Below are 71,590 nucleotides of genomic sequence, written 5' to 3' on the forward strand. Positions count from 1 at the left end.
ATCCTACGCCAGCTCAGGAGGTGGTGTACGCACGTTTGAGTTAGTGTGAAAATGCGCAGAAAAACAATTCCTAACACCACAAAACGCACTGACAAGATATGCTATATGACCCACTGTTAAAAACCACAACAACAACATTTAGTGTTTATTTTTGTGCAACATGAACGTCAATGTTTAATTTGTGTGACTTTACCAAAGCGTTTGATCTGTAGGCATATGTATTTCTCCAGTCGCGAGCCTGTGCGCTTTATCTGACGTTTCAGGCCCGCGCCTGGCTCAGCAGCTGCGCACGGACTGGGACTAAAATAATTCAGACTGACAAAATAATAAAAATGGCCTTCTTCTTTTAAATAATAATAAAATCAATAAAAACGGCATTCTTCTTCTAAATAACAAGCGTCATTAAGAATAATAATCATAATAATAAGAAGAAGAATCTTACAAATTGTCATGTAATTATTAATGTGAATGAATCTTACTCCACAATACATCATCACTATTGTACACCCCAATACATGTGTCGTGATACGAAATTAAATGCTAATTGTTTCAAAACGTGCTGTAAAATAATGCATTGTGATGGTAATTTATCATCCAAACAGCTTTAAACTGCTGGAGTGCGCGTCTCAACCCCCACACTAACAGTAGCTACTCGTAATTTGGGTCCATATTTTGTTTTTGTGAGCGCCTTTAATCCCACTCTTTAAACTCCCAAATAAAACAATTTCGGGTTTTTTTTCCACTTCCCTGGTGATCTCGATGGCGCATCTCAATCATCTCAATAGTTCAGTAGTCAGAGCACTGATCAGGGAGTCAGCCCGTTGACTTATGTCCTAATCAGTGCCCTGACTAAGTGGACTAAAGAGATGATTGAGCACGCCCGATCTCCACGTCGGAGAAGTTTCGTTTCTTTGCCGTCTTCTGTTTGTGCATGGCGTAAAATAAGGGCGTGCGGGAGGCAGAGACTTGAATATATAGGGGCGTGTTATTCTAATGACGATCGTTTTCAGCCGTGGGATTTATCAAGGGCAAGTATTGCGTACACCTGAATTGCAGAGGTGCGCACAGTTTCATAAATCAGGCGGTGAGAGGAGTGTAAGCATAATCTTACGCCAACATATACACCCGTTTCTACGCAAGATTGATAAATGAGGGCCAATATGTTTCTACAGACAGTTTAAAGAGTGTTGCTCGTATAATGCATGTCAATGGGGTCTAATTTCCATTTGACATGCATTATACGAGCAACAGTTGGAGTTAAACATCTTCATTTGTGTTCTACTGAAGAAACAAACACAACGACATCTTGGATGCCCTGGGGGTAAGCAGATAAACATCAAATTTTCATTTTTGGGTGAACTATCCCTTTAAGTCTGGTAATAACAGCAACTGCATATGAAACATTGCAAAACATGTTGCCATTGTCAAAATGGCGAATTTGTCCTCATGGTGGAACTATTCAGCATGACCAAATGTGATTTTACACACTTTGGGCCCAGTGCAAACAGGGCAACCTAAATGACATTTTAATGGTCCTGTATCACTATCAATAAATCAAACTGATTTTTGTTTCTTGTTGTCATGTGTAAAGGTTTTTTTTATGGGCTGGATATATTTGGAGTCCATCAACAAAATGTTCATCAGCCAGTAAACATGTTTCCATAGTTAGTTTGGTAATGACATTCTGGATAAAACTGAAACTGAAAAACATAAAATAAAAAATAAATCACTCTGCATTCATAATGCACCTGAGTTAATTACTTCCCCTATGTGCTCTGTCTCACATTCACACACTATCTAAAGGTAACCAGATGGCACTGATAAAGCTATAACTGGGCAAGAGGGAAGAGTGTGTACATGTGAGTGAGTGAGACATACTTCTATGCAATGTCCATTGTATAGAAGTTGCTGGACAGTATAGCCTCCATTTCAGCTCGGAGGTCAGGATAGCTGTTGTAAGTTGATGGCAGCTCTAAAGTTGGGCCACAAGTATGTGGAATAGGCCGCCTTGATAACCCTTCCAGAGGGGTGAATATGACTTGAATGTCTTTAACGCAGATGACATCAGACCCTGTCACGAATCTTAACCTCTTCCGGAGGCCTATTTCATCCAATCCCCTGATGTACTGATGTAAAAATCGCAAACTTTGGTTCTCTGCTGGAGTAGCTGGAGAGGCTCTGATCAACTTTAATACCTTTCGAGTTGATGGTTTAAGATCGTCATACATCTTCTGCATATCCAGCACACTGGGGAAGAACTCCCTGAGAGTTGGTCCTGCGACTGATGCAATGTTATCCAGTGCATATTTTGGTTGCTGGATTATTTGCTTGTGGGCCACTTGGAGAAGCACAGCTTTCAAGTTCTCTTGTGTTGGTACTGTTCTTACTCCCATGCGATCCATAAGATCAAGAAGCTCATCTTCCTCATCACCATCAAGGGCATCTTGCAAAGCAGTGGACAAGAGATCGCGCTCAGACTGACTAAGATAAAACATTAGTGAGTCACACAATAAATCAGGTGAGACAGTGTGTTCGCCAAATGTGATTGCTGCTTTAAAAGCTTGAGCCAGCCGAGAAGGAAAATATCCATGGTCCTTTAATCCCTTGACCATTATTCTACCAACCGATTTCCATTCTTCCTCTTGCCATTTTGGGGATAGTGATGGCACCCTCACATCTGCACCCTCTGCTGCACAGTCTAAAAACTCTGTCCAGAAGGCAGCATATACATCCCTGGACACGCCATCTGCATCTGCCCCCATTTCTTGAATGAAACTGTATTTCACAGAGTAGGACATCATCGCTTCATCCTTGAATTGGGTAATCAGTTCCTCCAAGAGATTGACTCTGTGGAGTTTCACTGTCACATGCAAAAGTTCATAAGTAGGACTTAATGGGCCAGCAGGCACTGTGTCAGAATGGACAGGAGTTGAGCTGTAGGCGTTGATGTTTATCTGTGCCTCTTGCTTTTCTATAGGCTCGTGTAAGATTGTGTCATCAAGATCTTCTAAAAATGGTCCACCTTGCAAAGGGCCAAAAATGACCTCCGAAGTATCACACAAAGATGTAATATCAACAATCTCTGCAGCAGTAGAGACAAAAGCTTCCACAGTGTGTGTCTGCTGTTCACTTTCATGCATTTTTTGTGTCAGCTGCTCATTATCTTCTGTTGTGATATTCTTTCGCCCATTTTGCCTTACTTCATCTGTCTGTTCATCAGTTCCTTCTGTCAACTCTGTGAACACTTCATCTCCATTTGTCAGGTGTTCTGTGAACAAGTAAAATCTTAAAATCCCCAACTTATGTGTCTCATAGAGCTCTCCAACACTAACACCCTCATCAAGGTATGCTTCCTGAAAGTCAACAATATTGTGACTGAATTCTTCCCACTTTCCCTTTCTCGATTTCTCATTGGGGAAAAATAGCTTTTTAGCTTGTGATAGAATCTCTGTTTTTGTAGCTTTCTTGGAAATATCAAGAACTCTGGTTCCTCCACCATTGCGTTTTCTCACTTGTTTCTTGTTGTGTCTCCATCCTAGTTCTATTTTCCTTGTCATCTTCACGGCCCTTTTGTTACTTCTCAAATGTATCTTTGTTGGCTGCATAGACTGCTCCTCCTCAAAATCTTGATCTGTATCTTTATTGCTTGCAAATGTGCCCATCTTTCTTCTAAGTTTTTCAAATAAGGACAGTCTTTTTAGATCATCACCACCTTTTCTCTGTTTTTCCATACAGAAACGCCTTGTAGCAATCCTATCACCATATGCTGTAATGTAAGCAGTCATAGTGGCATCATCTATTTCTCCAATTACCGAGCTGTCAATCAGTAATGAAAACAAAACAATACAGTAAGACAGTTATCCTTAATCTAAGAGATGGCTATATTTCCATTTGAGTGCAAATTAATTTCTTAGCAGTAGCTACAAATCAGCAATTTATTTCTATTTTTCCTCACTTGCTTGTTTCTTTTTTCACATGGGAATAAAAAAAGAGCTAAAATATTAAGTAATTTAAAACAGCTGTCTAAAAAAATGGTTGTAAGCATGACAATGAAGTTTGAGTGACAATGATGCTGAAAATACAGTGTATTAAAAGTGAAAAACCTTGACATCAAAGATATGCAGGGGACTGATTGACTATTCCATATAGCTCCCAAACAAGGCCTGTGCTGGCATCTAAACATTACTCCATCGTTTTAAAACAATATCAAATCACAACAAAATGGGAAGCAGTAGTTGTACATGCACAATATTTTATTTTGGGTATTTATTTATTTATTATTTCAAGCATTTAAGTCAGCACTTTGCCTGAATGTATAATAGTGATGCTACTGCACGTTACAGTCTAACTACTGTTACTTGTTTATGTAGGGTAGAGACCAAAATATAGAGTGAATTGACTCCTAAAGATACCGATAAACCTTATTTTACGGGGCTAGAATAGGGAAGACATGAATGCATTGTTGGGAGAGGCAGGTGTGCATAAAAAAAAAATCGGAAGCACTGGCACTAAATGTGATAGGGTTACAATTTTTGATAATTACTTGTATAATCTGCTGAGATTCAGTAAAACGTAAAACATTTCAAATGTATATATTGCAAGCACGAATGTGCTATCACCTACATGATCTTGCTGCATTTTCTGAATATTTTCCTCAGGAATTCCTCGGCTCTGAAGAAACATCCACAGATCATCATCTTGTGGGAGGGGGGTATTTGAAGACGTAGCCATAGCTGGCCCTGAACAAATGTTAGAAAAAGGAAGCATTTACATTTACATTTACATTTAATCATTTTGCAGACGCTTTTATCCAAAGCGACTTACACAAAAGGGTAGAGCAATAGAAGCAACGAAACAAACAAGGCCAACAACCTGTAAGAGCTTTAAGAAATCTCAATTAATTAGCACAGTACACAACTTTTTTTTTTTTTATTTTTTATTTTTTTTATAGCCAGCTACAACAAATACTCACGTACGGAAAATACAGAACACTGGATTTTGATAGCTATGATAACAACCCATTAGGACTAAGGCTGATGCCCCAACTGTTGTCGTTAATGCGGATTCAGTGGCCCAATGGGTTGGTTTTGTATGGCATTCTAGCTAAACGCGCAGCAATAGCCATCGACAGCAAAAACGGGAACGCAAATGTGGGAACGCAAAGTTTTGCGAGGGAACGCAAATGTCTTTGCGAGGGAACGCAAAAGGTTTAGAGAAAAAAAATATCTCCCCACCTAAAAAAATTCCTCCACCACGTCCCTTTAGGGGCTCCGTACCTTTAAGATCGAATGCAGGGATATGCGTAGTCTTTCTCGACTGTATGCCCTATACAGCTCACTTAAGGCATATTCAGACTATGTCTGCTTGGATACTCATCAAAATGGACATGTTGACATACTTTGTGTGTGTGTTTGTTTGCCCGTTCAAACGCAAGACTTGCAAGAGAACTAAATATTTTAGTGCTCTGAGACTGATATTTTCTCACAGCTCGTGCGAGTTCTCATTCGCGTCTTCTGGCTCCACACCCCGGGTGATGAAGGCGAAATGATTGGTTATGTTCGGCAGCACTCGCATCGTCGCATGCATTAAACAAACTTTACAAAGAGAGACCGTTTTGCCCACGTTTTTCTTTTATTATTGCTGTTGTAATGTATCACTGTGAGGAGTCAGCACATGTATCCATCTACAGAAACATACATAAAGCGTTATTTTCAAGTTAACCCATATTAAAGATGCGTCACTGTGCAAGTGCGCTCACTCTCGTCAGACACCCCGGTTGGGAAACACTGAGGGTGCGTGACGTGCATCTCAATTAGCTCCCTAGTTCAGTTGCCTGGGCACTGATCAGGGAGTCAGCCCATTGACTTATGTCCTAATCAGTGCCATGACTAGTGAACAAGGGAGCGGATTGAGACGCACCCTGTGCTACCAACTGCGCAGTTCATGGTGTTATTTATGTTAACGTAGTTAGTAAAAAAAATTATGCCCGTAACGTTACGTTTATAAACAGCTCTAACCTTGTTTTACATGCCCTCAAGTTAGCAGACATCATTTGGCATTAACATGTAACTATAATAACTTAGCTATCTTACCAGACTGAACTCATGTAGGCCTGGCAATGTTGTCAGGCTGCGCATCAGCAACTGTGGCCTAAAGTTACTTCGTGCAGGTGAGAGCTTCTCGCAGGATTTTGAGGGATCTCGTTAATTCAGAAAAACAGAGCAAAAACTTTTTATTCATGAAAAAATTATCTCGTAATTCTGAGATAATTAAGTCATTAATTCAGAAAAACAGAGCAAAAACTTTTTATTCATGAAAAAATTATCTCGTAATTCTGAGATAATTAAGTCATTAATTCAGAAAAACAGAGCAAAAAAAATATTCATGGAAAATTATCTCATAATTCTGAGATAATTAAGTCATTAATTCAGAAAAATAGAACAAAATATTTTTTTTCAAGAAAAAATTAGGTCATTAATTCAGAAAAACAGCAAAAAAAATTATTCATGAAAAATTATCTCATAATTCTTAGATAATTAAGTCATTAATTCAGAAAAAACAGAGCAAAAAAATTATTCATGAAAAATTATCTCATAATTCTGAGATAATTAAGTCATTAATTCAGAAAAACAGAACAAAAAAAATGTATTCATGAAAAATTATCTCATAATTCTGAGATAATTAAGTCATTAAGTGAATCCAATAAGCTTCCGTATAATATACCCGATTGCACTAAAAAGAGTTAATAACAGTGATGTAAACTCCGAACTCCGATGTCAAACAGTGCTCGCGCGAATGTACTGAATGTGTTATTTCTAGGCTCATTAGCCCAACGTTACTCTTGAACGATCAAATATACACATTATGCATATTTCTATATCCTGATTTGAGTTAAAAAGTTTGGGACGTGTCAGTAAGTTCTGGATCTGCGCATTAGTAAGTTCTCAAAGTGAAAGCAAACTAATATAGCTTAACAACAATACACGGGGAAAACAGCACAAAGGAACACTCCAACTTTTTTAGAAATAGAGCTTATTCTACTTTGCTACATTTAGATATGTGGGGAAATGCCTTTTAAGGCGACCCTGGCAAACTAAAACAATGCATGCACTGAGACAAATGCATTTGCCCACATATCTAAATGTCTAAAGAAGTTGAATAAGCCCTATTTCTAAAAACGGTGGAGAGTTTCTTTTTGTAGATATGCATCTTTATGTTGTATTAATTTGTCCTATTGTCATTTGTTTATAAGTATATATTTTATTACTGGCCGATTACTTGATTACGTAATTACTTGAAAACTTTTTACTTATATTAAGCAATTATTGCTGTGGTTTACTTTTAAGTTTTTGGTCATATTTCCCACCCCAAGCGATCGTGTCATTAAAGATAGATAGCACACCACTGGACCAGCCTTTTTTGTTTTTGTAATAGGCCTACCAAACAAGATTCATGCATTTCGTCAGTTTTATTGCCATGTGTGACTATTGTGCATCTAACATAATTATATGGTTAATGTTGCATCCTAATTATGTATAAATTTATGGAAGTGAACACCACAAAATAAAAACAAATTTTGGTCAAAATTTATATTTATATATATATGTGCTAATCCTGGTGGGATTGAGCTATGAATAATAAGTTTACTAATACTTTGTTCAATTTAAATAAATTAAATAATATAAGTTTAAGTAATTGAGTGATTCTGCATTTCCTATGCATGTTTTTTTATTTTTTTTTATTGTGTGATATAGACAATAACTTGTCTTAAAAAGTCTTAAATTTGACTTGGTGAAACCTGCAGATAACCTGATATTCATGACAATGTTATAAAATAATTTGACAGAGTATTGCCATGTTAATGACAAATTCAACTTCTACCATTGTATTTCAGGTCAAGAAATATATTCATGACAATGTTATGAAATCATTTGACACAGTTCTGACACTTAATGACATATTAATGACAAATTTAACTTGTACCACTGTAGGTTAGGTCAAGAAATATATTCATGACACTGTTATAAAATGATTAATGACATGTTAATGACAAATTTAATTTATAAAAAAATGTATATGACATATATAATATAATGACATTATAATGGCCTCATGACAGCCAACGTCAAAACCAACCACATGACAGTTTAATAATAATAATAATAATAGATTTTATTTATAACGCACTTTTCATTCCGAAGAATCTCAAAGTGCAACAAAGGGAAAAAATAAAAAAACAAGAATAACAAGGAAAAATATAGAATAATACAAACAATCAAACAACACATAACAGTTAAAAGCTTTTCTGAACAGAAAACCGAGCTGATGGTGGAAGTCTTTGTAAGCTTGACAGTACACTGTGGGCCACTCCATGTTTTACATTTCTCCCAGCGATGTCCTGATGACGTTGTCGCGGCATGACAGCTGAAGACCAGATGGAGGGATCGCTGCAGACATTATGCAGGAGGCAAATAAAGTTTACCGGGTAGCCCGGTGCAAACTTCAGCCACCATTCAGCTCAAGCCCGAGGGAGACCACCAGTGAGCAGCCTACACCCAGAAGGGAGAGCAGCCCCAGTGAGCAACATCAAATGTCCTTCAAACCAGAACCAACCCCAACCGTCTCTAGCTAGTATTCTGTAACTGTTACACTGAAAATACAGTGCATGCAGAAATGTCCTCACCGGTTACTCGTCTTTTACCCTCATGCAATCCGATGTAGTGGACAGCAGAATTCCAGGGCCCAGTTTATGGCCGGGCCCCTCTTTGCCCATAACAGTGGACAAAGGTTTGCTCCATTTTGATTGGATCTTGTTGGACTAGCACAAACAAGATGTCCAACCCATCAGATAAAGATGCTTGGACAACATCCAGACACCTCTTTGAGGGCAAGAAGAAGACCTCTAGTACCAAGCCCAGGAAGGACAGGACTTCTCATTGGTCCACATGCAGTTTCTGCCCTTCACCCATCTAGAGACGGATCCCTAATATCCTGATTTGTGACGGCCATAAACATTCCTCAGGACTTCAGCAGTAGTGGGTGAAACAAAGAAAGACCAAAACTGATCCATCCAAATCCATTCACAACTATGTTTGGAAACCTTAAGACTGATGTAAACTACACATATCCATCTCATACTTATTCAGAGAAATAAGTATTCTCAGTGACAGCTATTTGTAATGCAACATCTTCCACAAACTCAGCTGTTAATGAACAAATGAATGAACACATGACAGTTCAATCTTTTTCCATCATGTTTGGTGTCTATGTGTTTAGTATATTGCCAAGGGTATTCTGATGGTGGTTTGGAAAGTGAGAAATGCATTGATGAACTTTAAAGACCCTTTAAAGACTTCTAACTGTGTACAGTATGCAAATGAGTTCCACAGGGGAAAGAAGGGTGGGCCACACTGTGTGCCCTCTCTGATGCCAGCAGCCAATTGCAAGACTGGAATGGAGAAGCGCCAAATTGCAATCTCCTCCTATTCGGAAAAGGATAAAGGTACCCTTTCAATAGACACTCCTTGTTCTGAGTCTGTCCGCTGAGGATTAGACTGTGACAGAGCAACCAAGTTCTGAGTCTCCTCCACGCGAGAGACAAACAGTTCACCAAGTTCTGAGTCTGTCTGCCGAGGATTAGACTGTGACAGAGCAACCAGGTTCTGAGTCTCCACATCCGAGAGACAAACAGTTCACCAAGTTCTGAGTCTGTCCCTTGAGGATTAGACTGTGACAGAGCAACCAGGTTCTGAGTCTCCTCCACGCAAGAGACAAACAGTTCACCAAGTTCTGAGTCTGTCCCTTGAGGATTAGACTGTGACAGAGCAACCAGGTTCTGAGTCTCCACATCCGAGAGACAAACAGTTCACCAAGTTCTGAGTCTGTCCACCGAGGATTAGACTTTGACAGAGCAACCAAGTTCTGAGCCTCTGGTTTAACCAGAGAGACAACACAAGATCCGAGGATCTGAATCTACAGCTTGTGAGGCAGCAACAGATACGACAACGTTCTGAGCCTCCAGCCTGTGAGGAAAGAGACATTAACCAACACTACGTTCAGAGTTTTAGTCCAGCGAGATGACTACAGCACGTCCAGAGTCTCCATGCTAAAGAGACCAGAGCAGATTGACCAACTTCCGAGTGTCTGTTCCAAAGAGGCAGAAGACACAGAGACATTTGCAACAAGGTTAAGCTCTGGAGAGCAAACCTTCACTTCAAGGTTCCTTCATCTGCGTGTTCCAGGTTAAGGACCTTCTGCACCTACTTCAGGGCCTCATCTGCGTGTTCCAGATTTTAGGACCCTTTGGTGCCACAGGAGATCAGCATCCCACAGATCTTCGTGTTCAAGGCTGTTGAAACAGATTCCAGCTCTTTCTTCACTGTATTGTCTCCCAGCAAAACCATTGGAAGAAGTCATCATCATCGGACTGCTTACTCAACCACGTGGAACGTAAATATCACTTAACCAAACCTCTTTCTAGAGACCTTGGCATTGTTGTATATTATTAGTATATGATTTTCTAATTTACATTAGAGGTAATATAACTGATGCTAGTTAATAACAAATAATCTGTCGTTTATTTGTTTAATGCATAATAAGGTTCTTCACCTTAATTTCAGAGAAACAACAGTTTATCTTTCCATAAGATAACGTAACTCTTCTATAGCCACACTTAACTTACTCACATGTATTTTATGCATTGTACGCACTTTATTCCTTTATCATTCATTGTATTCATTTAGTAGTTGTGTTAATTGTTCTGTTTATCTTTTGTTAATAAAATCTATTTTATTACAATTGTGTCTTCCTTGTGCTGATAAGGCAGAAAAGGCTCTACAAGTTAGAAATCTCACCAATCTTTCAGATAAATCAGCTGACCAACTCTCCCCCTTTTACATTCATTATAAATGACTGGGCAGCCTCCTGTGCGGAGTGTTCTCATACAGTCAAGGTAAAAGACCTTGACTAGTGTCCCAAACTAAGAGGGGGGAAGGTGGTCATCTGATGTACTCATAACCACACCTTAAGTGACGTGTGATCCAAATTCACAACGTCAGCGGTGACGTGAGTACCAATCACTACCTTACTTAGTGTCCTTGGGTGGACAAAAGTAAAAATCACTACTCCGAGATGTATACGACTTTATTTCCTCAGATGAACACGATAAATAAATCTGCCATTGTAATGCAATACAGGTGGTAACTCATTCTGAGGGGCATTTTGAGCCCCTCAGAATTTGCTGCATTGCCATATGGACTGTTTTATCAAGCCATAACACATATATTTACATAACACATAACATAATATATTTCATTCTTTACTTCAGAGTATTTGATGTTATATGGGTTACCTTTGAATTGACTATGTAATTGGCTTTATACAGTTACCTGACTGTTAATAAATTGTTACACTTTGATTGATTTTGACTTGCTCTGGAATTATTCAGGTTGGGTATAATTTCAACAAAGGTTTAAATGGAATAATTAAATGTGTAGTTAAACTATTAAATATAATGACCAAATAACCAATTGGCATTCTAACCTAAATTCTAAATTATGATTAAATGGGGTCAGATAACGAGAAATTTGAATAAAATCCCTTTGCCCCGCTGAAAAGACCGAACGCGCAGCGACCTTCTCCCGCCGATCTTTAGCCTCCATTGGGACGATTTGGGCGGCCTTACAACATGGACCGTATTATCAAGACAGAAACTATCTGTTCTACTGTGGCATCCCATGGCCAAAGGCTTGCTTCCAACCCAAACTAAGAGGGTTCTAGCTGGGATGTAACGTGAATTGGAGACTGTTTTTTGAAACACTCGATTGTTATTAGAGGATGCTTTAGGTAGGCCAGTCTTAGTTGTTTACTCACAGGTCTGTAATGCCCTTACAGGAAAGTGAGACCTTTTTGGAAAAATATTGTTTTTTATTGGAAGATTATTTAGTGAGGCCAGTAGGGTGTTTTCACACTAGCAGAATATGTGGGAGAGAGTTGCTATAGTTTGAGTACACTGTAAAGAAATACAGGTGGTAACTCATTCTGAGGGGCATTTTGAGCTCCTCAGAATTTGTTGTCTTTCCATATGTACCATAATATGAAGCCAGAACACATCTGTTCTACTGTAGCGTCCCCTGGCTAAAGCCTGGCTCCCTAACTACTGGCGACATAGCAACTAGCTTGAGTACAAGGCACATGTAACTCAGCACAACCTTCACAAGGGCAAGTAGCTCAGTGGTAGAGCAAATGCTTTTCATGCATGAGGTCCAGAGTTCAATCCCCAGCATCTACAATGATAGTTATCCTTTAACTCAAAGCTTTATCTGTGGCACATCTCTCTCTGCCTAATTTATATTTAAGAAATAGCAACTAGCTTGAGTACAATGCACATGCAACTCAGCACCCCTTTCATAAGGGCAAGTAGCTCAGTGGTAGAGCGAATGCATTGCATGTATGAAGTCCTGGGTTCAATCTCCAGCTTCTCCAAAGATAGTTATCCTTTAACTCAAAGTTTTATCTGTTGCTCATTTCTTACTAACTAATTTATATTTGGAAAAATAGCATCTAGCTTGAGTACATGGCACATGTAACTCAGCACACCCTTAACAAAGGCAAGTAGCTCAGTGGTAGTACAAATGCTTTGCATGTATGAGGTCCTACTTTCAATCCCCAGCATCTACAAGTATAGTTATCCTTTAACTCAAAGCTTTATCTGTTGCTCATTTCTCTCTGCCTAAATTATATTTAAGAAATAGCAACTAGCTTGAGTACAAGGCACATGTAACTCAGCACAATCTTCACAAGGGCAAGTAGCTCAGTGGTAGAGCATATGCTTTGCATGTATGAGGTCCTGTGTTCAATCCCCAGCATCTCCAAGGATAGTTATCCTTTAACTCAAAGCTTTATCTGTTGCTCATTTCTCTCTGCCTGATTTATATTTAAGAAATAGCAATTAGCTTCAGTAGAAGGCACATATAACTCAGTGCAACCTTCCCAAGGGCAAGTAGCTCAGTGGTAGAGCAAATGCTTTGCATGTATGAAGGCAAGGCAAGGCAAGTTTATTTATATAGCACATTTCATACACAATGGCAATTCAAAGTGCTTTACATAGAAAGGAATTAAAATAGGGCTAAAAATGCATAAGAAAAATACAATGTAAAGAGAATTAAAAATAATAAAATGATGATAACCAAAGGAAAGAACAGGTAAACTAAAACAGTTATAAAAAATTATTAAAAAAATGATGCATAGATAAGGTGCAATCAGTCGGACGTACAGTGGCACAGTGCTCATTCAGTAAATGCACAGCTAAACAGATGTGTTTTGAGTCTGGATTTGAATGTGGCTACTGTTGGAGCACATCTGATCTGTTCAGGAAGCCGGTTCCAACTACGGCTGGCATAATAGCTAAAAGCAGACTCTCCTTGCTTTGAGTGAACTCTTGGTATTTCTAACTGACTTGATCCTGCTGATCTGAGTGATCTGTTGGGTTTGTATTTAATTAGCATATCTGCGATGTATTGAGGTCCTAGGTCATTGAGAGATTTATAAACAAGTAGTAGAACTTTAAAATCGATCCTAGATGTAACTGGAAGCCAGTGTAAAGACCTGAGGACTGGTGTGATATGGTCATATTTTCTGGTTCTGCTCAGAATCCTGGCAGCAGCGTTCTGTATGAGCTGCAGCTGTCTAATGGTCTTTTTGGGAAGGCCGGTGAGAAGGCCATTACAATAGTCCACCCTACTGGTGATGAAAGCATGAACCAGTTTCTCTAAGTCTTGCCTGGAGACAAAACATCTAACCCTTGCAATATTTTTCAGATGATAGTATGCTGATTTAGTTATTGCTTTGACATGACTACTGAAACTTAGGTCTGATTCCAAAATCACACCAAGATTCCTGACTTGATTTTTTGTTATTAGACCTTTCACCTCAAGATATGCGTTCACCTTGAGAATTTCATCTTTGTTTCCAAATGTAGTAATTTCAGTTTTGTCTTTGTTTAACTGAAGATAGTTTTGGCACATCCAGTTGTTAACTTCATCAATGCATTTGCACAGCGAGTCAATGGGGCTGTAGTCATTAGGTGATAGTGCTAAGTAGAGCTGGGTATCGTCAGCATAGCTGTGGTAAGCAATATTGTTCTTTTTCATTATTTGGCTCAGTGGCAGCATATACAGGTTAAACAGGAGAGGTGCTAGAATTGACCCTTGTGGGACTTCGTATCTCATGGACGTCCACTCAGACTTATGGTCTCCTATACTCACATAATAACCTCTCCCTTCTAAGTATGATCTGATCCATCTGAGGACCATCCCAGAAAGCCGACCCAGTTTTCCAGCCTGTCTAGAAGTATGTTGTGGTCAACAGTGTCGAATGCAACACTGAGATCGAGTAGAACCAGAATTGATGTTTTGCCTGTATCAGTATTTAAGCGAATATCATTTATAATCTTTATGAGCGCTGTCTCTGTGCTGTGATGCGGTCGGAAACCAGATTGAAAATTGTCAAAGAATCCGTTTGAGTTTAAGAATTTGTTTAGTTGATTGAAAACAACTTTTTCAATGATTTTGCCTATGAAGGGGACTATTGCAGTTTTAAGGGCGGTTGGAAAAGTCCCATAGAGAAGTGAGGAGTTCACCACTTCTAGGAGATCTGCTTCCAAACAGTTAAACACACTTTTGAAAAAATAAGTGGGGAGTGCGTCAAGTGCGCAGGTTGATGTTTTAAGATGCTGTACTGTGTCTTCTAAAATTTTACAGTCAATTGTTTCGAAATCAGACATAGTAATTTTCCGAGGGTTTGGTCTGATCTGACTGACCCCAGAGCAACTAGGAAGCAAACTCACTGCATTTGCTGTCTGAGAGCATTTCTCTGGGAATGTGACTCGGGGGGTTTGTTAGTCTGTCTACAGTAGCAAAAAGAGTGCGCGTGTTGTTTATGTGTTTGTTTATAATATTTGAGAAGAAGGTCTGTCTAGCTTTGCCTAGTTCAACATTGAAAGCATGAAGGCTGTCATATGTTATAATGGACTACAAGTTTTGTCTTCCGCCACTTTCGTTCAGATTTTCTGCATTGTCTTTTCATTATTTGAACTGCTGTTGAGTTTCTCCATGGTGCCTTTTGTTTGCCACTCTTTTTCCTGACTTTCAGAGGGGCAATATCATCAATAACACTCTTAACTTTTGAGTTAAAGGAGTCAAGGAGAAAATCAACAGAGTCTCCAGATATGCTTGGTTTTAGAGATAGAGCCTTCATAAACAGCACATTAGTGTTCTCATTTAAGCCTCTCTTTTTGACAGAGACAGATCTAGCTTCAATGGCAGGAGAGATTGATATGTCAAAGAAAATACAGAAATGATCAGACAGTGCCACATCCTTAATAACAATCGATGAAATGTTTAGACCCTTACTGATAAGTAAATCTAGAGTGTGTCCACGATTGTGTGTGGGTCCATTTACATGCTGTGTCAAATCAAAAGTGTTAAGAACAGTCATGAGCTCTTTTGTTGACTGGATTCAATATTGTCTATGTGAATGTTAAAATCCCCAGCAATAGCAACACAGATAAACTCTGAGGAAATTATTGATAACAGTTCTGTAAATTCCTCAATAAAGGCTGGAGAGTACTTTGGAGGCCTGTAAACAATGATAAGCAGAATGCGTGGAGAACCTTTTAACACAATACCCAGATATTCTAGAGACAAATATTCACCAAATGATACTTGCTTACATTGAAAGACATCTTTAAAAAGAGCAGCAACACCCCCACCTCTCCTAAATGCTCTGCAAACACTCATAAAAGTAAAGTTAGGAGGGGCTGCTTCATTGAGGACTGTTGCACTACAGTTTTCTTCTAACCACGTTTCATTTAGAGGCAAAAAATCAAGGTTGTTTGTGGTTATTAAGTCGCTGACTATGAATGATTTGTTCTTAAGTGAACAGATGTTTAAAAGTGCTAATTTAACAGTATTAATTTTTTTACCCACATTAGTCTCAGTTTGACAGGTAACAGGCAGCAGATTATATTAGTTTGTTAAACGGCCTGACAAGGCCTTAGACTTTCTTTCACGTAACAGAACAGAGATAGAGAAAGAGGCAGGCACACTGGGTTCCCACTTGTTTTGTAAACATTTGATAAAGTTACTGTTATCATAATGGGGACCCAAAACACATCACTGAGAGCTGGAATCAGATGTTTTTGGTTCACCTACAACAGATGGAGGAGGGTGTGGGCCCTGGCGTTGTGACCAAAGAAATCTCACAGGAGGAGGGGGAGCTGGGCCCACAGGCTTTGGTGGTTGTGGGGCTCGACGCTTTTTGGTTGATATCTGGGGGCTCGCAGCAATTGAGTGTGATAGTCTAGTTCCAACAAAAATCAGTTCATCCATTTTCTCTGAGAAGCCCAGATGTGGGGATGCTGGAGAGAGGAATGACATGTCCGGTGAGAGGGGCTGTTGCTCTGGTGTTATCGGAAGTTGAAGTATGTTGTCCTGGCTTTGCTGTCCATTTTCAAGAAAGTCATCTTTGGGTGCTGAATCCTGGAGCAGTTCTAATCCTTCACAGTCTGTCTGTAGTGAGCTCTGTGGGCAGGGCTCAGCTGGGAGTGTGTCCATGAGCAATTGTTGTGGCTGTGTGGAGTTCTCATTGTCCTTGTGGGATGTGTCAACCCAGTGTCCATTCAGGAGCTGAAATGAAGTCCTGTGGTCATCCATACTCTGTATCAGGTTGAGTGGGTTAAAACACACAGCTGAAGGATGATGAAGGGAAAAATAAATATTGTCCTTTAGCACTCTTGTACCAAGTTTGTTTGGATGGAGGCCATTTGATGTAAACAGTTGTCTCTGACTCCAGAAGAGATTGAAGTTATCAATGAAGTTCACTATATTCATGTTACAGGTTTTTTGCAGCCATGTATTAAGCCCAAGCAACCGTGAGAATCTATTTGTTCCTCTTGCTGGCAGTGGTCCACTGATGAACGGCTGAACTTTCAGTTTTCTAAGTGTTTCAAAAAGTTCATTGAAATCCGACTTCATGAGTTCTGACTGCTCTCTCTGAATATCGTTCTTCCCCACATGAATGATTAGTTGATTTGCAGTCTTATGTTTCATCCGAATGTTCTCAATTTCCCTGTTTACATCAGAAATGCATGCTTGTGGAAGGCAGCATGTAGTTGTATCTCTGCTGCGAATGTTTCTGACTGTAGAGTCACCCACTATCAGAGTCCTTGGCTCGGCTGTGCTCTGAGCTGAGGGCCGCTGTCTGCTCGACCTTGAGCGCCTGTTAGCATTAGTAGTGTTAGTTACGGGCTGATGCAATCTGTGTTCGATCATATTCATCACGTTTGGGGATTCCTCACCCACATTCATTAATACTTCAAATCTAATTTCGAGATGTATCGATGGTGGTCGGAAACTAGTGTTTGCAATCCTTGTGTCTGGGGTAGAGCATGCAACGGCAGCAATATATGAAGCTTGTGACAATCTGACGTCTCGAGAGCGTTTGGGTCTTGCCCCCTGTCTGTGCCATCGATTAGTGTGTCGATCAGTTTCTTGTTTCTCTATTTGTTGAGTAGCACTAAATTTATGGGACTCACCGGCTGTGTGCAGAGGGCGTTCGTGATGAAGCTCTGCTGTGGGATTCGTCCGGTTTGGTGGTTCCGCAAATAACTTTGTTTCAAGAACTGCAATCCTTTATAATAGTCTGTGGCAGTTTGTGCAGCAAGAAGATTCCTTAGCTAGAGGAGGCATTTTCTTATCCTTTCGATAGTACGCAGCTGTGTTTTCCCTTCCGGAATGTAAGCTAATGGCAGCAAGAGGCTGGTCAGATGAAATGTTCCACTTTTTTGTAGTAATCCAGTCAACAGAGTTTCTAGTTTTATCGTTGAAGTCAAGCTTTGTTGTAGAGCACTGTGTTGATTTGCTGAAGTTAAAATTATGAGATAAAATATAGAAGCGATAGAGCAAAGCGCGGAGCAGTAAGCAAGAGCGTCCGAACAGTAGCGAAGCAGGAAGTGAGGGGGTCCTGGGTTCAATGAGGTCCTGGGTTCAATCCTCAACATCTCCAAGGATAGTTATCCTTTAACTCAAAGCTTTATCTGTTGCTCATTTCTCTCTGCCTATTTTATATTTAAGAAATAGCAACTAGCTTGAGTACAAGGCACATGTAACTCAGCACAACCTTCACAAGGGCAAGTAGCTCAGTGGTAGAGCAAATGCTTTGCATGTATGAGGTCCTGGTTTCAATCCCTAGCAACTACAAGTATAGTTATCCTTTAACTCAAAGCTTTATCTGTTGCTCATTTATCTCTGCCTATTTTATATTTAAGAAATAGCAACTAGCTTGAGTACAAGGCACATGTAACTCAGCACAACCTTCACAAGGGCAAGTAGCTCAGTGGTAGAGCAAATGCTTTGCATGTATGAGGTCCTGGTTTCAATCCCTAGCAACTACAAGTATAGTTATCCTTTAACTCAAAGCTTTATCTGTTGCTCATTTATCTCTGCCTAATTTATATTTAAGAAATAGCAACTAGATTGAGTACAAGGCACATGTAACTCAGCACAATCTTCACAAGGGCAAGTAGCTTAGTGGTAGAGCATATGCTTTGCATGTATGAGGTCCTGGTTTCAATCCCCAGCATCTACAAGTATAGTTATCCTTTAACTCAAAGCTTTATCTGTTGCTCATTTATCTCTGCCTAATTTATATTTAAGAAATAGCAACTAGATTGAGTACAAGGCACGTGTAACTCAGCACAATCTTCACAAGGGCAAGTAGCTTAGTGGTAGAGCATATGCTTTGCATGTATGAGGTCCTGGTTTCAATCCCCAGCATCTACAAGTATAGTTATCCTTTAACTCAAAGCTTTATCTGTTGTTTATTTCTCTCTGTCTAATTTATGTTTAAGAAATAGCAACTAGCTTGAGTACAAGGCACATGTAACTCAGCGCAATCTTCTCAAGGGCAAGTAGCTCAGTGGTAGACCAAATGCTTTGCATGTATGAGGTCCTGGGTTCAATCCCCAGCATCACCAACGATAGTTATCCTTTAACTCAAAGCTTTATCTGTTGCTCATTTCTCTCTGCCTATTTTATATTTAAGAAATAGCAACTAGCTTGAGTACAAGGCACATGTAACTCAGCACAACCTTCACAAGGGCAAGTAGCTCAGTGGTAGAGCAAATGGTTTGCATGTATGAGGTCCTGGGTTCAATCCCCAGCATCTCCAAGGATAGTTATCCTTTAACTCAAAGCTTTGTCTGTTGCTCATTTCTCTCTGCCTAATTTATATTTAAGAAATAGCAACTAGATTGAGTACAAGGCACATGTAACTCAGCACAATCTTCACAAGGGCAAGTAGCTTAGTGGTAGAGCATATGCTTTGCATGTATGAGGTCCTGGGTTCAATCCCCAGCATCACCAACGATAGTTATCCTTTAACTCAAAGCTTTATCTTTTGCTCATTTCTCTCTGCCTAATTTATATTTAAGAAATTGCAACTTTCTTCAGTACAAGGCACATGTAACTCATCACAAGCTTCCCAAGGGCAAGTAGCTCAGTGGTAGAGCAAATGGTTTGCATGTATGAGGTCCTAGGTTCAATCCCCAGCATCTCCAAGGATAGTTATCCTTTAACTCAAAGCTTTGTCTGTTGCTCATTTCTCTCTTTCTAATTTATATTTAAGAAATAGCAACTAGCTTGAGTACAAGGCACATGTAACTAAGCACAACCTCCACAAGGGCAAGTAGCTCAGTGGTAGAGCAAATGCTTCGCATGTATGAGGTCCTGGGTTCAATCCGCTGCAACTTAAGACTGCTTTGTACATAATCTTCCTCATCAGTTCCATCTCCTCAGTATTACAGATAGCCAAGAGGAACTTGATGTTTCAAAAGAAACTATTGACTCTCTCTTTACTAGAATTTTAGACACACTCGGGCCCTTAAAACAGCAGCCAGAAAAATGGAACGCAGCTGGAAGAAAACAAAACTTGAGGTTTTTCGCAATTTGTGGAAAGAGAGCATGATTGCATATAGAAAGGCCTTAAAAACTACTAGATCTGCTTATTTCTCAACTCTTTTAGAAGAAAACAAACACAACCCTAGGTATTTATTCAATACAGTGGCTAAATTAACAAAAAAATAAAGCTTCAACTTCTGACGTTTGTAAACAACAAAGCAGTAATGACTTTATGAACTTCTTTACTAGTAAGATTGATAATATTAGGAATAAAATTATAACCATGCAGCTGTCTACTACAGTATCACTTCAGACAGAGCATTGTATTGTCACTGAGTAAAAATTACACTCATTCACTGCTATAGGAGGAGAAGAATTGGCTAAACTTGTTAAATCATCAAAATCAATAACATGTATGCTTGACCCTGTACCAACTAGGCTACTAAAAGAGATGCTTCCAGAGGTCATAGATCCTCTGCTTATTATTATTAATTCATCCTTGACATTAGGATATGTACCGAAAACTTTTAAGTTGGCTATAATTAAACCACTTATTAAAAAAACGCAACTTGATCCTAAAGAATTAGTCAATTACAGGCCAATCTCGAATCTACCGTTTCTATCAAAAATACCAGAAAAGGCTGTGTGGTCACAATTATGTTCCTTTTTTAGAAAGAAATGGTATATGTGAGGTTTTCCAGTCAGGATTTAGACCGTATCATAGTACTGAGACTGCTCTAATTAGTTACAAATGATTTACTCTTATCATCTGATCGTGGTTGTATCTCTCTATTAGTGTTACTCGATCTTAGCGCTGCATTCGATACTATTGATCACAATATTCTTTTGAATAGACTCGAAAATTATGTTGGCATTAGTGGAACTGCATTGGCATGGTTTAAATCGTACTTATCTGTCCGTTATCAGTTTGTAGCAGTAAATGAAGAGATGTCACACCGATCACAAGCTACCACCTGTATTGCTTTACAGTGTACTCAAACTATAGAAACTCTCTCCCACATATTCTGCTATTGTAAAAACGCCCTACTGGCCTCACTAAATAATCTTCCAATAACAATTGAGTTTTTTCCAAAAAGGTCTCACTTTCCTGTAACTGCAATACAGACCTGTGAGTAAACAACTTAGACTGGCCTACCTAAAGAATCCTCTAATAAAAATTGAGTGTTTCAAAAAAATTATCCAATACACGTTACATCCTGGCTTGAACCCACTTAGCTTCAATTGGAAGCCAGGCTTTGGCCATGGGGTGCCACAGTAGAAGAGATATGTTCTGGCTTGATAATACGGTCCATTTGGAAAGGCAGCAAATTCTGAGGGGCTCATGACCCTCAGAATGAGCTACCACCTGTATTGCTTTACAGTGTACTTAAACTATAGCACTATAGCAACTCTCTCCCACATATTCTGCTATTGTAAAAACACCCTACTGGCCTACCTAAAGCATCCTCTAATAACAATCGAGTGTCTCACAAAACTGTCTCCAATTCACATTACATCCAGGCTAGAACCCGCTTAGCTTCGGTGGGGAGCCAGGCTTTGGCCATGGGACGCTACAGTAGGACAAATGTGTTCTGGCATGATAATATGGTCCATATGGAAATGCAGCAAATTCTCAGGATCTCAAAATGCCCCTCAGAACGAGTTCCCACCTGTATTGCATTACAGTGTACTCAAAATATAGAAACTCTCTCCTACATATTCTGCTAGTGTGAAAACATCCTACTGGCCTCACTAAATAATCTTCCAATAAATATTTAGTTTTTCCCAAAAAGGTCTCACTTTCCTGTAACTGCAATACAGGCCTGTGAGTAAACAACTAAGATACTAAGATCAGTTCACTAAAGCATCCTCTAATAACAATTGAGTGTTTCAAAAAATTCTCTCCAATTCACGTTACATCTGTAGAAGATTTTTATTATTGAATTTAATGTAAAATAAGATGTATATAAGACACTATTAGATATTGGCTGTTTGCTGCAGTTGTGTTTGCCCTGTATTAAGTTCGTGGGGACGTTGACAACATGTTTGAAAATGACATGTAGAAGATACATGATGGACAGAAAAAGATCTTGGAATGTTGTGACATATGAGCCAGGAAACCAACTGGAAAACTAGCTGAAGTTTGTTACCATTTTGGGAAAGCAGCTATAGCCCTATTCGGACTGGATTAGTTTAACATGGGGACGTGGGGGTAAATTAATTATAACCAGAGGTTCTCGGTGATTTTAGTCCCGTCCGAATGTGCCATCTCGGTAATCATTATGGACAATGTCAGTAAAGATTACCGAGACTTTTACCTTTTGTAAAAAGGTCTGGAAAAATGACCTAGGGTAAAACTAATCCAGTTCGAATAGACCTGCTGTAAAAATGTATGGTAAAATTCTGTCATTTCCTGTTTAAAAGTAAAGTAAAAAAACACATTTTAGTTCTGGGAAATTGTCTATTACCAACACAATCCAATCAGAATCGTTAGACGGGACCTAATTGTTTATTAAAACACACATATATATTGGAGACGGAGTTCAGACTGCCGCTCAGGTTGTGTGTTTGCTCACGTGATAACGATAACGTCATACGTACATGACGTCAAGGAGGTGCATAAAGCGAGTTACTCCTCCCACTTCTGGTAGTTTTACTGAGATGTCGTATCCCGTGCGAATTGGCCATTAATATTACAGACGTCCTGAGGTAAAATGACTTTACCCCCATGTCCCCATGTTAATCTAATCCAGTCCGAATAGGGCTTATGTATATATGCTAGGTAAACCAAAGAACTGGAGTTGTCTCCTGCAGGGGAGTTGTCTCCAAAATAATTTTTGCAAGAAGAAAATTTCCAACACATCCAGGCTAGAACCCACTAAGCTTCGGTGGGGAGCCAGGCTTTGGCCATGGGACGCTACAGTAGAACAAATGTATTTTGTTCTTGATAAAACAGTCCATATGGAAATGCAGCAAATTCTGAGGGGCTCAAAATGCCCCACAGAATGAGCTACCACCTCTATTGCATTACAGTGTACACAAACTATAGCAAATCTCTCCAAAATATTCTGCTATTGTGAAAACACCCTAGTGGCCTCACTACATAATCTTCCAATAAAAATTTAGTTTTTCCCAAAAAGGTCTCACTTTCATGTAACTGCAATACATGCCTGTGAGTAAACAACTAAGACTGGACTACTTAAACATGATCTAATGTTTAATCGAGTGTTTAAAAAAACAGTCTCCAATTCACGTTACATCCCAGCTAGAACCCGCTTAGTTTGGGTGGTAAGCCAGGCTTTGGCTATGGGATGCTACAGTAGAACAGATGTTTGTTGGCTTGATAAAATGGTCTATAAGGAAAGACAGTAAATTCTGAGGGGCTCATAATGCCCCTCAGAATGTGCTGCCACCTGTATTGCTTTAGAGTGTACTCAAACTATAGAAACTCTCTCCCACATATACTGCTAGTGTGAAAACACTCTACTGGCTTCACTAAATAATCTTCAAATAACAATTGAGTTTTTTTCCAAAAAGGTCTCACTTTTCTGTAACTGCAATACAGGCTTGTGAGAAAACAACTAAGACTGGCCTACCTAAAGCATCCTCTAATAACAATCGAGTGTTTTGTCTCCAATTCACATTGCATCCCGGCTAGAACCCGCTTAGTTTTTGTGGTATGTCAGGCTATGGCTATGGGACGCCACAGTAGAACAGATATGTTCTGGCTTGATAATATGGTCCATGTGGAAAGGCAGCAAATTCTGAGGGGCTCAAAATGCCCCTCAGAATGAGCTACCACCTGTATTACTTTACAGTGTACTCAAACTATAGCAACTCTCTCCCACATATTCTGCTATTGTCTAAGTCACATCATCTAGCTACTGGGGTTAACTGGCTGGGTTTCCATCCAGGACAGCCAGGAACCTTGGAGTTGTGATTGATGACCAGTTAAACTTCACTGACCACATTACTGCAACAGCCCGGTCCTGCAGATTTGCTTTATACAACATTAGAAAGATTAGACCCTTCCTATCAGAACAGGCTGCACAACTCCTGGTTTAAGCTCTTGTTCTCTCCAGACTGGACTATTGTAATGCTCTACTGGCTGGGTTTCCAGCATGCACTATCAAACCCTTGCAGCTGATCCAGTATGCAGCGGCGAGAGTGGTCTTTAATGAGCCGAAGAGAGCGCATGTTACGCCTCTCTTCATCAGACTGCACTGGTTGCCAATGGCTGCTTGCATCAAATTCAAGGCACTAGTTCTCGCCTACAAAAAAAGCACTGGCTCTGCACCAATATACCTAAACTCAATAACTTTTCTTCTTCCTCCTCTTCAAAAAAGTTATTCTCCTCCTCCTCCTCTTCCATCATCAACCCAAAATCTGCTCTCTCCGTCATTGCTAATTTGCTTTTGCATTTTTGATTCCCCAAATGTGCGTGACGTGTGCTGCAGTGGGCGGGGCCTCTGAAGACTCATTAAAAGTTCCTGCTTTTCTCGTGAAGTATGAATGTACTGGCCAGAACGAACTTTGCTCTTGTTCTTGCCACCTCGAGAAAACAAATTTCTTTGTTCTTGCAGAGTATGTTCCAAGCTTAAATATCTTGTCTCATGGGGATATAAAGGGGGGAAGCACAATCATTTGATTATACTCCAGGGTTTCTACTGATACAAAGCCATATGCTAATCACTGAAGTAACCCTATGGGTTTAGTCCTACACATCACTAACTTTTCAGCGCAGCTTTGAGCAAAGAATTATTTTTACTCTTAAAGGAGTACTTCAGCGCTGGGAAGATGAATCTGTATTTAAACTGGGTCATTACTGTAGTAGGAATTTGAAATTATTTTTTAATTTGGTGTTTTCCAGACTGAGAAAAGACAGAAAATGTATTTTTGTCTAATGGGGATGAAAGACAACACTTCCCAGAATGCTTCGCTGCCCTACGAGGGCATTCCCAAAGCCACCGCTACTAGATTACTGAATCACTAATCACTATCCCACCGCAACCGTGATCATCTTCATAAAATCAGTTCAGTTAGTGAACAGACACTACAATTAAAAACTGAACGTGTGTGGTCAATATGTGATTTAGCCGCTGAGAGAGTGTCACAGCCCAAAACGCTGCAGGAGTCACATTGGCTGCATTTACACTGCAGGTCTTGATGCACAATTCCGATTTGGTGACTATATCCGATTTTTTTGACGACCTGCTTACATCATCTTTTCAAAAGCGAACCGTATCCGATATTTGCATTTACACTGTACACTGGTGAAAGAGTCTAAGACATTCGTAACCGGAAAAGGAAGTAAAACAGCGCGATATGCGATGGACGCAACAAAATGATTGTATAATGTTTTGCTGTCTGCACTGTTCCACACATCCTTAAAGGTCGGCAAAACATTTCTCTCGTAAGGCGGAGAAAAAGTGGAGAGCCCTTGACAGGGTTGCCAGGTTTTCACAACAAAACCCATCCAATTGCAACTCAAAACTGTGGTAAAGTAGCCCAATTCCACATGAAAACCGCGGACTTGGCAACACTGCCCCTTGACAGTCATGGATGAGCTTGTGACGACAATGGTGCAAATTGATGATATTTGTGTCATGGAGAAGCTTGATAAATACGGGCCCTGATGTTTAACCACATCAGAGCCAGCGGCAGACGTCAGAACTTCTAGCCGAGAAAAGGCTGCTCTCGGCGGGTTAACGAGCGCTGAGCACCCGCTGACAGAGCTCACAACACGCCAGATAAAATTACAAAATATGCGCTCTCTTTATAAATAAACCACATATTTAATCATTAAACAAGTACATTCTCGCCTGAAAAAGTAAAAACTTTTTAAAAAAAATAATTAAGTACTTTTTTTAAGTAAATTTTTTTTTGACACATTAACAGTATTTTTAAATTACGGTGGGTTTCTCATCCGGGATGTCTCCTCTCAATGCGTCCTCGATAAAAGGGGCGGATCAAGGACACATCCAGGGATTTTAACCGTAGCCTGCTTGGCTAGATGTGAACTTTGAAATGGAACAGTACTTGGGCAGCGACTGATGACGTTTTACAAGTCCACGACAACACAAGTACAGACAAGTACGCATATTGAGAAACGGCCTAAATCTTAAGTGCTAGTCTTAGAGTTGATTTACGACACTTTGCTGTGCCACAAACGGGATTTTGGATGATGTCATAGGCATGAACCAATCACTGAATAGATGTCCTTATTTAAGAATATTCTCAGATAAATTCACATTGAATGGTGAAATTCCTAAGAGGAGTTTACATCCAATACATATTTGACAATAAAGAGTTTTCAAGAGAATACATTATAATATACACATTTTAAGTAAAAGATAAACCGGTTTTCATCCATTTAATTACATTTTTTAAACTGGTGTGCTGTTAACTGACCTGCCTAGATAGCCTAGATTTTTTTTATATAATCAGCCACCATGGATTCCAAAAGAAAACCAAAATGGCAGGAGGAAGAAGCAATCGCTACAGCTTGCTGAATTACTCGAACAGTGTTTTTAAAAAAAATAAAAAAATAAAAAAAATAAATTATATATATATATATATATATATATATATATATATATATATATATATATATATATATATATATATATATATATATATATATTAATATAAAAAAACCAACATTAACCAGCGCTGAAAAAGATGATGTCTGCTCTGTCCAAACAATACTGTTTGATTAACTATTTGTCGTCAATCATTTCGAACACATTCTTCCTAGTGATGTTACATCTGACACCGATGCTCCGAAGCTTGCTTCAAACTCGAACGGTCCTTGCAATGAACCACTGCTTCGGAGCTTGTATCATTACGTCACTAGTCATGTGAAAATGCCTTCTGAAGCAAACACACTGCTTCACTCCTGCAGTGAACCACCTGACTGCTTTGACAGCCCAATCAGTGTTGACAGGTCTGAAACCTGCCGGTTGTATTTCTTATGTGCTTTCACACATGATACTGCCATGCTAAAAAACAAATAAAACAATAAATAAATAAATAAATAAATAAAACTATAGAAACCATTACTGAAATTCTATTGCAGTTAATTGTTTTCATGGGAATTTTATTGGTTATAATGGGAATTATAGTGGTCTCTGTGGCTCTCTTCTGATATGTGTTGGGTTCTATTGGTGGGGGCATCACATCCTAATGGAACATGTCCCACACACGAAAAAAAAAAAAAAAAAAAAAAACTTTTTAAAGCTGGTCTGATCTTCAGTCCTTGTCTAAAGAAATTTTTAAATTTTAAATTTTTAAAATTTCTGTTTTATTATCAAGGTGAACACATGAAATTCATCAGTATCTGTAAAATTCACCTACATAAATGAGTTTCACAGCACTAACACTGTTTCAGCTTTGATCGCCTCGGTAAACACGTAATATACAGGGCGTTAACATAAGCCTACTTGCAATTTATGGTTGTCAGCTTTGTTGCATTGCATTTACTTCACCAGGAGATGGTGCTGCAATTTCTATCTGAATGAAGCTTCGAGTAATGAACCATTTTCGACACAATTGTATCAGAAAGCAATAATGCTTCGAAATGCTTCATTTGGCCATCACTAATTCTCCCTCTATTGAAAGATTTGCGCACGTCTCTGTCTCCTCAGCGCCATCACAAGCCCCTACTGGCACTTGAGACCTCTTGAGCTGTCTTAAATAACTGGGAGAGTAAGAGTGATTCTTAGCTTTAAGAAATTTGATAACTTGCTTTTATACTTAAGTTTGAAAGTAGGAGTAAATTTCTCAGCACTTGAATCATGATTTTTCAGCACTTAAGACTAAAATAGCACTTTGAGAAGCTTGATAAATACGGGCCCTGGTCTCTCAAGTGGTTTGGAGTTGCCAGTAGGGGCTTGTGATGGCGCTATGGAGACAGAAACGTGCGCAAATCTTTCAATAGAGGGAGAATGTGTTCGAAATGTTTGACGACAAATAGTTCATCAAACAGTATCGTTTAGACAGAGCAGATATCATCTTTTTCAGCACTGGTTAATGTTGGGTTTTATAAAAAAAATAAAATAAAATAAAAAACACTGTTCGAGTAATTCAGCAAGCAGTAGCGATCGTTCTTCTCTCCTGCCATGTCGGTTTTCTTTTGGAATCCATGGTGGCTGATTATATATATAAAAAATCTAGGCTATATATAGGCAATTTAACAGCACACCAGTTAAAAAAAAAATAATTACATGGATGAAAACATGTTTATCTTTCATTTAAAATGTGTATATTATAATGTATTCTCTTGAAAACTCTTTATGTCAAATGTGTATTGGATGTAAACTCCTCTTAGGAATTTTACCATTCAGTGTGAATTTATCTTTATATTCTTAAATAAGGACATCTATGCAGTGATTGGTTCATGCCAATGACATCATCCAAAATTCCATTTGTGGCACAGCAAAGTGTCGTAAATCCACTCTAAAGCCGGGTGCACACTGTGCGATTTTGCCCACGATTTGGCCGTCTGGGACAAATTTAGCAAATCGTAAAAGTTTCCTCAGATCATAGGCTAAAATCTGACATCTTTGGTGGTTAGTTTGACATTTTCACCGGCAGCCGATTAATGAGCGCTGCGATCAAATTTGACCTCAGACGAAATTCTGGCAGTGTCAGAAGATTTGGCACAGAATCCTGCAGTGTGACTTCTCCTACGACGACCGTCAAAAATCTCTGTTTTTCAAGACAAACTATGACCAAAACGAGTACTAGAGATTTCTTTGTAGCCAGTATTTCAGTCCCGCGTGTAATGCAGCTCACCGTCACTGAACGCGTCATTCATTGATGATATAAAGCTCCGGGTGAGTTTTCTTGCGCGCGTCCGTTTTTAGCACGCCTTCACTATCGTGCAGTCTGACATAATGTCAACTGAGATCTTACAGTGTGACACGGCGATCATGTTCGTACAGTCTGAAAAATCGCACAGTGTGCAGGACCCATAAGACTAGCACTTAAGATTTAGTCCTACACTTTACTGAAAGTATGATTGGGACGCTTGATAACTAACTTTTAAGCGCAGCTTTGAGCCAAGAATTTTTTTACTCTTAAGTCAATTCTTAGCAGTGTTCTTGTGAGTAATTCTAAGATGTTTGATAAATACGGGCCTAGGTACTTCATCTTATCCTGAGTAATGAAGAATTAATGATTTTCACCTGTGATATATTGATTGAGTGAATTGGCAGGTGCAGGAAAAAATTAATCTTGTCACGAGAAAGGTGGAGCCATGCTGATTTACATCTGTATAAATTTGGATGGTAGCACCCTAAAGTGTTGTTGAAACAAGCTTGGCAATAATGGGGTTTTGGCAGGTTGGATTTGGATTGGTGGTTATTCTTGCTCTTGGATTTTCTGATGCACAATGGAGTGCAAGAACAGCCCGTAATCGCAGTCCAAGTGAGTTTAGGCCTAGGGCATTAGCTCAAGCTTCGCAACAGGCTGATTCCAGGATGACTGTGGTTTCCAGTAAACCTGTGTTTGTGCCACAAACATTCCCTGCTCAGTTTCCTCTCCAGACACCAGTCAGGACTGACTTTGGAAAGCAATCTCAAGATTTCATGGGTGTTCAATCAAAAGAGCTGTTGCAGGGTCCAGTGGCGAAACTGACGTGGAGCTTTCCAAGTCTACCAGAGGAACCGCAGCCAGCCGCCGTTCCTTTTGAGTTGCCGCGTCCTGTCCCTGCCAACCGTGTAGCTGCTCAGTGTGGAGAGAATTCGGTATATGTGGAAGTGATGAAGGACTTCTTTGGGACTGGACTCCCACTGGTGTCCTCTGCTTTTACACTGGGAGGCTGCACTGCAACTGGAGAGGATCCTTCTGCTCAAGTTCTCATCTTTGAGTCTGAACTGCATGGATGTGGCAGCACCTCAATGGTAGGGTTTTATTTTGGTGTTACTCACAGAAAATATCCATGATTGTATTCTTTTAACTTTTTTTTTTTAGGTGACTGGGGATGAGCTTGTCTATTCGTTCAACATCATCTACACCGCAAAAGCGGTTTATGGTGTTCCTATTCTCAGGAGCAGTAGTGCAATGGTTGGTATCAAGTGTCATTATCCAAGGTGAGGATTAAATTGGAGTCCTGCTGGATCTGCTGATCCCACTCTTTATAGACATGAGATGACCCCTTGTTTAACTCCTACAGAGCACATAATGTGAGCAGTGACGCCTTATTGCCTACTTGGATCCCATATTCCTCAACTAAGGTTGCAGAGGACCTCTTTGTCTTCTCCCTTAGGCTCATGACTGGTTGGTGTATCCCATACAGATTTGTAGCAAGCTTGTGAACCTGTGCTAAGACCTCTTTTTTGCAGATGATTGGCTGTTTGAGCGACCTTCTAACCAGTACTTCCTGGGTGACGTGATAAATCTTGAAGCATCAGTGCATTTGTACAGCCATGTTCCCGTCCGTGTGTTTGTGGACAGCTGTGTGGCTACTGCAGTCCCAGATGTCGCTTCTGTCCCCAGATACTCCTTTATTGAGAATAATGGGTAAGAGTTGCTACGTCATGTATACTGGCTTCCAGAAAGGTCTTCTAACTGGGTTCGGTTTACAGGTGCCTGGTTGATGCGAAGCTCACGGGATCCATGTCTCACTTTATGCCTCGGACTCAAGGTGATAAGCTGCGGTTTCAATTAGAGGCATTCAGGTTCCAGCAAGCAGACAGTGGACTGGTATGTTTGCTGTGCAACTCTTTGTATGATCTGTTACCATGGTATACAAACAACTGTCTTTGCAGGTCTACATCACATGTGTTTTGAAGGTGGCTGCAGCAACCTCAAGTTCTGAGCAAAAAGCTTGTTCCTTCTCTGCTAATGGGTATGTTGCCTGCTAGATGGTTGTACAGGTAAACTGGTTGCCATCAACTTACCTGAGGGTGTTTCTTGTCAGTTGGGTGTCCGCAGATGACTCTGACCAGGTGTGCGGCTGCTGTGACTCAACTTGTAGCGTCAGAAGTGGAAGTGATCGGCTGCTTACGGGTATGGACTAACACTAACTTGTTCTTGTCATTCATGGTTTTAGTTCTAACTAATCATTTGTTCCTCAGATCTACGATGGGAAAAAACATCTGTTGGCCCCATCAATGTTAAGGACTATGGCCAAAAAATAACTGGAAATGCCTTGTGATTTAATAAAATATGATCTTAATGTTTGTGTATGTCTTTACTGGCACAATAGTAAACTCATTTATACCGGTTACATGATCTGACTGTTCAAATATGCATCACAATGCCATTTACTTCTGTAACTACTGGCCTGTGTGGGTTCTGATAGTTTGATTCAGTCACTTGTTAGGCCTGTTGCAAGACTAGACTATACAAATATGACCATGGTGTCTGACCATAGAATTCTGAGGAGCAGTTTTGAAGTGTAACGTGTGATTGAGCTGGCTCTTGCCATCTTGGCCGTGTCATTCCTGAGTAACTAAAAATAGGCAAGGAGGTAAACTGTTGGTGGAGCTCAGGTGATCACTAACAGACAAACACCAATCCACCTGTCATGCCCTTAATTATTCTAACCTTCAAGGCTTTAATGTGAGTTATAAAGACTCACTGCCCCCTCACAGTTGTCATGAAGAGCAAAATTAAACATCGCTATAGACTAAAGGCACAATTTATACCAGGCTGTAATTTTTTTTCTTTCTGTAAAGTTGTGCATTTTTAACATGGGGCTCTGATATTCTGTTCCTGTCTCTAGTGGCCAGTTGATTGACTTGCAGTGTAAGTCACTTCAGTACTGGCGTCGAGAAACTTGGGGAGGTTGTGGCTTGGTCACATTAAAATGCATTCCGACGGCATCACATCCTTTCTAGTGCTCTGTGAAGTCTGGATTTCTGGGGATTCAAGCCAAGCGGCAACACATGACTTGAACTGCAATTCATCAACTGGGCCTTTATTTACCCATATGGAAAAGTTTTGCTAAAAATGTGATCCTAATGTTCCAACAGAAAACTGTAAGGATTGTATGTGCTGCAAAAACCACACATACAAATTGCACTAATGTATTTTCAATCATATATGTCCTACACTGTAAAAAAAAAAAAAAAATGCTGGATTGTGTTAACTACAACCCCTCCAAATCAGATATTTCTTTAGAAAATTAATTAGTTAAAATGAATAAAAATTGGTAACCCTAAAGTAAAGAAAATATTTACTTATATATGTGAATGATAAATATATTAAATTATTTAGCTGCATATTAAAAATACATGAGGAATTGCTGCTTTCAATTTGAAAAATGTGACTATATTTACTTATATATCATGTATGTCATTTTATTTGATGTGCATGTGATATACCCAAAAATATATTGAACAAAATATATTACAAAATAAAAGGAACTGTAATCCGTTACAGTTACTGAGAAAAAATGTGCTATTATATTAGTTATCTATGAAATGTTAATGATAACAAAGGGTTATATATATATATATATATATATATATATATATATATAGGTCCTTCTCAAAAAATTAGCATATGTGATACAAGTTCATTATTTTCCATAATGTAGAGATAAAAATTAAACTTTCATATATTTTAGATTCATTGCACACCAACTGAAATATTTCAGGTCTTTTATTGTCTTAATACGGATGATTTTGGCATACAGCAAAAGTTTTATTTTTATCATTACATTATGGAAAATAATGAACTTTTATCACATATTGCTAATTTTTTTAGAAGGACCTATAATTTTATATATATATATATATATATATATATATATATATATATATATATATTATAGGTCCTTCTCTATTATAGCTCCTTATTTTCCATAATGTAATGATAAAAATAAAACTTTTGCTGTATATATATATATATATAACCCTTTGTAATCATTAACATTTCGTAAATAACTAATATAATAGCACATTTTTTCTCAGTTACTGTAACGGATTACAGTTCCTTTTATTTTGTAATATTTTTTTCAATATATTTTTGTGTATATCACATGCACGTCAAATAAAATGACATAAGTATAGTCACATTTTTCAAATTGAAAGCAGCAATTCCTCATGTATTTTTAATATGCAGCTAAATAGTTTAATATATTTATCATTCACTTATATAAGGAACTATTTTCTTTACGTTAGGGTTACCCATTTTTATTCATTTTAACTGCTAATTAATTTTCTAAAGTAATATCTGATTTGCAGGGGTTGTATTTAACACAATCCAGCATTTTTTTATTTATTTTTTACAGTGTAGGACATATGATTGAAAATACATTAGTGCAATTTGTATGTGTGGTTTTTGCAGCATATACAATCCTTACAGTATTCTGTTAGAACATTAGAATCACATTTTTAGCAAAACTTTTCCATATGGGTAAATACAGGCCTAGTTGATGAATTGCAGTTCAAGTCATGTGTTGCCGCTTGACATTAAAGCCTTGAAGTTTAGAATAATTAAGGGCATGACAGGTGGATTGGTGTTTGTCTGTTAGTGATCACATGAGCGCCACCAACAGTTTACCTCCTTGCCTATTTTTAGTTACTCAGGAATGACACGGCCAAGATGGCAAGAGCCAGCACTTCAAAACTGCTCCTCAGAATTCTATGGTCAGACACCATGTTAAGATTTTTATAGTCTAGTCTTGCAACAGGCCTAACACAAGTGACTGAATCAAACTATCAGAACCCACACAGGCCAGTAGTTACAGAAGTAAATGGCATTGTGATGCATATTTGAACAGTCAGATCATGTAACCGGTATAAATGAGTTTACTATTGTGCCAGTAAAGACATACACAAACATTAAGATCATATTTTATTAAATCACAAGGCATTTCCAGTTATTTTTTGGCCATAGTCCTTAACATTGATGGGGCCAACAGATGTTTTTTCCCATCGTAGATCTGAGGAACAAATGATTAGTTAGAACTAAAACCATGAATGACAAGAACAAGTTAGTGTTAGTCCATACCCGTAAGCAGCCGATCACTTCCACTTCTGACGCTACAAGTTGAGTCACAGCAGCCGCACACCTGGTCAGAGTCATCTGCGGACACCCAACTGACAAGAAACACCCTCAGGTAAGTTGATGACAACCAGTTTACCTGTACAACCATCTAGCAGGCAACATACCCATTAGCAGAGAAGGAACAAGCTTTTTGCTCAGAACTTGAGGTTGCTGCAGCCACCTTCAAAACACATGTGATGTAGACCTGCAAAGACAGTTGTTTGTACACCATGGTAGCAGATCATACAAAGAGTTGCACAACTAACACATACCAGTCCACTGTCTGCTTCCTGGAACCTGAATGCCTCTAATTGAAACCGCAGCTTATCACCTTGAGTCCGAGGCATAAAGTGAGACATGGATCCCGTGAGCTTGGCATCAACCAGACACCTGTAAACCGAACCCAGTTAGAAGACCTTTCTGGAAGCCAGTATACATGACGTAACGACTCTTACCCATTATTCTCAATAAAGGAGTATCTGGGGACAGAAGCGACATCTGGGACTGCAGTAGCCACACAGCTGTCCACAAACACACGGACGGGAACATGGCTGTACAAATGCACTGATGCTTCAAGATTTATCACGTCACCCAGGAAGTACTGGTTAGAAGGTCGCTCAAACAGCCAATCATCTGCAAAAAAAAGGGTCTTAGCACAGGTTCACAAGCTTGCTACAAATCTGTATGGGATACACCAACCAGTCATGAGCCTGAGGGAGAAGACAAAGATGTCCTCTGCAACCTTAGTTGAGGCATATGGGATCCAAGTAGGTAATAAGGCGTCACTGCTCACATTATGTGCTCTGTAAGAGTTAAACAAGGGGTCATCTCATGTCCATAAAGAGTGGGATCAGCAGATCCAGCAGGACTCCAATTTAATCCTCACCTTGGATAATGACACTTGATACCAACCACTGCACTACTGCTCCTGAGAATAGGAACACCATAAACCGCTTTTGCGGTGTAGATGATGTTGAACGAATAGACAAGCTCATCCCCAGTCACCTAAAAAGAAAAGTTAAAAGAATACAATCATGGATATTTTCTGTGAGTAACACCAAAATAAAAACCTACCATTGAGGTGCTGCCACATCCATGCAGTTCAGACTCAAAGATGAGAACTTGAGCAGAAGGATCCTCTCCAGTTGCAGTGCAGCTTCCCAGTGTAAAAGCAGAGGACACCAGTGGGAGTCCAGTCCCAAAGAAGTCCTTCATCACTTCCACATATACTGAATTCTCTCCACACTGAGCAGCTACACTGTTGGCAGGGACAGGACGCGGCAACTCAAAAGGAATGGCGGGTGGCTGCGGTTCCTCTGGTAGACTTGGAAAGCTCCACGTCAGTTTCACCACTGGACCCTGCAACAGCTCTTTTGATTGAACGCCCATGAAATCTTGAGATTGCTTTCCAAAGTCAGTCCTGACTGGTGTCTGGAGAGGAAACTGAGCAGGGAATGTTTGTGGCACAAACACAGGTTTACTGGAAACCACAGTCATCCTGGAATCAGCCTGTTGCGAAGCTTGAGCTAATGCCCTAGGCCTAAACTCACTTGGACTGCGATTACGGTCTGCTCTTGCGCTCCATTGTGCATCAGAAAATCCAAGCGCAAGAATAACCACCAATCCAACTCCAACCTGCCAAAACCCCATTATTGCCAAGCTTGCTTCAACAACACTTTAGGGTGCTACCATCCAAATTTATACAGATGTAAATCAGCATGGCTCCACCTTTCTCCTGACAAGAAAATTTTTTTTCTTCACCTGCCAATTCACTCAATCAATATGTCACAGGTGAAAATCATTAATTCTTCATTACTCAGGATAAGATGAAGTACCAGGATAAGATGAAGTACCAGATAAATTGCCCAGGGCCCGTATTTATCAAGCTTCTCAAAGTGCTATTTTTGTCTTAAGTGCTGAGAATACATGACATTTACTCCTACTTTCAAACTTAAGTATAAAAGCAAGTTATCAAATTTCTTAAAGCTAAGAATCACTCTTACTCTCCCAATTATTTAAGACAGCTCGAGAGGTCTCTCAAGTGGTTAGGAGTTGCCAGTAGGGGCTTGTGATGGCGCTATGGAGACAGAGACATGCGCAAATCTTTCAATAGAGGGAGAATGTGTTCTAAATGTTTGACGACAAATAGTTCATCAAACAGTATCGTTTAGACAGAGCAGACATCATCTTTTTCAGCACTGGTTAATGTTGTGTTTTATAAAATAAAAAAAAAAAAAAAAAAACACTGTTCGAGTAATTCAGCAAGCAGTAGCGATCGTTTCTCTCTCCTGCCATGTCGGTTTTCTTTTGGAATCATTTGGATAAGATGAAGTACCTGGGCCCGTATTTATCAAACATCTTAGAATTACTCACAAGAACACTGCTAAGAATTGACTTAAGAGTAAAAAAATTCTTGGCTCAAAGCTGCGCTTAAAAGTTAGTTATCAAGCGTCCCAATCATACTTTCAGTAAAGTGTAGGACTAAATCTTAAGTGCTAGTCTTAGAGTGGATTTACGACACTTTGCTGTGCCACAAATGGAATTTTGGATGATGTCATAGGCATGAACCAATCACTGAATAGATGTCCTTATTTAAGAATATAAAGATAAATTCACATTGAATGGTGAAATTCCTAAGAGGAGTTTACATTCAATACACATTTGACAATAAAGAGTTTTCAAGAGAATACATTATAATATACACATTTTAAATGAAAGATAAACATGTTTTCATCCATGTATTTTTTTTTTTAACTGGTTTGTTGTTAAATTGCCTATATATAGCCTAGATTTTTTTATATATATAATCAGCCACCATGGATTCCAAAAGAAAACCGACATGGCAGGAGAGAAACGATCGCTACTGCTTGCTGAATTACTCGAACAGTGTTTTTATTTTATTATTTTATTTTTTATAAAACCCAACATTAACCAGCGCTGAAAAAGATGATGTCTGCTCTGTCTAAACGATACTGTTTGATGAACTATTTGTCGTCAAACCTTTCGAACACATTCTCCTTCTATTGAAAGATTTGTGCACGTCTCTGTCTCCTCAGTGCCATCACAAGCCCCTACTGGCAACTCCTAACCACTTGAGAGACCTCTTGAGCTGTCTTAAATAACTGGGAGAGTAAGAGTGATTCTTAGCTTTAAGAAATTTGATAACTTGCTTTTATACTGAAGTTTGAAAGTAGGAGTAAATGTCATGAATTCTCAGCACTTAAAGCTGGGCATACACTGTGCGATTTCTATGGGTTTTCAGCAAGGTTACCTACTCACACTGTACGAGTAGATCGCATGCGATGCAAAGCCAAAGCTCACGATTGATGTGCTCTCACTGTGCAGTCCGACCGTCGAGCGCGTCTTGACTGCTCACACTGTACGGGTGAAAAATGCGCAATAAAACCCCCGTGGCGACGATAGACCATTATGTATTATAGAGAGGTAAATGCATCAGCTATTGATATCAAGAGTATTTCGAATTTATGTATAAAATTATTATTATTATTAGAGTAGGCCTACTTTTATTATTAAATTGATATTACATTAATTTGCCCCCTCCCCCAACAATAATGCATAATCGACACACTGCATAATAAAATAATAGATAGATTACTCCTCACTATTTAAAAACATTTAGCCCGATTAAACAAGGAATTATAGGTCTAATTATATGATTTAATGTCAGAACACTGCAATAATAATGTCCGTCTCAATGAAAAGTAAGAGCAGATTTATCTAAAAACAACTTGTTTAACACAAAATGGGCCTACTTCTATTCTATTTTTTCTCACAATATGGACCAAAATAGAGATATTAGGAAAATAAATAAGAAAGAAAATAAGGCAATAGGCTATGTTATCAGTATGTTGAATTACATTTATCTCTTGTTGTCTGAGAATATGCGCCGAAAGCTTGTCAGATTTTACTTTCACTTTCTGTAGTGAATAATTGACTGGGTTTGAGACTGCGTTTAAACTGCGCATTGCGTGATATCCACTGACTCGAGTTCATGAAGAAAAAGAACACATTGCAACATGACATTGTGTCAAGATGGAGAAGGTTCAATTTTAATTAATATTAAAAAAAAATAATGATCAATTAGCTAAATTAATAATATGCACTGGATATATACAACACAAACTGGAGGCACAACAGTTTAATTAATTTCTGCTATTTGATAGCTGCCTACATAATTAAAGATCTCCCTCTTTTCATTTTCTTCCTTAATGCTTTTAAAAATTAAATGGTTGAACTTCTGCTTTCGCGCATGCACAGTAAGGGGAAATAGGGCAATCAGTTCGTGGCTTTGCTTCAACTGTGCGATAACCTCACGAGGGGCGAGCAGAATTTCTGACACGCCAGAAATTCATCCGACCATCCGATTCCCGATCGTGAGAGGTTTGTCACCCCTCGTTTCCCCCTGTAAACTGCAGGAACACCTCGCGACAAACGACGCACGATAAACCTGAAAATCGGCCCGACCCAAAAAAGAGTCGCACGAGTCAGAATTCGGCTCGAAATTGGACGAAAATCACACAGTGTATGCCCGGCTTAAGACTAAAATAGCACTTTGAGAAGCTTGATAAATACGGGCCCTAAGTAATGAAGAATTAATGATTTTCACCTGTGACATATTGATTGAATGAATTGGCAGGTGCAGAAAAAAATTATTCTTGTCACGAGAAAGGTGGAGCCATGCTGATTTACATCTGTATAAATTTGGATGGTAGCACCCTAAAGTGTTGTTGAAGCAAGCTTGGCAATAATGGGGTTTTGGCAGGTTGGATTTGGATTGGTGGTTATTCTTGCTCTTGGATTTTCTGATGCACAATGGAGCGCAAGAACAGCCCGTAATCGCAGTCCAAGTGAGTTTAGGCCTAGGGCATTAGCTCAAGCTTCGCAACAGGCTGATTCCAGGATGACTGTGGTTTCCAGTAAACCTGTGTTTGTGTCACAAACCTTCCCTGCTCAGTTTCCTCTCCAGACACCAGTCAGGACTGACTTTGGAAAGCAATCTCAAGATTTCATTGGCGTTCAATCAAAAGAGCTGTTGCAGGGTCCAGTGGCGAAACTGACGTGGAGCTTTCCAAGTCTACCAGAGGAACCGCAGCCACCCGCTGTTCCTTTTGAGTTGCCACGTCCTGTCCCTGCCAACAGTGTAGCTGCTCAGTGTGGAGAGAATTCAGTATATGTGGAAGTGATGAAGGACTTCTTTGGGACTGGACTCCCACTGGTGTCCTCTGCTTTTACACTGGGAAGCTGCACTGCAACTGGAGAGGATCCTTCTGCTCAAGTTCTCATCTTTGAGTCTGAACTGCATGGATGTGGCAGCACCTCAATGGTAGGGTTTTATTTTGGTGTTACTCACAGAAAATATCCATGATTGTATTCTTTTAACTTTTCTTTTTAGGTGACTGGGGATGAGCTTGTCTATTCGTTCAACATCATCTACACCGCAAAAGCGGTTTATGGTGTTCCTATTCTCAGGAGCAGTAGTGCAGTGGTTGGTATCAAGTGTCATTATCCAAGGTGAGGATTAAATTAGAGTCCTGCTGGATCTGCTGATCCCACTCTTTATGGACATGAGATGACCCCTTGTTTAACTCCTACAGAGCACATAATGTGAGCAGTGACGCCTTATTGCCTACTTGGATCCCATATGCCTCAACTAAGGTTGCAGAGGACATCTTTGTCTTCTCCCTCAGGCTCATGACTGGTTGGTGTATTCCATACAGATTTCTAGCAAGCTTGAGAACCTGTGCTAAGACCTCTTTTTTGCAGATGATTGGCTGTTTGAGCGACCTTCTAACCAGTACTTCCTGGGTGACGTGATAAATCTTGAAGCATCAGTGCATTTGTACAGCCATGTTCCCGTCCGTGTGTTTGTGGACAGCTGTGTGGCTACTGCAGTCCCAGATGTCGCTTCTGTCCCCAGATACTCCTTTATTGAGAATAATGGGTAAGAGTCGCTACGTCATGTATACTGGCTTCCAGAAAGGTCTTCTAACTGGGTTCGGTTTACAGGTGCCTGGTTGACGCGAAGCTCACGGGATCCATGTCTCACTTTATGCCTCGGACTCAAGGTGATAAGCTGCGGTTTCAATTAGAGGCATTCAGGTTCCAGCAAGCAGACAGTGGACTGGTATGTGTTAGTTGTGCAACTCTTTGTATGATCTGCTACCATGGTGTACAAACAACTGTCTTTGCAGGTCTACATCACATGTGTTTTGAAGGTGGCTGCAGCAACCTCAAGTTCTGAGCAAAAAGCTTGTTCCTTCTCTGCTAATGGGTATGTTGCCTGCTAGATGGTTGTACAGGTAAACTGGTTGTCATCAACTTACCTGAGGGAGTTTCTTGTTAGTTGGGTGTCCGCAGATGACTCAGACCAGGTGTGCGGCTGCTGTGACTCAACTTGTAGCGTCAGAAGTGGAAGTGATCGGCTGCTTACGGGTATGGACTAACACTAACTTGTTCTTGTCATTCATGGCTTTAGTTCTAACTAATCATTTGTTCCTCAGATCTACGATGGGAAAAAACATCTGTTGGCCCCATCAATGTTAAGGACTATGGCCAAAAAATAACTGGAAATGCCTTGTGATTTAATAAAATATGATCTTAATGTTTGTGTATGTCTTTACTTGCACAATAGTAAACTCATTTATACCGGTTTCATGATCTGACTGTTCAAATATGCATCACAATGCCATTTACTTCTGTAACTACTGGCCTGTGTGGGTTCTGATCGTTTGATTCAGTCACTTGTGTTAGGCCTGTTGCAAGACTAGACTATAAAAATATGAACATGGTGTCTGACCATAGAATTCTGAGGAGCAGTTTTGAAGTGTAATGTGTGGTTGAGCTGGCTCTTGCCATCTTGGCCGTGTCATTCCTGAGTAACTAAAAATAGGCAAGGAGGTAAACTGTTGGTGGAGCTCAGGTGATCACTAACAGACAAACACCAATCCACCTGTCATGCCCTAAATTATTCTAAACTTCAAGGCTTTAATGTGAGTTATAAAGACTCACTGCCCCCTCACAGTTGTCATGAAGAGAAAAATTAAACATCGCTCTAGACTAAAGGCACAATTTATACCAGGCTGTAATTTTTTTTTCTTTCTGTAAAGTTGTGCATTTTTAACATGGGGCTCTGATATTCTGTTCCTGTCTCTAGTGGCCAGTTGATTGACTTGCAGTGTAAGTCACTTCAATACTGGTGTCGAGAAACTGGGGGAGGTTGTGGCTTGGTCATATTAAAATGCATTCCGACGGCATCACATCCTTTCTACTGCTCTGTGAGGTCTGGATTTCTGGGGATTCAAGCCAAGCGGCAACACATGACTTGAACTGCAATTCATCAACTGGGCCTGTATTTACCCATATGGAAAAGTTTTGCTAAAAATGTGATTCTAATGTTCCAACAGAATACTGTAAGGATTGTATGTGCCGCAAAAACCACACATACAAATTGCACTAATGTATTTTCAATCATATGTCCTACACTGTTAAAAAAAAATGCTGGATTGTGTTAAATACAACCCCTGCAAATCAGTTAGATATTTCTTTAGAAAATTAATTAGCAGTTAAAATGAATAAAAATGGGTAACCCTAAAGTAAAGAAAATATTTACTTATATATGTGAATGATAAATATATTAAATTATTTAGCTGCATATTAAAAATACATGAGGAATTGCTGCTTTCAATTTGAAAAATGTGAATATATTTACTTATATATCATGTATGTCATTTTATTTGATGTGCATGTGATATACCCAAAAATATATTGAACAAAATATATTACAAAATAAAAGGAACTGTAATCCGTTACAGTTACTGAGAAAAAAATGTGCTATTATATTAGTTATCTATGAAATGTTAATGATAACAAAGGGTTATATATATATATATATATATATATATACATATATGTATATATAGATTACATATATATATATATACAGGTCCTTCTCAAAAAATTAGCATATGTGATAAAAGTTCATTATTTTCCATAAAGTAAAGATAAAAATTAAACTTTCATATATTTTAGATTCATTGCACACCAACTGAAATATTTCAGGTCTTTTATTGTCTTAATACAGATGATTTTGGCATACAGCAGAAGTTTTATTTTTATCATTACATTATGGAAAATAATGAACTTTTATCACATATTGCTAATTTTTTTAGAAGGACCTATAATATATATATATACAGTCTTGTTCAAAATAATAGCAGTACAATGTGACTAACCAGAATAATCAAGGTTTTTAGTATATTTTTTTATTGCTACGTGGCAAACAAGTTACCAGTAGGTTCAGTAGATTCTCAGAAAACAAATGAGACCCAGCATTCATGATATGCACGCTCTTAAGGCTGTGCAATTGGGCAATTAGTTGAATTAGTTGAAAGGGGTGTGTTCAAAAAATAGCAGTGTGGCATTCGATCACTGAGGTCATCAATTTTGTGAAGAAACAGGTGTGAATCAGGTGGCCCCTATTTAAGGATGAAGCCAACACTTGTTGAACATGCATTTGAAAGCTGAGGAAAATGGGTCGTTCAAGACATTGTTCAGAAGAACAGCGTACTTTGATTAAAAAGTTGATTAGAGAGGGGAAAACCTATAAAGAGGTGCAAAAATTGATAGGCTGTTCAGCTAAAATGATCTCCAATGCCTTAAAATGGAGAGCAAAACCAGAGAGACGTGGAAGAAAACGGAAGACAACCATCAAAATGGATAGAAGAATAACCAGAATGGTAAAGGCTCAGCCAATGATCACCTCCAGGATGATCAAAGACAGTCTGGAGTTACCTGTAAGTACTGTGACAGTTAGAAGACGTCTGTGTGAAGCTAATCTATTTTCAAGAATCCCCCGCAAAGTCCCTCTGTTAAAAAAAAGGCATGTGCAGAAGAGGTTACAATTTGCCAAAGAACACATCAACTGGCCTAAAGAGAAATGGAGGAACATTTTGTGGACTGATGAGAGTAAAATTGTTCTTTTTGGGCCCAAGGGCCACAGGCAGTTTGTGAGACTACCCCAAACTCTGAATTCAAGCCACAGTACACAGTGAAGACAGTGAAGCATGGAGGTGCAAGCATCATGATATGGGCATGTTTCTCCTACTATGGTGTTGGGCCTATTTATCGCATACCAGGGATCATGGATCAGTTTGCATATGTTAAAATACTTGAAGAGGTCATGTTGCCCTATGCTGAAGAGGACATGCCCTTGAAATTGTTGTTTCAACAAGACAATGACCCAAAACACACTAGTAAATGGGCAAAGTCTTGGTTCCAAACCAACAAAATTAATGTTATGGAGTGGCCAGCCCAATCTCCAGACCTAAATCCAATTGAGAACTTGTGGGGTGATATCAAAAATGCTGTTTCTGAAGCAAAACCAAGAAATGTGAATGAATTGTGGAATGTTGTTAAAGAATCATGGAGTGGAATAACAGCTGAGAGGTGCCACAAGTTGGTTGACTCCATGCCACACAGATGTCAAGCAGTTTTAAAAAACTGTGGTCATACAACTAAATATTAGTTTAGTGATTCACAGGATTGCTAAATCGCAGAAAAAAAAATTGTACAAAATAGTTTTGAGTTTGTACAGTCAAAGGTAGACACTGCTATTTTTTTTGAACACACCCCTTTCAACTAATTGCCCAATTGCACAGCCTTAAGAGCGTGCATATCATGAATGCTGGGTCTCATTTGTTTTCTGAGAATCTACTGAACCTACTGGTAACTTGTTTGCCACGTAGCAATAAAAAATATACTAAAAACCTTGATTATTCTGGTTAGTCACATTGTACTGCTATTATTTTGAACAAGACTGTATATATATATATATATATATATATATATATATATATATTATAGGTCCTTCTCTATTATAGCTCCTTATTTTCCATAATGTAATGATAAAAATAAAACTTTTGCTGTATATATATATATATATATATATATATATATATATATATATATATATATATATATATATATATATATATATAACCCTTTGTAATCATTAACATTTCATAAATAACTAATATAATAGCACATTTTTTCTCAGTAACTGTAACGGATTACAGTTCCTTTTATTTTGTAATATATTTTGTTCAATATATTTTTGGGTATATCACATGCACATCAAATAAAATGACATACATGATATATAAGTAAATATAGTCACATTTTTCAAATTGAAAGCAGCAATTCCTCGTGTAATTTTAATATGCAGCTAAATAATTTACTATATTTATCATTCACATATATAAGGAAATATTTTCTTTACGTTAGAGTTACCCATTTTTATTCATTTTAACTGCTAATTAATTCTCTAAAGTAATATCTGATTTGCAGGGGTTGTATTTAACACAATCCAGCATTTTTTTATTTATTTTTTACAGTGTAGGACATATGATTGAAAATACATTAGTGCAATTTGTATGTGTGGTTTCTGCAGCATATACAATCCTTACAGTATTCTGTTGGAACATTAGAATCACATTTTTAGCAAAACTTTTCCATATGGGTAAATACAGGCCCAGTTGATGAATTGCAGTTCAAGTCATGTGTTGCCGCTTGGCTTGAATCCCCAGAAATCCAGACTTCACAGAGCACTAGAAAGGATGTGATGCCGTCGGAATGCATTTTAATGTGACCAAGCCACAACCTCCCCCAGTTTCTCGACACCAGTACTGAAGTGACTTACACTGCAAGTCAATCAACTGGCCACTAGAGACAGGAACAGAATATCAGAGCCCCATGTTAAAAATGCAAAACTTTACAGAAAGAAAAAAAAATTACAGCCTGGTATAAGTTGTGCCTTTAGTCTATAGCGATGTTTAATTTTGCTCTTCATGACAACTGTGAGGGGGCAGTGAGTCTTTATAACTCACATTAAAGCCTTAAAGGTTAGAATAATTAAGGGCATGACAGGTGGATTGGTGTTTGTCTGTTAGTGATCACCTGAGCTCCACCAACAGTTTACCTCCTTGCCTATTTTTAGTTACTCAGGAATGACACAGCCAAGATGGCAAGAGCCAGCTCAATCACACGTTACACTTCAAAACTGCTCCTCAGAATTCTATGGTCAGACACCATGGTCATATTTGTATAGTCTAGTCTTGCAACAGGCCTAACAAGTGACTGAATCAAACTATCAGAACCCACACAGGCCAGTAGTTACAGAAGTAAATGGCATTGTGATGCATATTTGAACAGTCAGATCATGTAACCGGTATAAATGAGTTTACTATTGTGCCAGTAAAGACATACACAAACATTAAGATCATATTTTATTAAATCACAAGGCATTTCCAGTTATTTTTTGGCCATAGTCCTTAACATTGATGGGGCCAACAGATGTTTTTTCCCATCGTAGATCTGAGGAACAAATGATTAGTTAGAACTAAAACCATGAATGACAAGAACAAGTTAGTGTTAGTCCATACCCGTAAGCAGCCGATCACTTCCACTTCTGACGCTACAAGTTGAGTCACAGCAGCCACACACCTGGTCAGAGTCATCTGCGGACACCCAACTGACAAGAAACACCCTCAGGTAAGTTGATGACAACCAGTTTACCTGTACAACCATCTAGCAGGCAACATACCCATTAGCAGAGAAGGAACAAGCTTTTTGCTCAGAACTTGAGGTTGCTGCAGCCACCTTCAAAACACATGTGATGTAGACCTGCAAAGACAGTTGTTTGTACACCATGGTAGCAGAGCATACAAAGAGTTGCAGAACTAACACATACCAGTCCACTGTCTGCTTCCTGGAACCTGAATGCCTCTAATTGAAACCGCAGCTTATCACCTTGTGTCCGAGGCATAAAGTGAGACATGGATCCCGTGAGCTTGGCATCAACCAGACACCTGTAAACCGAACCCAGTTAGAAGACCTTTCTGGAAGCCAGTATACATGACGTAGCGACTCTTACCCATTATTCTCAATAAAGGAGTATCTGGGGACAGAAGCGACATCTGGGACTGCAGTAGCCACACAGCTGTCCACAAACACACGGACGGGAACATGGCTGTACAAATGCACTGATGCTTCAAGATTTATCACGTCACCCAGGAAGTACTGGTTAGAAGGTCGCTCAAACAGCCAATCATCTGCAAAAAAGAGGTCTTAGCACAGGTTCACAAGCTTGCTACAAATCTGTATGGGATACACCAACCAGTCATGAGCCTGAGGGAGAAGACAAAGATGTCCTCTGCAACCTTAGTTGAGGCATATGGGATCCAAGTAGGCAATAAGGCATCACTGCTCACATTATGTGATCTGTAGGAGTTAAACAAGGGGTCATCTCATGTCCATAAAGAGTGGGATCAGCAGATCCAGCAGGACTCCAATTTAATCCTCACCTTGGATAATGACACTTGATACCAACCACTGCACTACTGCTCCTGAGAATAGGAACACCATAAACCGCTTTTGCAGTGTAGATGATGTTGAACGAATAGACAAGCTCATCCCCAGTCACCTAAAAAGAAAAGTTAAAAGAATACAATCATGGATATTTTCTGTGAGTAACACCAAAATAAAACCCTACCATTGAGGTGCTGCCACATCCATGCAGTTCAGACTCAAAGATGAGAACTTGAGCAGAAGGATCCTCTCCAGTTGCAGTGCAGCCTCCCAGTGTAAAAGCAGAGGACACCAGTGGGAGTCCAGTCCCAAAGAAGTCCTTCATCACTTCCACATATACTGAATTCTCTCCACACTGAGCAGCTACACTGTTGGCAGGGACAGGACGCGGCAACTCAAAAGGAACGGCGGGTGGCTGCAGTTCCTCTGGTAGACTTGGAAAGTTCCACGTCAGTTTCGCCACTGGACCCTGCAACAGCTCTTTTGATTGAACGCCCATGAAATCTTGAGATTGCTTTCCAAAGTCAGTCCTGACTGGTGTCTGGAGAGGAAACTGAGCAGGGAATGTTTGTGGCACAAACACAGGTTTACTGGAAACCACAGTCATCCTGGAATCAGCCTGTTGCGAAGCTTGAGCTAATGCCCTAGGCCTAAACTCACTTGGACTGCGATTACGGGCTGCTCTTGCGCTCCATTGTGCATCAGAAAATCCAAGAGCAAGAATAACCACCAATCCAACTCCAACCTGCCAAAACCCCATTATTGCCAAGCTTGCTTCAACAACACTTTAGGGTGCTACCATCCAAATTTATACAGATGTAAATCAGCATGGCTCCACCTTTCTCGTGACAAGATTAATTTTTTTCTTCACCTGCCAATTCACTCAATCAATATGTCACAGGTGAAAATCATTAATTCTTCATTACTCAGGATAAGATGAAGTACCAGGGCCCGTATTTATCAAGCTTCTCAAAGTGCTATTTTAGTCTTAAGTGCTGAGAATTCATGAAATTTACTCCTACTTTCAAACTTAAGTATAAAAGCAAGTTATCAAATTTCTTAAAGCTAATAATCACTCTTACTCTCCCAGTTATTTAAGACAGCTTGAGAGGTCTCTCAAGTGGTTAGGAGTTGCCAGTAGGGGCTTGTGATGGCGCTGAGGAGACAGAGACGTACGCAAATCTTTCAATAGAGGGAGAATGTGTTCGAAATGTTTGACGACAAATAGTTAATCAAACAGTATCATTTGGACAGAGCAGACATCATCTTTTTCAGCGCTGGTTAATGTTGGGTTTTATAAAAAAAAAAAAAAAAAAAAAAAAAAAAAAAAAAAAAACTGTTCGAGTAATTCAGCAAACAGTAGCGATCGCTTCTTCCTCCTGGCATGTCAGTTTTCTTTTGGAATCCATGGTGGCTGATTATATATTAAAAAAAAATCTAGGCTATATATAGGCAGGTCATTTAACAGCACACCAGTTTAAAAAAATTTATTAAATGGATGAAAACATGTTTATCTTTCATTTAAAATGTGTATATTATAAGGTATTCTCTTGAAAACTCTTTATTGTCAAATGTGTATTGAATGTAAACTCCTCTTAGGAATTTCACCATTCAGTGTGAATTTATCTTTATATTCTTAAATAAGGACATCTATTCAGTGATTGGTTCATGCCAATGACATCATCCAAAATTCCATTTGTGGCACAGCAAAGTGTCGTAAATCCACTCTAAGACTAGCACTTAAGATTTAGTCCTACACTATACTTAAAGTATGATTGGGACGCTTGATAACTAACTTTTAAGCGCAGCTTTGAGCCAAGAATTTTTTTACTCTTAAGTCAATTCTTAGCAGTGTTCTTGTGAGTAATTCTAAGATGTTTGATAAATATGGGCCCAGGGTCCGTATTTATCAAGCTTCTCTTAAGTGCTGAGAATTAATGAAATTTACTCCTACTTTCAAACTTAAGTATAAAAGCAAGTTATCAAATTTCTTAAAGTTAAGCATCACTCTTACTCTCCCAGTTATTTAAGACAGCTCGAGAGGTCTCTCAAGTGGTTAGGAGTTGCCAGTAGGAGCTTGTGAGGAGACAGGGACGTGCACAAATCTTTCAATAGAGGGGTGTTCGAAATGTTTGACGACAAGCAGTTAATCAAACACTATCATTTGGACATAGCAGGCATCATCTTTTTCAGCGCTGGTTAATGTTGGGGTTTATATATATATATATATATATATATATATATATATATATATTTTTTTTTTTTTTTTTTTTCTCTCCCTCCTGCCATTTCGGTTTTCTTTTGGTATCCATGGTGGCTGATTATATTAAAAAAATCTAGGCTATATATGGGCAGGTCAGTTAACAGCACACCGGTTTAAAAAATGTAATTAAATGGATGAAAACCGGTTTATCTTTTACTTAATGTGTGTGTGTATATTATAATGTATTCTCTTGAAAACTCTTTATTGTCAAATGTGTATTGGATGTAAACTCCTCTTAGGAATTTCACCATTCAATGTGAATTTATCTGAGAATATTCTTAAATAAGGACATCTATTCAGTGATTGGTTCATGCCTATGACATCATCCAAAATCCGGTTTGTGGCACAGCAAAGTGTCGTAAATCAACTCGACTAGCACTTAAGATTTAGTCCAACACTTTACTTAAAGCAGGGGTCTCAAACTCCCGGCCCGCGGGCCACTTGCGGCCCGGAGGATGATATTTTGTGGCCCCCTACTTCACATCAAATTTTAATGTTAGTGCGTCCCGCACGTTGCTCTGAAAACCATTTTTGGCGGAATCGTTGCGTGTGCCGCGCTTTATGCCTCACTTTGTGTGTGTGTGTGTGTGTGTTTGAGAGAGTTAGCTCGGCCCTCTCTCATGCAGTACAATTGGTTGACACCGCGTGATTGACATGTTCAGACAGTCGAAATGAATGTGGTTTAACAGCGCTCAAATGGCCAATCAAATCAAAGTAGGCAGGATTTACATTCTCTTTTGGCTCGTGCACATGCTCCCGCAGTCTTCACACACACACGAGCGTGTGTCAATCTATCGTGTAATGCTGTTGCGAAGAGAGACTATTCTTTCCGGTAAAATCACAAAACTAAATTGCACACACACAAAAGCACACAAAATGCAACGTTTCCATGCTCTTAATATACAATCATTGATGAACATTATAATGAAGAAAACTATATGAGCGGATTAAAACTGAACATTTGAGACGATTTACTAAAAGTCTACTATTAGACCACTAAGGAACTCAAATATAAACAGCGGATGTACGTATTTATTCACTCATGGGAATAATCTCGGGACTAATAATATTTGACAACAATTAATGCAAATATCGTTCAGAATTTCGTAGAATTTCGTTCACTGATCTGTTTGACCTGGTTATGGCCTTGCTTTTAAATAGTCTATTATTTTAAATAAAAATAAACACATTTATTATTTCAGTATTACATAATGATTTAATTTCTATTGGCCATATTTATTAGTACACAATGACCATCACACACCTGTTGGTAATAGATAGGTGCGAAGGATGAAGGATAAACAGATCCAAAAATCTCAAATATATTGGCAATAAAAATAAAAAAAACGAGTAAGCAAGAGAAGCCATGTTCATGTTCAGAAGAAACATTAATGTTGAAGAACTGTTAATAATAAAGATTGAGAATATTTGATCAGTTGTACTTTTTTTTTTTTTTTGGAAAATTTGGGCTAGAGAGGAGCAATTAATTGACTGATAGACAACTACTCTGTAAGTGTTTGTAACTTTTCTCATTTGATGGTTAGTTCATTTGTTGTTGGATAAGTGTGTCTGTGTAGTGCAGAGGTGTGTATTATTAGTTTTGGTATATTCTCTCGGTGTGTGTGGGAGTTAGCATTTGTTGAGTTAGCATTTGTTTGGTCATTGCCACGTTGGGAGTGAGTTTGTTGGGGGCGTGGCCAGCGAGGTATTAAAAGCCTCGTGTGTTTGAAACATTTTGGCTAGAGAGGAGCAATTAATTGACTGATAGACAACTACTCTGTAAGTGTTTGTAACTTTTCTCATTTGATTGTTTGTTCATTTGTTGTTGGATAAGTGTGTCTGTGTAGTGCAGAGGTGTGTATTATTAGTTTTGGTATATTCTCTCGGTGTGTGTGGGAGTTAGCATTTGTTGAGTTAGCATTTGTTTGGTCATTGCCACGTTGGGAGTGAGTTTGTTGGGGGCGTTCCCAGCTGCTTTCAATAACGATACTCAAGTGAGTATAAATAGCGTCATAGTCCGCGGCAGCGGAAGCGGCAGTGTGAAGCCCTCCTCATGTGAAGACCTACGAGTGTAAAGACTTCAACTCTTCCCAGTGCAACTCCGCCCGAGCAAGGACCCCGGCAAGGCACTTGAGTATCCTCTTCCTTTTCATTATTTGTGTTCGGTTCTTTTCTAATTCCTATCTGGCCTTTTCTCTGCTCTGTATTCACCATGTGCTTTCAAATCTCAACTATAACTACTAGCACTCGTAAATCACGCTCTGTACGCACGAGACGCCGTAATCCTAATAATTTGCACTATATCCTAACATCCTCTGCTACTTTACTCTTTATTCCAATTGGTCTCTGGAATTGCCAGTCGGCTGTAAACAAAGCAGACTTTATTTCATCTATTGGGACTCATTCTCAGCTTAGCCTCATGGCCCTAACTGAGACCTGGATCAAACCAGAGGACACTGCCACTCCTGCAGCCCTCTCAACCAATTATACTTTTTCACACACTCCTCGGCCTATTGGGAGGGGTGGGGGTACTGGTTTGCTTATCTCAAATGATTGGAAATTTGATCCATTACCGTCTCTACCAGCCAATTCATTTGAATCGCACTCAATCACTATTACTCACCCTGTTAAAATCCATGTGGTAGTGGTCTATCGTCCTCCAGGTCACCTCGGTAACTTTGTGGAGGAGTTGGATGTGTTACTTTCTAGCTTCCCTGAGGATGGCACTCCACTGATTCTGCTTGGTGACTTCAACATCCATCTTGATAAACACCTAGCTGCAGACTTCAGCACTCTACTGACTTCATTTGACCTTAAGTTAGTATCTACTACGGCTACTCACAGATCAGGTAACCAATTAGACCTTGTCTACACACGCAACTGCTCCACGGACAACACTTTAGTTACTCCATTACACACCTCAGACCACTTTCTCATCACTCTTAACCTCATACTGACTCCTGATACAACACGTACTCCTACACAGATTACCTTTCGGCATAATCTACGCTCACTCTCTCCCTCTCGCCTATCCACTATGGTTTCATCTTCACTCCCTCCACCTGCTCAGTTCTCAGCACTGGACACTAACAGTGCTACCGACACTCTTTGCTCCACTCTAACATCCTCCTTAGACAGTTTTTGCCCCCTTTCATCCAGACCAGCCCGCCCCACCCCATCTGCCCCTGGCTGTCTGAAGTTCTCTGTGAACATCGCTCTGGACTCAGGGCGGCAGAGAGGAAATAGCAGAAATCTAAAAACAATACTGACCTTGCCTTTTATCAGTCTCTTCTCTCTTCTTTCTCTACAAATGTCTCCACTGCTAAAACAACATACTACCACAACAAAATCAACAATTGCTCTGACTCTCGCCAACTCTTTAAAACATTCTCCTCTCTCCTTTGTCCACCTCCTCCCCCTCCTTCAACAACTCTTACAGCTGATGACTTTGCATCATTTTTCACAAACAAAACAGCTCTCATTAGCAAACAGTTCTCCTCATCACAAACTGACCCGCACATCTCAGCAACTAACACGAACACGCTTCCATCCTTCTCTCCACTCTCCGAGGCAGTTCTAAACTCATCCTTTCCAATCACCCTACTACCTGTCCACTTGATCCTATACCCACTCACCTCCTTCAGGCTATTTCTTCTTCAATCACTCCTGCACTCACTCACATTGTCAACACTTCTCTTCACACAGGAACCTTTCCCACAGCATTTAAGCAGGCTCGGGTAACCCCACTGCTTAAGAAACCCTCTCTGAATCCAGCACTTTTAGAAAACTACAGACCGGTATCCCTTCTGCCTTTCATCGCAAAGACCCTTGAGCAAGTTGTGTTCAATCAACTCTCTATGTTTCTTGAACGGGACAACCTCCTAGACAACAACCAATCCGGCTTCAAAAGCGGCCATTCGACCGAGACTGCCTTGCTCTCGGTAACTGAGGCACTGAGACTGGCAAAAGCAGCTTCCAAATCCTCAGTGCTCATTCTGCTGGATCTGTCTGCTGCTTTTGACACAGTTAACCACCAGATCCTCCTGTCAACACTTAAGAGGACGGGGATCTCAGGATCTGCTCTCCAGTGGTTCAGGTCTTACCTCTCTGGTAGGTCCTACAGGGTGTCATGGAGAGGTGAAGTGTCTAAGTCACATCATCTAGCTACTGGGGTTCCACAGGGCTAAGTCCTTGGACCACTTCTCTTCTCCATCTACATGTCATCATTAGGTTCTGTCATTCAGAAACACGGCTTCTCCTATCACTGCTATGCTGATGACACTCAACTCTACTTCTCATTTCAACCAGATGATCCTACAGTCAGTGTTCGTATCGCTGCCTGTCTGACAGATATTTCTGACTGGATGAAAGAGCATCATCTTAAACTCAATCTTGCAAAGACAGAATTACTTGTTTTCTCAACCAACCCAGCACTTCATCAAAATTTCTCCATTCAGCTTGGTTCATCGACCATAACTCCATCAAGGACAGCAAGAAACCTTGGAGTTGTGATTGATGACCAGTTAAATTTCACTGACCACATTACTGCAACAGCCCGGTCCTGCAGATTTGCTTTATACAACATTAGAAAGATCAGACCCTTCCTATCAGAACAGGCTGCACAACTCCTGGTTCAAGCTCTTGTTCTCTCCAGACTGGATTATTGTAATGCTCTTCTGGCTGGGCTTTCAGCATGCACTATCAAACCCTTGCAGCTGATCCAGAATCCAGCGGCGAGAGTGGTCTTTAATGAGCCGAAGAGAGCGCATGTTACGCCTCTCTTCATCAAACTGCACTGGTTGCCAATGGCTGCTCGCATCAAATTCAAGGCACTAGTTATCGCCTACAAAACAACCACTGGCTCTGCACCAATATACCTAAATTCACTTGTTCAGACTTACACACCCTCCAGAAGCTTGCGTTCTGCGAGTGAGCGGCGCCTCGTGGTTCCATCCCAAAGAGGCATGAAATCGCTCTCACGGACATTTTCCTGGACCGTTCCCACCTGGTGGAATGACCTGCCGATCTTAATTCGTGCTGCCGAGTCTGTAGCCATTCTTAAAAAACATCTTAAGACACATCTTTTCCAATTGCACTTGACCAATACAGAATAGCACTTACTGATCACCACAGCAACGACCAAAAGCGCACACTCCTGGATCATATCTACGTCTCTCATCCGGATTTGTGCCTTCAGGCGGGTATGCTACATATTTATCATAACTATCAGAATCCAGTGTTCTGTATATTGCGTACGTGAGTTTTTGTTGTAGATGGCTATTGCTGCGCGTTTAGCTAGAATACAAAACCAACCCATTGGGCCACTGAATCTGCATTAACGACAACAGCTGGGGCAACAGCCTTAGTCCTAATGGGTTGTTATCATAGCTATCAAAATCCAGTGTTCGGCACTTTGCGTACGTGAGTTTTTGTTGTAGATGTCTTAAAAATAAATTAATAATAAACTAATTAATTGAGATTTCTTACAGCTCTTACAGGTTTTTGGCCTTGTCTGTTCCGTTGCTTCTATTACTCTCCCCTTTTTTGTAAGTCGCTTTGGATAAAAGCGTCTGCTAAATGATTAAATGTAAATGTAATGTAAATGTGATGCGGCCCAGCCTGACCCAGAGTCTACCTCTAGCAGCCCCCAGGTAATTTGAGTTTGAGACCCCTGACTTAAAGTGTGATTGGGATGCTTGATAACTAACTTTTAGCCAAGTTGTCTTTGAGCCAAGATTTTTTTTACTCTTAAGTCAATTCTTAGCAGTGTTCTTGTGAGTAATTCTAAGATGTTTGATAAATACGGGCCCTGAAATCAGAAACATGAGAAAAGGGGCAGGGTTGTGTTTTATATTTCGTTTTGTTATAAATATACATGCATAATCAAGAGTTGCCTGAACCACATTTGTGTGCTATAATACATTTAAGTTTTTTTTTTATGGAGAAAAGAGACAGAGTGTTTTGACACATTTCGTTTTATTGTAGCATAAAATATAGATTTTTAAAATTTATTTTTTATGGAAAAAAGAAAGAGTGGCATTTTATGACATAATTTCGTTTTATTTTAGTCTAAAATGATTAGGTTTTTTTTTTTTTTATGAAAAGAAAAAAAGAGGCAGCTCTTTTTTGTGTGACATATTTCGTTTTATTGTATCCTAGAATATACGTTTCTCAATACCAAGTAGGCTACGCGAACAAGAGATTTATGCATTTTATTTCTGGAAAAATTTCTCCCATGACGCAAATATCATCAATTTGCACCATCGGAGGAATTGTTGGCCAGAGGCTAAAGACTACAGCCAGCAGAAGGAGCCATTTACGCATGTTTTCAACTCACGTCTGGGGGATGGGACATCACACAGCACTTAGCTTGCAGCTGCAGCTTCAGGCATTCATGTATATACAGTGCGGCCAGCAGAGCAAAGTAAGTCTTTTAACTTCTCAAACTAATTCCTATGAAAGTTAAGCTTTCAAGTTAATTTTAACATTTAACCTCCTTTAAACCAGAAGTAAAGCATGATGGGAAGTAGAAATGTGTTGTAACTCATTCTGTAAAGATGTTTATATGTGTGTACATGTATGCATTCACATTAATATGGGAAATTCAATATACAGTAAGCAGCCAGGCGGATTCATTGCATCCGTATGATATGATTGCTTCCCAGCGGGACTTTGACGTGTCGAGCTCCTGGTAAGATTTGTGTTTGTCATGTCATTTTCAATGCCAATGTTAACTAATGGCAAGATTTGCTAAAAGATTTGTAAATTGCTCGAAAAAAGTTCTGCTCAGGCGATGTGTCGAGAACAAGCTGTGAGAACTCCCAAACCTGGGCTGCGAGAACAAAATTGCGTCATTAAAGGGGTACTTCAGTGCTGGGAAGATGAACCTGTATGAACCTGTAAGATGAAAAAGACACTACAATTAAAAACTGAACGTGTCTGTTCAATATAATGAGTGAGTCACCGTACGAGTATCACAGCACTTAGCACTGACTGCAAGAGTGAGATTAATGAGCTCTCATGATGAGAGCTGAGGTAATCGTGACTACACTCGCGGCATACATTCACAACGCGAGTTCAGTCTGGCGCGTTTCAGTTATAAAAGACCATTGCTCACCATAGCTCCGTTTAAATGAGTGCCTGTAGCTGCAAGCTGAGCTCTCCCTGAGCTGAGTGTAATCTCCCATCCCCCATGCGCGAGTTCAAAACATGTGGAAATGGCTCCCTCTGCTGGCTGTAGTCTTTAGCCTTTGATCAAACATTCCTCCTATGATGCAAATATCGCAATTTGCGATAATTTGCCTAATAGGAGGAATTTTTCCAGAAATAAAATGCATAAATCTCTTGTCTCAGGGGGATATGAGGGGGGAATATATATTATATATTCCAAATACTCCTCGCTGCAGACTGTAGCGCGGTGACGTCACGTATTTTGACGTCACGTATGTGTTACCGCGCATGCGCAAAATGACGTATCGTATGCACGTAATACGCATGCGCGCAAATTACGTCACGTTACCGGCCGCACATGCGTGTAAGTTCACACGTGAATGATAGTTTGATCGAAAGCGATGGATCCGTGACAGTAAGTCAATAAGCATTATTTTTGTCGTTTTTAACAATTGTGTGTTTGTGTTAACGTCTTTTAATTCTAAAGGAATGTCATAGATTGTGTCATAAATGTTTAAGATGTGAAAAAGAGAACATGTTCACAGTAAATCTGCCCTGGTTAAACTTTAAAGAGATGGAAAATGATCCCACCTGCCATCCTGTAACTGGTTCTTCTAAGCATTATGTTCTGTATGACCGCTTTCATGAGTGTAACACAAAAGACCCAAAAGATGTCCTCAGAAGAGTTGACCTAGTCCCCGAACTAAGTGGGTGGTTAAATACCCAAACAGCTGAACAACTCTTTGCTGGCATGCGGAAAAATAATTACTTCATAAACATGCACATGAACATGTGCACCTTCAGCACATGTTTTCTTAATGCGGAACATCATCCACCACTACAACAATTCACAGAATGAACGTGTGAAAGAAAACCTCAGAAAAATTGTGTCACCAAATGATCAGCTGACCTTGAAAAGATTATGGTCAGTTTGTTGTAGGTAAGATTTTTCTTATTACTATGTTTTTCTGTTTCTGTTTTTTTGTAATTATTATTGTGAGAGCATTAATATCTGTCTGTCTGTCTGTCTGTCTGTCCCAGAATCTGTTCAAATTGATGAGAGACCCCCAGGAGACAAACCAAAGCATGAGAGACCCTCAGGAGACGAGCCAAAGCATGAGAGACCCTCAGGAGACGAGCCAAAGCATGAGACCCTCAGGAGACAAACAAAAGCATGAGACCCTCAGGAGACAAACCAAAGCATGACCAATGTACGCATGTAATAAAATAAAAAAATGTAATGTGATGTTAAACCAGATGTTTTTTTAATCAATTTATTCTCACTTTTATGCTCCTCAGTCCATATTAAGTGTTCCATGGTGGGTATCACTGCTCTGCACCATGTGCAACCAAACAAGGCATGCTGGAACCAGTCAGTGTAGTACTTCACTATTATTTTCATAGCTAAACCATGCTTTAATGGAGAAGGGACCAAAAAGTGAATTTTTGGCTTCTGTTGGAACCACAGTCCTCACCAGGAAGGATTTCTGTACTTTAGGACATCTTCGTTATGTTGAAGCAACAGTGAGAAGCAGCAAACATACTTCTGTATTTTACATTTTAACCCATACTGCACAGTAAAGTAGTATGGGGTCCTTAAATGTATTTCTTTTAATGTTAACAGATCTGGAATGCATGTCTTTCAGCTGTAAAGGATATTACACACTTTCAGGTAATGCAAATTATTACCTTGATCAAATATTCTGTATGCATAAAATAGGTGTAAAAATAGGAATGCGGCTCCTTATTTAATTGTTGCATTTTTACTTAACAGGGCATAATGGTCTATGTTTTTAATTCATATGTGACAGTGACTTGGTTGCCACCCTTGTTTGCTGACCCAATGTCTAATGTTCCTGTGAGTATAATTGTAAGGTTTTGTAACTGAGGCAGTAAAAAAGCCATTTAAAAAATATTTATATTCTAAATATTATATCTTTTTTTATATTTATTTTTTTAAGGAAAATCTAGCAATTCATTAATTCATTCTGCTGCCTTCCTGGACGGGAAATCATTGGATGATCTGTGTAGGTTTATATGTTCTGCTTAGTTGAAAACATTGAAAATGTATAGCAAAATGCTAGCTCTTGACAGTTGATGTCAAAATTACACTGTTTTAGATCATGATGCCAAAAAAAAGAGAGATATTTTGGCTTGATTCCCTCTGTGCACATGGCTTCAGCGATTTCCGTTACATGAACATTTACTGGTCTTGCAAGTGAAATGTTCACTCAGAACTCAGAGTTCATGAGTTCGGGGTTATGGTAGTTCTGTTTTAAACCATATATCCCCATTTTGGGTTGCTATTTTTTTTCCCTTTTCTATCTTATTTTATTCATTCATTCAGATTTTGTGTGTTTATTTGATTGTCTGTCTGACCTTAGCATAACATTCCTACATGCTTTTTATGCATTAGCTTTTAACACTTCTATTTTTTAATTCTCAGGGCATTCCCAGACAGCATCACTCAAATAACTGTGGATTGTTTGTGTTGATGGTAAGTCAGCGTTGTAATCAAAGTCACACCAGAAAGTATTATAAATGTCCTACATCTGAAAGATTGTGCAATGAATAAGTGGTTTTCAATGAAAAAAATAATAATTTTAGTATACTATTGTACATTTCTTTTAATGTCTGTTCTAGTTTGCTTCAATTCATATCGTAGTATGTACTACACTGTAATGGAGGGGCGTTTTGATTTCAGAATCAATGCTATTCTCAGAAGTAAGCTTTCATTTTGAAAAATATTATTTTGAAATCCAGTTAACAATAGCTAATCATGTTCTGTTTTACAGAGTGACATGCTGACAATTAGAATGTGGTGGTGCATACTACTGAATAATTCCCCTTTAAAGTAAGTTAGATCAAGTTATACTTTATGTCAAATGTTGTCAACTTAACTGTGAACATAGCTTTCTAGTAATAAAAAAGTAGCTTTTTAAAATTAATACTAATATCCATTAAACACCAGTCTACCTAAGTGGATCCTGGGGATGTCATTAAAGAGTTACTTCAGCGATTAGCATATGGCTTTTCTTGCCCCCCCCCCCCCCCCCCCCCCCCCAAATCATTGAAAAATTCCTCCCGTGGAATCTTTGGAATTTTTGTCCAGAGGCTAAAGACTACCCAGCAAGCAATTTTGCGTCTAAAAGACGTCTAATAACCGTCTAAACACAGCCCAGACGTCTAGGCTAAATCAAGGCTAAACTTGGGCTGTCAGTGAAAATCTAATAGACGTCTAATCATAGCCCAAGATTAGACGGCTATTGAATGGCTACATCTATACGTCTAATAGACAGCAAATATGAGTCTAGGCTAAAACAAGGCTCAATTTGGGCTGTCAGTGAAAATCTAATAGACATCTAACCATAGCCCAAGATTAGATGGCTATTGAATGACTACATGTATATGTCTAATAGACAGCAAATATGGGTCTAGGCTAAAACAAGGCTAAATTTGGGCTGTCAGTGAAAATCTAATAGACGTCTAACCATAGGCAAAGGATAAACTAGTCATCAAATAGACGGATAACACATGACTAATCTATACATTTAATAGACAACAAAATGGCTAAAGGATTCTTTCACTCAAATATAACAGGTCCTAAAAAATAACAATCCATCCAAACACATTAAATATAAAGGTTTTATTTAGAAAAAGAACATTTACAACCTAGACAACTTAAGATAATATTAAAAGATCAAAACATAAAAATGACCAAATAAAATGTTAAAAATAAAATTAAAAATAAAATTAGTATAAGAAATATGGAATATTAACAACGTAATATAATAAAATAAAATATAACAAACTCTGTTGCCGCTGGGAAGTCGGTCATCATGGCATCTGCCAAATAAGAAACAAAACGTTGCACAAGAAAAGCATTGTTGACATCATAATTGTTTACTTTATTTAAAGTAATTGTGATGAAGTCATTCTCTTTAGCTTGGATGCGCACTAGATCTGGGCAATAAAAAGTTAAGATACATGTATGTGACATGTTTAAAGAGATAGTCATCATTTACTCACCCTCAAGTTGTTCCAAAACTGTATGGGATTCTTTCTTCTGTTGAACACACACAAAAATATATATTTTGAAGAATGTTGGTAACCAGATATTTGATGGTAGCCACTGACTTTCACTGTAGGAAAATAAATACAATGGAAGTCAATGGGGCCCATAAAGCTTTTGATTACCCAGGTTCCAGGTTCAAAAAGAAACAACTTGAAGGCGAGTAAATGACAGAATTAAAATGTTTGGGTTTAAAAGATGTTTTAGCCATTATGTTGCATTAGGACCATGAGGTAGATGATTGGAAAAGCATTGAATGGTTTAAGGCCAAAGTGAATTTCTGATCATCTGTCGCATTATGAAACATCCTCTCAGGTCATCTGGGTCAGGTCTGCTTTCAGTCAAAAACTAAACATGGAGAAGCAGAATTCAGTTTTTATGCGGCTCCAACATCTTGAACAAGCTCAAAGAAAAACCTGCAGTACTGTGGCAACTCTTAATTTATTTTAAATCAGGGTTTACTGGTTGCCACTGCCTTTTATTAACTGGAAAGGAATAATGATACATTTCTTACACTGCACTGTAAGTTTTACTCTCCTGTTATCATGTTTTTTTATTATTATAGAACAATGTCTTCTTATATTGACTTTTTAAATTCCCCAATGTTGCTTTTATGTTTTATGTAAAGCACTTTTGGCTTGGTGAAATATGCAATTCATATTTGCCTTGCCAATTCAAAGACTCATATTTTCATATAGTGATCCAAAGAGTAAAAGGATATGTGTGGCTTTCCTAACAAATTATTATAGGTTGCACGTTTCTTGTTTATCTCCTTGAAGGTGTACATGTAGCATGCTAACCACATGGCTTCATTCTACAATGTTACTTAGCTAAAATCTCACCGTTCATACACGATAACAAATAATGTATATGTCAAAGCATATGTCAAAACGAAAACACAGATACTTACAAGGCCAAATCATGTCCTTTAACGTTCGCTGTTGCCCGTTGTCGTTCTCCGTTCTCTTCCTCTTGTGTAAAAAAAAATCCACTCCAACCGACAGAAATGTTTTTCGCGATATCTGCCGTTGCCAGTAGCACAGGCTGCAGCTGCCACCTAGCGGTTGAGAGTTGTAATTTTTTCTTTTTTTTTTCTTTCTTTTTTTCCAACTATATCTAGCTTACGATTTTCTTTGACTGTCTTACATTTTAAGTGAATGTTATGCGGGACAGCAAAGCTAAAACTAATTCAAATGTTTACAAATGGGTGGGCTAAAAGCAGACTACACACAGCCCGTCCAATTCAGAGCTAAATTGTGGCTACAGATAGACCATGACATGAAATGACACATCTTGCAGATATTATTGACAATGCGAACATGTAATTAACCATATCATGTGCTACATTGCCAAAAACTACAATTAATCAGTTTTGTCTTTTGACTAAAAGTGAGCTACGAATAGCCGGTCTGTATAGGAGCTAAACCGTGGCTACGCACAGCCTATGCACATATCATGTTAAAGAAATGATCCCAAACACCTTGTAATCACTGTTAACTTTGCTTACATGATGGAATATCATACATCTTACAAGTTATTTGGACAAAAATTAGATGTAACCAAATTCAAGATTATTTTGGCTAAAAGTGGTCTACTCATAGTCGGACTATATCAGGTCTATAGTTAACCTAGACAGTGAAATGACGGCTATTGCTTGCTGGGTACAGCCAGCAGAGGGAGCTATTTCCACATGTTTTCAACATGCACATGGGGGATGGGGGATGGCAGATCACACTCACAGCACAGCTCACAGCTGCAGGCATTAATTTAAACGGATGCTAAGCAATGTAAGTGTTTTAACTTCTCAAATTAATTTCTATGAAAGTTAAGCTTCGAAAGGCATGAACTGAAAATGTGCCATACTGAACACACGTTGTGAATGTGGTCACGATTACCTCAGCTCTCATCACGAGAGATCAGCTCATTTATGACATTTAATGTAATCGTTTGTGCTGTGAGACTCACGCGGCATCTCGATCGCTATATTGAAAAGACACGTTCAGTATTTAATTGTAGTGTCTTCTCTAACTCAGTCACAGTAATCCAGTAGTGGTGGCTTTGGGAGTGGCCGCACAGGGCAGCGAAGCATTATGTGAATTGTAGTCTTTAATGCCCATAAGACAAAAAAACATTTTCTGTCTTTTCTCAGTCTAGAAGGCACCAAATTCAAAAATAATTTCACATTTCTACTACAATAATGAACCCAGTTTAAATACAGATTCATCTTTCCAGCGCTGAAGTACCCCTTTAAGAACAAACTGTCTTCATGAACTCTTTATATTTTAAACTAATCCAAATTCAGGGAACAGGAATACAAGCACTGCACTGTTGAAGGACTGCCGATTGGGTTGTTTTAATCCTGCAGTTGGGTTAAATATTTGCTTAAGACAACCCAATCGCTGGGTTAAAACAACCCAACTGCTGGGTTACTCCATATTTGACCCAACATTGGGTTGTTTTTTACTCAGAATTTTTTAGAGTGTACATTTAAACATTTTTTTTCAATGCATTACTTCATATTTATATACTTTAGATTTAGCTCAGACAAGAGGAAAAACATTTAAACATAGGTAATAGCCTAAAATCATAAACATTTTAACTTACAATAGGCTATTCAAAAACAGCCGACTCTCGTCTTTTCTTTCGTTTTTAAACCCTTTTAATATAAATCCTGCAGGTCAAAAAGAACTTTGCTTTTCACCTCCAAAAAAGTACGAGGGCTCTCCATTATGGCACATTTTTTTTAACCTAAATGCCAGGTAAGCATTCTCTTTACTTGAGAAAAAAAGCCATGTGTTGACTTTGAAACAAGAGTATATTTTAAATGATATGCATCTGGGGTGAAATTACTCGCGTCAGTACATGTTTATTTTAATGCAAACAATGTTCTATCACTTTAATGCAGCAGCGCAGCGCAGCAAAAAATAGGCTCGGTACGAAAACGATCGGCACACTGTTGCAGACGCAACGCTCCTGGAACGGACTGACAGGCTGCATCCGCGTGCAGTGTGAAAGCTGTCATCCGTTAACATGGGTACTGAAAAAAATAGGGCTGCAGTCCTGGTTTGGGAGTTCTCGCAGCTTGTTCTCGACACATCGCCGGAGCAGAACTTTTTTCTTGCGTGTTTTTTTTAACATTTAACATTTAATCATTTATCAGACGTTTTTATCCAGCGACTTACAAAAAGGGGAGAGCAATAGAAGCAACGAAACAAACAAGGCCAACAACCCGTAAGAAGTCTCAGTTAATTAAGCACAGTACACTGTTTTTTTTTTTTTTTTTTTTGGACAAACAAACAAAATTTAATGGATAGTTAAGTGCTATTCTTTATTGGTCAGGTGTAGTTGGAAAAGATGTGTTTTAAGATGTTTTTTTAAAAATGGCTACAGTCTCGGCAGCACGAATTGAGATTGGCAGGTCATTCTACCAGGTGGGAACGGTCCAGGAAAATGTCCATGAGAGCGATTTCATGCCTCTTTGGGATGGAACCACGAGGCGTCGCTCACTCGCAGAACGCAAGCTTCTGGAGGGTGTGTAAGTCTGAACAAGCTAGTTTAGGTATATTGGTGCAGAGCCAGTGGTTGTTTTGTAGGCGAAAACTAGTGCCTTGAATTTGATGCGAGCAGCCATTGGCAACTAGTGCAGTCTGATGAAGAGAGGCGTAACATGCACACTCTTCGGCTCATTAAAGACCACTCTCGCCGCTGCATTCTGGATCAGCTGCAAGGGTTTGATAGTGCATGCTGGAAGTCCAGCCAGAAGAGCATTACAATACTCCAGTCTGGAGAGAACAAGAGCTTGAACCAGGAGTTGTGCAGCCTGTTCTGATAGGAAGTGTCTAATCTTTCTAATGTTGTATAAAGCAAATCTGCAGGACCGGGCTGTTGCAGTAATGTGGTCAGTGAAGTTTAACTGGTCATCAATCACAACTCCAAGGTTTCTGGCTGTCCTGGATGGAGTTATGGTTGATGAACCAAGCTGAATGGAGAAATTATGATGAAGTGCTGGGTTGGTTGAGAAAACAATTAATTCTGTCTTTGCCAGATTGAGTTGAAGGTGATGCTCCTTCATCCAGTCAGAAATGTCTGTCAGACAGGCAGCGATGCGAACACTGACTGTAGAATTGGATTTGGAATTTGGAAGCTGCTTTTGCCAGTTTCAGTGCCTCAGTTACTGAGAGCAAGGCAGTCTCAGTCGAATGGCCGCTTTTGAAGCCGGATTGGTTGTTGTCTAGGAGGTTGTCCCGTTCAAGAAACATAGAGAGGTGATTTAACACACCTCGCTCAAGTGTTTTTGACAATGAAAGGCAGAAGGGGTACCGGTCTGTAGTTTTCTAAAAGTGCTGGATTCAGAGAGGGTTTCTTAAGCAGTGGGGTTACCAGAGCCTGCTTAAATGCTGTGTGAAAGGTTCCTGTGTGAAGAGAAGTGTTGACAATGTGAGTGAGTGAAGGAGTGATTGAAGAAGAAATGGGCTGAAGGAGGTGAGTGGGTATAGAATCAAGTGGACAGGTAGTAGGGTGATTGGAAAGGATGAATTTAGAAATATCTGCCTCGGAGAGCGGAGAGAAGGATGGAAGCGTGTTCGTGTTAGTTGTTGAGATGTGTGTGTCAGTTTGTGGTGAGGAGAACTGGTTGCTGATGAGAGATGTTTTGTTTGTAAAAAAATAATGCAACGTCATCAGCTGGAAGAGTTGATGAAGAAGGGGGAGGAGGAGGACAAAGGAGAGATGAGAATGTTTTAAAGAGTGTGCAAGAGCCAGAGCAATTGTTGATTTTGTTGTGGTAGTATGTTGTTTTAGCAGTAGAGACATTTGTAGAGAAAGAAGAGAGAAGAGACTGATACAAGGTAAGGTCAGTATAGTTTTTAGATTTCCGCCATTTTCTCTTTGCCGCCCTGAGTCCAGAGCGATGTTCACGGAGAACATCAGACAGCCAGGGGGCAGATGGGGTAGGGTGGGCTGGTCTGGATGAAAGGGGGCAAACATCCTAAGGAGGATGTTAGAGTGGAGCAAAGAGTGTCGGTAGCACTGTTAGTGTCCAGTGCTGAGAACTGAGCAGGTGGAGGGAGTGAAGATGATACCATAGTGGATAGGCGAGAGGGAGGGAGTGAGCGTAGATTACGCCGAAAGCTAATCTGTGTAGGAGTGCGTGTTGTATCAGGAGTCAGTATGAGGTTAAGAGTGATGAGAAAGTGGTCTGAGGTGTGTAATGGAGTAACTAAAGTGTTGTCCGTGGAGCAGTTGCGTGTGTAAACAAGGTCTAATTGGTTACCTGATTTGTGAGTAGCCGTAGTAGAAACTGTTAGGGGTTAACAGCTTATGACCCAGGACCAGTAGTGAAGAAATGAAGACAGAGTCAGGATTGCAATTAAATAAAAGAAAAATTTACTTAAGAATAGTTTGCAGTTTCAAAAGCAGAAGCCAGCTTCAAGTCTCACAAGGAGTTCGTAGGCCGCGCTCCCTCTCTCACCGTCTCGTTGCCTCGCCCTATCGTACATACAATTGTCCCAACAGTTATTCCGTTTTCAAGGTCTTATCCACATCATTACTGCGATGTGGATGGTTCTGATTGGCTCAGAGACAATGCACAGTCATGGTAAATTTCCACTCATGTCAGTTAATCTGATGCACGTTTCCACTGACGTGTCACTTGTTGACGCTTTCACCCCAGAATTAGGCCCGCAGTGACCTTCCAGATCTGGAGCAGGCGCCAGCTTGCCCAGAACAACAAGTCTACCCATCTCTTAGGGTGCCCATTGAACACCATTCTGATCTGTAACATAGAATATTGCGCACATACACAGATACACAGTCTCTCCAAGGTTGGAGCTGATTAAGCTCCAGTTCTAACTAGTTCTTACCAAAACATACTGATAACATGTGCTTTCTTTTAGTGAAAGGGACACACAATAGTACAGGCAATATTCATCTTGAGTCTTTAGTGTTTCAGTAAAAGGAAATATAAAAGAAATAAAACATAATTAAATGAAAGACAAATCCATATTTCATATCTGGAAGCCGGGCTAAGTGAGCAAACGCTGTTACTGCACTCCTGACATGTTAGGGGTGTGTGATACCTCCAAAATCCAAACACATGACCTTGTTGCCAGTGTTTAGTGACACATCACACATCTCTAGGCCAGACCCTCAGTCACTCCTCAGAGACCAAATATACACTTTAGAAAACAAGAAACTAAAACAAAATCATAACTGGATAGAATCATTATAATAATATAGGTAATATAGGAAGATAAATATTAATTAAGGTTTTGATTATGAAGTTAATAAGGATATAAATATATACAGGTATATTGAAGCGACAGTGGATTTAAAAATCCCCCCTTCACTCCCTCCTAAAGGCCAATTTTGGGGTCCCAATTACCCCCTAAAGTTGGTCTACCAATTTAGGCCGCTTCATAATATTCAATGCCCTCCCCTTTTTAGTTTATAATCTTTGAAAAAAAAGAAAATCTCTTTTCCCCTCAGAGATATAACTGTAACCATTATTAATCTTATCCAATTTGGTTTTATCAATGGCTTGAGTGATTACAATAAGCACATATTCATCCTCAAGAGGACATACTACATTAGCACCCCATGTTAAATACCACACCATTATAAAAGATAGGGCGATAGTGGGATGTGGTACCCCACTATAGTGGATAGTGACTGTGTGACCTCTTCCCAGAAGTGTTTGATTGGAGTGCAGTGCCAGGTTGCATGGATGTATGTATCTGTAGATTTCTGACTGCGATGTGTGCAAATTTCTGATGTGAAACCCATTTTAGCTAATCTATTGGCCGTGTAGTGTTTTCTGTGAAGTGTTTTGTATTGTATCAATTGAAGATTAGCATTTTTGGACATGAAATAGATGTTTTTACAGATTTGGGTCCACAAGTTGGCATCAGGAACTATTGAGAGATCGTTTTCCCATTTTATTGTTGGTAAGTATATGGTCTGAAATTGATATGAAATGATTTTGTATATTTTGGAGAGAAGTTTCTTTGGAGATAAAATGTTAACCAAGTCTGATATTGCTGGTGGAAGTTCTAAATTTGTGGCTCGGATGTTTCTTTTTGCCAGAACAGAAGATTTGAGTTGTAGGTATTTTAAAAATTCATTGCTCCTGATGCCAAACTCCTGGGCCAAATGCGGAAATGTTGTTAATGTGTTGGATTTGAAAATATGGTTAATATGAGTGATACCCTTTTCAGCCCATGTGCGAAAGTTCAGTATTTTTTTTTATTGCTAATGAAGTCACGGTTGTTCCACAATGGGGTGCGGATAGATGGAGCTAGTACAGAATTTGTGATTTGGTGAAATTTCCACCAGGCTGTCAGAGTGGAAGCTATAGTTACAGCCTTAAAACATGTGTGTTGTTTGATTGTTTTTGTGAGGAATGGTATGTCAGCTATATTTAATTCTTTGCAGAGTGATTGTTCTATATCTAGCCATATAATATCGGATTGGGTGGGGTGGGTCCATTTGTATATGTATTGCAGTTGGTTAGCTATCGAGTAATAATAAAAATTTGGTGCTTCTAGTCCTCCTTAAGCCTTGTTTTTTTGTAGTGTAGTGAGTTTTATCCTTGGTGTTTTATTTTTCCAGTAGAAGTGAGTGATAATGGAGTCTAATGATTTAAACCAGGTGAGTGTGGGTGGCTTGGAATCATTGAGAATAGATAGTTGATTTTTGGTAAAATTGTCGTCTTTATTGCTGCTATTCTGCCAATTATGGAGATTGGAAGGTTGAGCCATCGAAGCAAGTCATCTTCTATTTTTTTTAGTAGTGGTGTGAAGTTAAGTGTTACCAACTCTGACAGTCTGGAGGAAATCTTGATGCCTAAGTAAGTGATGTGATCATGACATATAGGTATGGGTGATTGGTGGGGTGCCACATCCCATTTGGTTTTATGTAAAGGGAGGATGGATGATTTGTTCCAATTTATTGCGTAATCTGAGATTTTTGAAAAAGACTGGATTGTTTTAATTATTTCTTGTGAAGACACTAGAGGTTCTTGTATAAACAGTAGAATATCATCTGCATAAAGTGAGATTCCCTTTCGGGGAACTCGAGCTGCGTCGAAACGCTGTGAGAACGCCTCTGCGTAAATGCGTCGTGAAGCGCGTGTAGAACCAATCCATCGGGAGATCGATCGTCGCTGACGTGATGACGTCGCCGACGTGATGACGTCATCGACCGGAGACTATAAAAGGTCTGCGAACACAAACAGGAACCAGCTTCTGTGCCTTCAGTAAGCGATCTGTGTGAACCTGTCTGTCTATTTGGTGTTTTTGTCTGTCCATTAGAGAGAATTTTCCACCTTTGTTAAATATATCTGATATATATTTTATAACATAAAGAGAAAAAGGAGATTATGGCGAGTGAACAGCATTTCACAGTGTGTTCATCCCTGCCCTCAAAATATATATATTGCGTGTGGGAAACACACTCATTGTGTATGGCTGTTTGGGAGCGCAGCACGCTCAGGCAGCCCTTGAGGGGGCCGCTTGCGAGCATTTTTTGAGCGGCTTCCGTTAAGAATGCTGCGCTCCCGCCGGGCACTCTTCAAGGAGGGTGCTTCGGCTCGTGTTCCCCGTGGCTCGGTCCCGCTGCTGCCGAGGCAGAGCGGTGGCTTCAGTCGTGGGGTTCACACATGGTCTTTACAGAGGGGTTTGAGACGGGCCCAGCCTTATCTCAGCCCTCACCTGTATCGTCCAGTGTCTCGTCTCGGGGTTTGGAAGCCTGCTCTGCGGTCTCTTCCTCCCCGGGCGGTGCACCGGTGCTCCAACTATCCAGCTCTAAGGAGGTGGACGTTGAGAGCATCGCGACTGAAGACTCGCCAATTCAGTCACCCGCTAGTGAGTTGAGGTTCTCACGAGAGCTGTGGCCAGGTTAAATATAAAAATAAAAAACGACTGGCTGGCGGAAGTATCTGAATCCCATCGAAATCAGAGAAAATCAAATTAGATGAGCGATTCCTGCCCTCTCGTGCAAAGCATCAACGTCCTGCCGTTCTTCCCTGACCTGCACACCGAGGTGTCTAGGTCATGGAGCCATGTTCAGCCCACATACATCTGCATATAGTAATATATTTGGGCTGAGACACTATGGTTATGGGGCGATGCCGAAGATCGAAGAGACGCTTGCGAGCTATCTCTCGCCTTCAGCTGCATCGTCCCTGGCATTTCCCCTCCGAAGGAAATCGGTGCTTACCTCAGCACACGGTACCCGTCTTCCTTCGGTGCCCACAGGGGGCCGCGCTGCTAACCCCGCCACAATGTCAGGGCGCAGAGGGTCTCCGCGGGCCACCTGAGGGTGGTCCGCCCCCTCCTCGGAGGGCATGCGAGCAGTCAGGTCAGGTGTTCCCTGCCGGTTCGCCGTTTCAGGGCACTGCACTCGCTGCTCAAATTACACCAGAGGCCAGCCTCGAGAGGCTGGTTCCCTTAGTTTCCCCTCTGTGGGAAGACGGTGCTTACCTCAGCATACGGTACCCGTCTTCCTTCGGTACCCTCAAGGGGCCGCGCTGCCAACCCCGCCGCAATGCACAGAGGGTCTCCGCGGGCCACCTGAGGGTGGTCCGCCCCCTCCTCGGAGGGCAGGGGAAACAAAAGGACGCTGAGGGTAGTCCCCTCCGAAGGGAAACGGTGTTTACCTCTGCCTACGGTACCCGTTGTCCTGCAGCGCCCTCTGGGGGCCACGCTGCCAACCCCGCCGCAATGCCGGGGCGCAGACGGTCCCCGCGGGCCACTCGAGGGTGGTCCGCTCCCCCTTCGGGGGGCTCCCGAGCAGTCAAGTCAGTCGTTCCCTGCCGGTCCGCCGCTTCAGGGCACTGTGCTTGCTGTTCAAAGTACACCAGAGGCCAGCCTCGAGAGGCTGGTTCCCTTAGTAGATTTTCTAGACTAATGGAAACGTCTATTAAATATATCTCGTTGGGTCCTGCAGATAATCGAAAGGGGGTATGCCATTCGATTTAAAGGGCGGCCACCTCCTTTCAGCGGTGTCCTACCTACAGAGGTGGGCCCGGAGCAGGCTCTGGTGAGGGCACAGGAAGTAGAGACACTCCTGCGAAAGGGGGCTATAGAAAGGGTTCCTCCTCCCTGCAGGGAGTCTGGGTTTTATAGCCGTTACTTCATCGTGCCAAAGAAGGATGGGGGCTTACGCCCGATATTAGATCTGCATCTCTTAAATCGCTCAGTGGCCAAGCTCAAGTTCAAGATGCTCACACTCAGACAGATTGTGTCGCAGATCAAATCGGAGGATTGGTTTGTCACCATAGACCTCAAAGATGCGTATTTTGTCTCCATCCTTCCACATCACAGGAAGTTCCGGAGGTTTGCCTTCGGGGGAGAGGCATACCAATATCGTGTACTTCCTTTCGGTCTAGCTCTGTCACCCCGCACATTCACCAAGTGTGTGGATGCAGCTGGCGCCGTTGCGTCTGCAGGGCATCCACATACTGAATTATATCGACGACTGGCTGATTCTAGCGAATACAGAACAGATGGCGGTTCAGCATCGAGATGCTGTTCTCGCACACACGTCGAAATTGGGGTTGAGGCTGAACGCCAAGAAGAGTGTGCTTTCTCCGGCTCAGAGAACCACTTTTTTAGGCGTGGACTGGGATTCGGTAATTATGCGGGCGCAATTATCGCCAACACGCATAGCATCGATCCTGGCAGCAGTCAAAGAGCAGAAGCTAGACCGGGCCGTCACTGTGAAGCAGTTCCAGAAACTGTTAGGTCTCATGGCAGCAGCGTCCAACGTAATACCTCTTGGCCTACTGTACATGAGGCCACTGTAGTGGTGGCTCAAAACAAAAGGGTTCTCCCCGAGGGGAAATCCGCTCTGCACGATCAAAGTCACGCGGCGATGCCTACGTGCTCTGGTCATGTGGAAAAACCCGGGGTTCTTATCTCAGGGTCCCGTGTTGGGGGCTCATGTTCGTCGCGTAACGCTAACGACAGATGCCTCTCTCACGGGCTGGGGGGCGACCATGAGTGGTCACTCATCCCAGGGTCTATGGCAGGAACATCAGCGGCACTGGCACATAAATCGGCTAGAGATGCTCGCAGTGTTTCTTGCATTGAAACAGTTTCTGCACGACCTCAGGGGCCACCATGTGTTAGTCAGGACAGACAACACATCGGTGGTCGCCTATATAAATCATCAGGGGGGTCTGAGGTCCCGTCCGTTGGACAAATTGGCACGTCGGATCCTCCTGTGGGCCCAAGTGAAATTGCTGTCAGTCAGAGCAGTATATATCCCGGGGGTCCTGAATCAGGAAGCAGACAGCCTGTCGAGGCAGGGGCCAAGGCCCGGGGAATGAAGACTCCACCCAGAGGTGGTGGAGCTCCTATGGAAGGTATATGGGAAGGCAGAGATAGATCTATTTGCTTTGGAGTAGAATTCTCACTGCCCGCAGTGGTTTTCTCTGTCCCATCCAGCCCCGCTGGGGTTGGATGCCATGGTACAGGAGTGGCCGAGGCTACCCCTGTACGCCTTCCCCCCGATTGTCTTGCTTCCAGGAGTTCTGGAGAGGGTACGCCGGGACGGGGCCCAGGTACTTCTAGTGGCTCCGTACTGGCCGACCAGAATCTGGTTTTCGGACCTGATATCTCTCTTGGAAGGCTCTCCGATGGAGATTCCGACCAGGAGGGATCTACTCTCTCAGGCGGGCGGGAGATTCCTGCACCCATGCCCAGATGTGGAAACTATGGGCTTGGCCTCTGAGGGGGCCAGGCT

At 40.1% G+C, this 71,590-nt stretch overlaps 4 protein-coding genes across 4 annotated transcripts; 2 read left to right on the forward strand and 2 right to left on the reverse strand.

The window, feature by feature from the left end:
* Window positions 1–29,252: 29,252 nt before the first annotated feature.
* On the forward strand, window positions 29,253–31,137 carry LOC137075972 (zona pellucida sperm-binding protein 3-like). The gene is made up of 8 exons (XM_067444912.1): window positions 29,253–29,860; window positions 29,931–30,049; window positions 30,133–30,236; window positions 30,302–30,479; window positions 30,545–30,662; window positions 30,728–30,807; window positions 30,880–30,968; window positions 31,037–31,137. Exons 1-8 carry the CDS (start codon window positions 29,285–29,287, stop codon window positions 31,114–31,116), a joined length of 1,344 nt encoding a protein of 447 aa, XP_067301013.1. The 5' UTR covers window positions 29,253–29,284; the 3' UTR covers window positions 31,117–31,137.
* A 2,614-nt stretch (window positions 31,138–33,751) lies between these two features.
* LOC137075973 (zona pellucida sperm-binding protein 3-like) lies at window positions 33,752–35,638 on the reverse strand. The gene is made up of 8 exons (XM_067444913.1): window positions 35,031–35,638; window positions 34,843–34,961; window positions 34,656–34,759; window positions 34,412–34,589; window positions 34,229–34,346; window positions 34,082–34,161; window positions 33,921–34,009; window positions 33,752–33,852 (listed from the first exon to the last, which is right to left on the reverse strand). The coding sequence occupies exons 1-8, from the start codon at window positions 35,604–35,606 to the stop codon at window positions 33,773–33,775; spliced, it is 1,344 nt and encodes a 447-aa protein (XP_067301014.1). The 5' UTR covers window positions 35,607–35,638; the 3' UTR covers window positions 33,752–33,772.
* Window positions 35,639–38,699: 3,061 nt separating this feature from the next.
* Window positions 38,700–40,578, forward strand: LOC137075974 (zona pellucida sperm-binding protein 3-like). The gene is made up of 8 exons (XM_067444914.1): window positions 38,700–39,300; window positions 39,370–39,488; window positions 39,572–39,675; window positions 39,741–39,918; window positions 39,984–40,101; window positions 40,169–40,248; window positions 40,321–40,409; window positions 40,478–40,578. Exons 1-8 carry the CDS (start codon window positions 38,725–38,727, stop codon window positions 40,555–40,557), a joined length of 1,344 nt encoding a protein of 447 aa, XP_067301015.1. The 5' UTR covers window positions 38,700–38,724; the 3' UTR covers window positions 40,558–40,578.
* Window positions 40,579–45,246: 4,668 nt separating this feature from the next.
* Window positions 45,247–47,140, reverse strand: LOC137075975 (zona pellucida sperm-binding protein 3-like). The gene is made up of 8 exons (XM_067444915.1): window positions 46,525–47,140; window positions 46,337–46,455; window positions 46,150–46,253; window positions 45,907–46,084; window positions 45,724–45,841; window positions 45,577–45,656; window positions 45,416–45,504; window positions 45,247–45,347 (listed from the first exon to the last, which is right to left on the reverse strand). The coding sequence occupies exons 1-8, from the start codon at window positions 47,098–47,100 to the stop codon at window positions 45,268–45,270; spliced, it is 1,344 nt and encodes a 447-aa protein (XP_067301016.1). The 5' UTR covers window positions 47,101–47,140; the 3' UTR covers window positions 45,247–45,267.
* Window positions 47,141–71,590: the final 24,450 nt, after the last annotated feature.

The sequence above is a fragment of the Pseudorasbora parva genome, chromosome 5 (assembly GCF_024679245.1).
Source record: "Pseudorasbora parva isolate DD20220531a chromosome 5, ASM2467924v1, whole genome shotgun sequence".
NCBI lineage: Eukaryota > Metazoa > Chordata > Actinopteri > Cypriniformes > Gobionidae > Pseudorasbora > Pseudorasbora parva.

Excerpts from the sequence above, each read along its gene's own strand:
- LOC137075974 (XM_067444914.1), top strand. The coding sequence starts at position 38,725 with ATGGGGTTTTGGCAGGTTGGATTTGGATTGGTGGTTATTCTTGCTCTT. Across the intron at positions 39,919-39,983 it reads TCCTTTATTGAGAATAATGG|GTGCCTGGTTGACGCGAAGC; the intron begins GTAAGAGTCGCT and ends TTCGGTTTACAG. Across the intron at positions 40,249-40,320 it reads TGTTCCTTCTCTGCTAATGG|TTGGGTGTCCGCAGATGACT; the intron begins GTATGTTGCCTG and ends GTTTCTTGTTAG.
- LOC137075975 (XM_067444915.1), bottom strand. The coding sequence starts at position 47,100 with ATGGGGTTTTGGCAGGTTGGAGTTGGATTGGTGGTTATTCTTGCTCTT. Across the intron at positions 45,842-45,906 it reads TCCTTTATTGAGAATAATGG|GTGTCTGGTTGATGCCAAGC; the intron begins GTAAGAGTCGCT and ends TTCGGTTTACAG. Across the intron at positions 45,348-45,415 it reads AAGTGATCGGCTGCTTACGG|ATCTACGATGGGAAAAAACA; the intron begins GTATGGACTAAC and ends TTTGTTCCTCAG.
- LOC137075973 (XM_067444913.1), bottom strand. The coding sequence starts at position 35,606 with ATGGGGTTTTGGCAGGTTGGAGTTGGATTGGTGGTTATTCTTGCGCTT. Across the intron at positions 34,962-35,030 it reads GATGTGGCAGCACCTCAATG|GTGACTGGGGATGAGCTTGT; the intron begins GTAGGTTTTTAT and ends TTTTCTTTTTAG. Across the intron at positions 34,760-34,842 it reads ATCAAGTGTCATTATCCAAG|AGCACATAATGTGAGCAGTG; the intron begins GTGAGGATTAAA and ends TAACTCTTACAG.
- LOC137075972 (XM_067444912.1), top strand. The coding sequence starts at position 29,285 with ATGGGGTTTTGGCAGGTTGGATTTGGATTGGTGGTTATTCTTGCTCTT. Across the intron at positions 30,808-30,879 it reads TGTTCCTTCTCTGCTAATGG|TTGGGTGTCCGCAGATGACT; the intron begins GTATGTTGCCTG and ends GTTTCTTGTCAG. Across the intron at positions 30,969-31,036 it reads AAGTGATCGGCTGCTTACGG|ATCTACGATGGGAAAAAACA; the intron begins GTATGGACTAAC and ends TTTGTTCCTCAG.